The 72,089-nt window shown below is 38.2% G+C and overlaps 1 protein-coding gene across 1 annotated transcript; it reads left to right on the forward strand.

Moving 5' to 3' along the window:
* Nucleotides 1-11,288: 11,288 nt before the first annotated feature.
* LOC127814030 (protein DETOXIFICATION 49-like) lies at nucleotides 11,289-13,686 on the forward strand. Its single transcript, XM_052355250.1, has one exon. The coding sequence runs from the start codon at nucleotides 11,982-11,984 to the stop codon at nucleotides 13,554-13,556; it is 1,575 nt and encodes a 524-aa protein (XP_052211210.1). The 5' UTR covers nucleotides 11,289-11,981; the 3' UTR covers nucleotides 13,557-13,686.
* The last annotated feature ends 58,403 nt before the right edge of the window (nucleotides 13,687-72,089 follow it).

Genomic DNA, 72,089 nt, shown 5'->3' on the forward strand with positions numbered 1-72,089 from the left:
CCCTTGTCGTTTTCATTAGTGAAAATGATTGGGATTGAAAACTCCTTCAAGTGGGAAGACTTGAAGGTAGTGGAGTAGGCCATGTGCTGAACCACTATAAATCTTGTGTACACTTAATTTATTATTTTGTTTGTTATTGCTCATTGCTCAAACTTTCAAAAGAATTGTTATCAAATATTAAAACGAATTTTCTTTTAGCATAAGCATATATATATATATATAGCATTGATCTCAAGCATTTTTGGTATACTTTTTCTTAAAAAAATTATCTTTGTCAAAAAACTGTTATTTTGAAGTACAAGCTAAAGATTTCAAAACAAGTAAAAACATAAACATTTATTTCAAAACATAAATCCTATATTTCGAAACCTAGTTCTCTTTCATTAATCAGTATTAAAAGAAGAAAATATTTGTACATATCCCAGTTCACCCCCCCTCTTGGGATATATTTGCTATCATTTGAACTAACACCAACCACAATTACTAAGGAGGCATTAGGGCACTAATGCGAACACCACCCGAAATGGTCGGAGCTTTTGGGGCAAGTAAGAGCATGCGCAATAAACTAGATAGTTGTTACAGAGTCTTTGTCTTCTCTCCGTCACTCTTCTTTTAACTCCTCATATCTTTGCTCCAATTTCTAAAATTCCTCAAGGGAAATCATAGAGGATTTCTTGGTTTCGGAGGGACCTCGTATGTCAGTCGAGGTTCGACTATACTCAGAGCCTCTAGGGGAGGTTGGCTCTAGGATCGAGGGCATGAGTCTTGTGTATGTAGAGGGTGTTTGAGATGTTTGTTATGTAGACCAGTCTTGTACTATGGGGTGTTAACCTTCGGCTACCGGACTTTCTCGTCCTCTTTGAGGTGTCGTTGGCTCTAGAGAGGGATCTAGGAAATGCTCCCCTATGGTTGTTTCACGCTGAGATCCTCTAGTTTGGACAAACCATGTTCCTCTAACCATGGATCAATGCCTTTTTTTTGTTTGTTTCTCACAAACGGTGCCAAGTTGTTGTTTCCTAACTACAACAATTAAATTTACTGGTGTTTCTGGATGGGTTTTAGAGAGAGATTTGAGTGTCAGGACAAGTGTATGAAGTGAGTCCAAAAAGGTCTGAGATTTCATAAAGGTCCAAAAAATTCCATTTGCCTTCAAGGAGGGGAGTATTTATTGACGAAATGGTGGGACCCACGATTGAGCCGAAAGACTCTTACAGGGAGCATCTTAAGGAGGTCGGAGTGCCTAGAGAAGTCTTTAGGGTGGGACACCTCGATGGCTATCTTCGGGTGGCCCCGAATAGGGTTTTGGGCCACTGGATGGCTTAGGTCAAGGAGACCTCAAAGGGTGTCTTTGAATTTGGGCAAAAATAATGCATGTTAGGCCGGTCCCTAGGGACCCATCGAGGGTCTAAGAGGCTTCTATCTAGGAGACTATTAAGGGAATGAACTTGGAAATTATTTTGAAACTTTGGAGAATTTTAAGGCACCCCACAACAGCAAAAGACCCTATTGCTAAAGTTTTGATTCGAAGAACTAGAGAGTTTTCCATACTTCTAGTTACTCTAGTTGATGAAGTAAAGAAGTTTGTCTTTTGAAAGCCCTAGGAGAGAAGATATGTTGTAGTAAGCGAGTGAATGGTAAGGGAGGCTATCTATATACACATCCTAGAAGTCTATTAATCTTGTGCACGAGTTCCGTGTTTTGAAGGATATTTGAGTGGATTTTCTTCACTCAATTATTTTTCATATTTTGTTTTTAATTTGGTGAAGGAATATTCACGAGACTCTTTTACCATTCAAGTGGTGGCAAACTTAGACTCAATTTTATTTTCTTGCTTCAAGAACCAATTGACTGGATTCATATACCAATAGAATGCTATGACGATTGACTTGATTACTTTTTACTAAACATTTGATTGATTTGAATTTTTCATAAACTTATTAATTATTCAAATATTAGAAATCTTTACTAAAATGCTTAAATGTTGAATACTTGGCTCAAAGTGACTTTGTGAACACTTGAAAATTTTGTCCTTAGATCTTACTTTATCCTAATATCATTGCCTCAGGAATTTCACTAACTAAGATGACTATACCTAACATACACTCGTTTGGAATCCTTAATTTCCTCCAGTGTCTTATACGTGTTTATAGTTATCTTTCGATAAACAACTATTTTACGAGCCTAGATTGAGTAATGTTCAATATTACTCTTCTAACTTCCTTAGGCTGATTTTGGGATGAGTGGAGATAGATTGTGAGTAATAAAGATAAACAAATATCTTAGAAATAGAACATAAAATAATCAATGCAAAATTAAATGAACATGAATTATATGGAGAAATAAAGCAATTGTAAATGAACAATAATTAAAATATCAGTTGCAAGTGATATAATTAAAGACATAACTGAAAACAAATAAACACAAATAAATAATAAGCAATTAATTCACATAAAAGCAGTAATGAATTTTAATTAACAGCCTTATTGAAGTAATTAGAGCAGTGATAAAAAATAAGGAAACTCAAGATGAACAGCAGAAGATAAATTCTCCCCCTCAATAGATGCAAATAATATTCACTTTTATAATTTAGGGAGATAAAGAAAAAGATTTAATTTCTTAGTTAACATTAGAGTAGCACACTTTTTGAAAAATCATGAGAAATCAGTTTCAAAATCTCACAAATATTATAACTTTTGATTCACAAATTTTAATTCAGTCAATTAGCACATCTCTTGCATGAAATTTGCTAAAAAATTATATTAAGAGCATACCTTAATTATACTCTACCTTGAACATGAACTTTTAGTAAATCTTTAACTTCGAAGAAGTTCATTTTTCTGATATATCAAATAACTCTACAGAACCTTCCTCGATTGACTACTTTTGATAAATTTCTTCTGAGACTGATCAGCTATCTCATTCTTGAATATTGTCGTTATCAAATCTGCAATTATAAATCTCATATAGGACATTTTTTGTGCCTATTTTTCTTTGGTCATTATGGGTTAGTATGATAATCATCAGATAACACAACCCTTCTAGAATTTACATAAACTTTATAGGTCCACATAAAGATTTTAAACAAGTAAGCAATGTGGCGTTATAATCAGTTTAAGCTCAATCTATGATGAATATGCTTAAACAAATTTCGATATTCAATTAGTCATATTATCACTCAAGTATAAGATTCCTAGCAGTTGATTGAAAAATGAGATGCAGAAACCTTCTTTCTATTATTTTTAAAATATTCGACTGAAAACTTAACCTACCTGACTGAATGAGTCAAAATACTCGATTTGATATTTACTTCAATTGACTGCTACCTTAGTCTAAAGATTTAACATTCTTTGGTCATTCTAATACTTGATTGGATGAATTTTTAAACCGATTTGAGATAAAAGCATAGACGCTTGATATTTTAGCAGTTTATTTCCAATCTATTGGTGAATACAATTCACTTGATTACTTATACAAATAATAGAAAGCTTTATGAATGCTCAATTGGATTAATTTCTCAGAGCCATTTGAGGTTAACAAGCTGAGATTGAGCCTTATCAAGCTTGTTTGAATACTTGATTTAAATAAGCCCTAATATTTTCTACTCATTACCTAACACAAGTTCACTTGAGTGGTAATTTGAAAGATGGTTAAAAATTTCTTTCTCATTACATTCACTCAAATACTTATAAAGCTTCTACTCAAGTAAAGATGAATTTATTTAAATCATGCATAAGGGTCACTCGATTATTTGATTAATAATTAATGAAAGTTTTGCATTAATATTTTATCATCAACATCATCAATAAAACATCATTAATATATGAACTCAACAACTGTAAAGGTTGTAGCTAAAATTTATAAAAGCTACTAAAAGATTGTAATTAAGCTCGTTAAAAGCTACTAAAAAGTTGTAGCTAGACTTGTTAAAAATTACTGTAAATGTTATAGTTGAGTTTTTGAAAAGTTATCGTTATAGAGAATAGTGTCCGCTTCTAAAAACAAGCACTTATAGTTGAGTTTTTGAAAAGTTATCGTTATAGAGAATAGTGTCCGCCTCTAAAAATAAGCATTCCTTAATGGATTTGAGAACATCCTTGGTGAGGTGTCGAAGTAATGGAGTAGGCTAAATTGTGCCGAACAATTATAAATTCTATCTGTTGTCAATTTTATTTGTCTTACATTTGATTTTCACATTTCAAGTATTTTCAATTTACATTTACATCATTGTTTACAAACTATAAAAAGAGAAAAAAAAAAAAGGTATTTGTATAAAACTTATATCAAACCCAAAAAGTTTTGAAACACCCGATTTATCCTCTCTTGGGTGTACACTCTTATTTTATACTTTTAAATATGCAAATAGTTACCTCCAATATCTCCTCGTAAAAATCCGCAATGGATGAAGATTATCTGCAATAATCCTAATTTCGATATATCAGGAATCGATTGTTATCACTTTCCAACAAGTTTATCTATAATTAGATTTGGATCCTTCCTCCTATTTAAGTTACTTTTTATTCATTCAAGAGTTTTCTAACTACTTATTATTTTGACGAATCTAACTTAAATATTAGAATATTTACATATGAATTGTTACATGCGCCTTGACAATTTTATTCCTGACAGAGTATTTGAACCTTTGAGATAGTTCTTCCCCTAGCTAACAAAAAAATTATGTTGTTATATTCAAATAATAAGAAGTCTTATAATCATTAAAATATATTTTTATTCTTTCTAAATTAGGTGAATAATTTTAACTTTTTTAAAATAGTACTTGGGATTAATATGTTGATGTCAAATGTTTGGGGCCAAATGAACAGTCTCTCATTGACTGCTGAGTCAGATCGAATTTCATTGGTGGCTGTACTTGGGCCAACTATTGGAATGTTCATGTTCTGAAGCAGTTCTTATCTTTGTCAGTAGTCTTAAAACGGTTTTCATGGCGCGATTTTCAAGGTTCCACAGCTAGCGCCATAATGCGAGGGCTTTGAAAGTTCTCAGTTTCTTGCTGGTTGAAGCCACGCTCACCGGTGAGCCTGCAATCCTTTGAAATTAAACACCCACAAACAGCTGCCATTTTCTGTTTTCACACTCATTTTCACGAGCATTGATGCCAGTAATTAGGTTAATGCTACTGTTGCACTCACCGACCTCCATCTACATCAGCCTAGACTCTTATAATAGAACCTTAAAACTAGCTAGCTAGGTTATCTTAATAAATAACCTTCTCTTTTTAAGATAACCTAGTTTATTAAGATAACTAAGTAACGCAGCATATTTAAATAGATAACGTGGTGGCATTATAGTCTCATATAGCTAGTGCTGTTGCTTACACACAAAGGTGTTGGAAAAAGACATAAATAATTTAAAATTTTTATATTGTATATCTTTAAACGGTGGAGTTAAAAGACTTGCGTACGTCTAGTAAAATTAACATTTTTTCATACACCATCATAACATATATATAGCGCCTAAAAAATTATGTTCTAATCAATTATCAAATTTATTAAACTAAGAGGTACACAAAAAAAAAAAAAAACCCTTCAGTAAGCTTTTCATTCATTTTGAAGACAATACTCGCCAAGTCGTTCTTCTGCAACTCCTTGCTCGAAGTCCCACTTCTAGGACCCATAACAATAGCAGCCGCCTCATGATCTGCATAAGATCTTCTTCCTGAGTTCAATATAGACATAAACCTCGCAGTAGCAAACCCTATCTAAATGGTTTAAAAACGTTCATTCGTGACCCTTCTTCCATATATTATTATCCTTTGAAAGTTGGGGTGCGTGATTCATGCGTTCAATCAGGGGGGATGCCTTAAGACTGGTTCAATGACATTGACACAAACCTTAGGGCCGGCAATTAATGCACCGGTTCATTGACATTGACATAAACAGACAAACTAACATGTATGATGTCAATGCTTATATTCATTATATAGGAGATGAGAAGCTGGTAGAAGTAGGAGGCGAGGAATAATGGTAATGGACGGTATACATTTATTTATCTATATATATATTTTATATTGATTTTAATCTTAAATGAGTAATTAAAACTCATTGAGGAGGATTGTCATTCCCAAAAGAAGGCATGTATGAGACTGAAGACTACACGCATTATCCATAGAAAAGGACAATCCCATGACAGTTTAATGCATGGCGCTTTGCTCCTATGTAATCATATATTCGCCTACGCCCACGCCTACGCCTCTTGCTTATACAAAGTTGAGATTTGAGTGAGGAAATAAAGTATTAAAGTTAATATATAAAATTTGACTAAATTACAAAAATAGTCGGTGAACTTTTTATTAAGATACAAAAATATAATTGAATTTTTATTTTATATATAATTCCATAATTATTGTCAGTTGTCGTTAAAAGAAACTAACAAAATGTCAACGTGACTAACAATGTAAACCCATATATGATATTAAACTGTCACGTCATAAAAATATTAGTAACTCTTTCGTATTTTAGTATAAAATTTAGTGACTTTTATGTACTTTAGTTTAAAGTTTAGTGACTATTTAATTCTTGAGTCAGGTTTAATTCTTAACAGTAACAGACAATAATTATGGACTTATATACAAAATTGAAGATCAGTGACCTTTTTGTATTTTAGTAAAAAGTTTAATGACTTATTTGTACTTTAATGTAGAGTTCACTTACAATTTTTTCAATTTAGCCTATAAAATTTATATAATTCTAATTTTCGTAGTTGAACTCTCCACGAGGAGTTATATTAATTTCAAGTTGGAGTTTAGCCCCCACATTGACTGTTGTTGAAAAAAAATCAAATCAAAAAAATCAAATCAAAATAAGAGGGCCAACTGATTGAGAAGGCAAAAGGCTGCGGATTTGGGAGAAGATCAGAAGCCATGGTGACGATGAACACCATCGGCGATGAGAAGAGAACCACGGCAAGCCAACGCCCAAGGCGAGATGTGGATCATCGGTTATGGCAGACATTGACTCTGGCCACGATTGCGGTGAATCGTTGAGGCAAAGGTGGTCACGACAACCCATTGCCACGTGCGGTCACAGCCATGACGCATTCACGACAGCGAGCCATAACCCACAAGGAATCAGCCACCGTTGTCGACGATCACTGTGAGCTTGGATCGATTGAATATTGTTGTCCATGGGGAAGAAGATTGATGTGAAGTCGGTCATGGAGAAGATGCAATCGTGGCCATGACAATGAATAATGTAGGAGAAGGAGGTGGTCGGCGGTGGAGGAAGAAGGCGACGGTTGCGCATAGGCAAGGCAAACGATGAAGGGGGAAAAGATGGGTCTTGACCTAATTAATTTGATTTTTATTTTTTATTTGTTTTCAACAACAATAAACGGGAGGCCCACTCAAATTGTCAAGTGACATTCTTTCTTGGCAAAGCCACACGCCTCTCGAATCAATTTTGATCGCGGGATAAAATTGCAATCCATTTCTCAAATCGAGTTTTTATTGTTAAAATTAAAAATTTTAGATAAAATTACAAAAACACAAAAAAAATAATTTTTTCATGCTAAAAAGGCCTTTTAGAAATGTTGCCAAAAGTTTAAGATCATTTGTTGCCAAGAGAAACAACGTTGCACGTGACAATTAATAAACTTTTGAAACACATTAAACAATCTTGATCGTGTTATAAATGCTACAAAGGATGGGGGGCATTAAAACCAATCAAGTAATTAAAATGGATAAGGAAAATGCACCTTTTGTCCCTAATTAAGCAAGAAATGCACTTTTGCAGAAGGCATCTTTGATATGGGCATGGAACTTTGCTGGAACTTTCAAAACGCTCGTTTTGTGGACTAAAAAAGAAACTTCTTCATAATTTTGAGAAATTGTTTAGCAAATAGATTCATTAAAAGGTCCCATATATATATATATATATATATATTGCGCTAGTAACGAATTCTATTAACCTCGAACAACTCACATGCTGATACTCATCACCTTGTAATCTTCATCAAATTCAAGATCTTGGAGGATGATCCTTATCACTATTGTCTATCTTGACTCTCTATTCTCCCACGACAATCGACGATATGTAAGGTACTTTCATCTCTATATAAATCAACATGATTACAGGTCAAGATATGTTATTTTCAAACTTTACCAACACTTTGATATTCTGATTCCTCATTAACTTGGGTGTTGAAGTGCTTACAGGTGCTAGTCACCCTACCATGAAGATTGTCAAACTGTGACATTCTACCGCCATTACAACCAGTCCTACCAACTTCATTGGGCCGGAAAAAACATAACTAATGACAAAAGATAAATGATCTAAAATTTAAAGAAAATATATATAATTTTTAAAATTACAAAATAATCAATGTTATTTAAAGAAAATTCAAGAATAGTATGAAAACTTTATCCCTAAAGGCTAGGAAAAGACCCAAATAAACATAAGATATAATTGTACATTTTGTGATGATCGTCTTTGCGTGGCTCTTGGTACTCGTACCATCAATTACGGTAGAGAAAATAAATCGCAAATTGGGTCTTTGGTCCTAACGTAGGACGATGATCGAACTCGTAACCTATTGAATTGACATCGACATATTACTTATCCAACCGCTCAATCTATGTCCTGGAAGTATATAATTGTTAATCTGATTCTACCAATAAAGAGCATAAGCGTACAAGAATGTCTCATATACCATAATATATACGATCTCTTTAGAGTCTAGACATGAAATTACTATTCACGAGCGACATTACATCTCTGACCATGCGTGAGGGGAATAGCGGAGAGTCAAAGGTCTGAAACTTTTTAACAGTAATATTCCTATATATTAAGTGATTAAATATATGCTTGTTCCAAAATGGTACAACCGCTATAGCGCATGCAATTCACTATTTTTTTTTTTCAATAGATCAACATATTTAGCCTACTTTCACTGGTCAAAAGCTATTTAAAAGGCTTATATAGTAATCAATTCAAAGTTTTAACTATTTAATAAAGCCGGTCTTTCCTTCGTGTATGATTTAAGGATGTATGTCACAGTGTAAACAAAACGTGTATCAAAGCTTTTATTCTTTTTAAGGGTAATTAAGATTTAATATATTATTATTTATTATATTTTATGGGTGCGATTGTTTATTTTGTTTCTTTTAAGTTGACATGTCAAATTAATTTAACGGGCAAAAATGAAAGGTGGCTTTGTACAGAGAAAAATGGCGGTGCTGAAACATTCAGAAAGTCAAGTGAAGAAGTCATTCACAACACCTGATTGGACCGGTCATGAGGTTCTCCCCTAGCCTAAACCAAAGAATATAAATAAAATATATTTATATATTTGTATGTGTAATATTGATTAGAATAATTATAAAATCTTATTATTATACTGTTTTTTTTTTAAAGTAAGTACTTATAAAAGAGAGCCATGTTGTGTGTATGGGATCTGGTGGAAGGCTGAAAGAGTTTAAATAGGAGGGTTTAGATAAAAAATAAGTGGGAATTGTTTGGGTAATTACTATCAGTCAACAGAATCGTGGCCGTCGTTGTCAAGTCCCACTGTTCCTCAACAACTCTCCACTCTCCCTAATGCTATTACAGTTTGCATTATATTTTTAATTTTTATTCAAATCTAATGTCACTGTCCATTATCACATTTAAAAAAATTATAGTTTTGCTAGTTGTACGTATTCAATCACGCACAAGGTGACGCACAGCAGAGCGAAAGGACAAAATTACCCTGGAAAGTGCCACTCAAAATTCATGCTTCTTCCTCACTGCTCTCTTTCTCTCTCTATCTTCTCTCGCCTGTGCTCATTCCGGCCAAAATTTCAGGCCGTCTCTCTTGCTCTCCCCCCTCCTATCCGACTGCATCTCCATCTCCATCGATTCCGATCTATAATAAAATAATTTTTTTAATTTTATCAGGCATTATTTTTAGAATAATCCATGTTTGGTCAAAAATTAAGTTTAGATCTATAGAGATTGAACTATTAAATCTTGTTGATTTTTGAATACTTTAATCAATGAAAATAAATGTATCGAGTATTATTCACCCATTTCTATAACTCTACTTCGATCAAATGGATTATTATTTTTTTTTTCATTTTTTGTTACAAATTTGACAATCATAAAGAAAGCTTCGTCACAGATTTGTCAATTCCATTTTTTGTTATAGATTTGATCAATTTTGGTATTTGGTTATATAAATTTTGTACTTGAAAAGCTAGACATTACAAATAAAATTTTGTTATTTGGGTGTGTAAATTTAGTACTTAAAAGATAGATTTCACGTAATGTAATTAATTTTATATTATGAAATTTTGGTAATTTCATATTTTGTAATGGTTATGATTGTTATTATTTTATGGAGAATGGAACAAAATGGATCATTTTATAGTAGAAAAATGCTATTGGTAAGTATAGGAATTTGTTCAATATGTGATGGAAATTTGTATTTGCAGAGCCATAACTTAACTTTTTTAAATAATATGCGATGAAAAAATGGATAATGTTTTATCTTACTAAAATTTTTGTTAACATTCTTCTATTTGGCTCATTGCGCACTGTATGAATGATACATTGAAATTTTTGTTAACTTTTCTTTTATTTGCTTCATTACACACCATATGAATGATACATTAGATGTTATAATAATAAAAAAAAATATTTAAGATCAAACTATTTATAAATATATATTTCAAAAATAAAATATATTTAACTAATTATCTTCTTTTGAGTCATCAATTTTATATAAATAATACAAAAATATTGCTAAAATTTTAAAAATAAGTCAATTCCTAAATCAATTTAAGCAAAAAAATGGATTACAATTTATACATAATAAATTCATTGTTTTGTTATCTCTCGACATTGATACTATCACTTTATCTTCACTCGAGATGATGATATGGCACAAAGATTGATATAAATGGTTGATCAATTTCATAAATCGATACCCAATTTACTCTAAAAATTACATTTCAAGATTGATGGTGATCATCAATGAGAGATTACATTCTTCCATTCATTTAAGTGGACAAAAAAATAAGAGACAAAAATAAAGATAATGGCAAAAAGAAGGATTAGTTTGATTTGTTCTTTTTTTCTATATTTTTTCAGCTCACCATATATATAACTCAAGCATTATTTTAAATTATATTAAGTAGTCAATAAATATATATATATATGTAAATTAAGTATTAAATAAATCAAATTTAAAGTTGAGAATATGATTGGTTTTCATGGGGAAAAAAAATATAGGTTTGGTTATTTATATATATATATATATATATGCACACACACACAAATATACATATATTTCTTCCTCAAACAGTCCGTCCCGTGGGTTCGCCGGAAACAGCAATCGCGCTGGCCGCGAGTTGCAGATCCGTCGACCCCTCGTCTTCCCCGCTGCTGGCAGTGGTTAAACCACAGCGATTTGCAGATCCAGCGACAACGGTGGCGGTGGCGATGGCGAAGGCGAAATTCGGTTGGCTTGTGCGACAGGCGTCCGAGCAACCCTTCTCCGACGCTCGGTGACAGCCGGTCACCGCGTCTTCTCGGTCCCTGGCGCTCGACGGCGAAGGGAACAGGCGACGATGGAGGCGAGAGGAAGCCGGCGGCTGCTGGAGAAGGCGACGCAGCGGCGGAGGCAAGAGGGAGCCGGCGGTTGCTGGAGAAGGCGACGCCGCGGCGGGGGTCAGAGGGATCCGGCGGTTGCTGGAGACGCGGTGGAGAGAGAGAGAGAGAGAGAGAGAGTAGGTGAGGGAAAATGGGTGAGAAATTTTCAACCTTCAAAACAATGAAAATATAGCGATATTTTCATTGTCAATTTATCGCGATTTCTCCTGTACGTCAACTTGCGCGTGATTGAATACGTACAAGTAGCAACTCGTGTGTGTATATATATCTGACACAAACTTCAAACCCCCTCGCCTCGAATCCTTCTGAATCCTTCCACCTCTCTCTCTCTCTCTCTCTCTCTCTCTCTCTCTCTCTCTCTCTCTCACATATACCATGTGTAAATCATCTTCTTCTCCTCTTCCCGAACTTCCCTTGGAAGAACATGAAGGCGAGACGTTCAATCTCTTGAAGCCTCATCATAAGCAGCAGCAGGAAGAACAAATTCCCAATGAATCCCATCTCTCCCTGAGCATTTCCGAAGCCAAATGCATAGCCAACATAGCCCTTCCCATGATACTAACCGGCGTTCTACTCTACTCTCGTTCCATGATCTCCATGCTTTTCCTCAGCCGTCTTGGCGAGCTTTCTCTTGCCGGCGGAGCCCTCGCCGTCGGGTTCGCCAACATCACTGGCTACTCCATCCTCTCTGGACTCGCCATGGGAATGGAACCCATTTGTGGCCAAGCTTTCGGAGCCTCAAGGCTGAAGCTTCTCGGCCTCACCTTGCAGAGAACAATCATTCTTCTTCTCTTGACTTCGGTCCCCATAGCTTTCCTTTGGCTCAACATGAAGAAAATCTTGCTCTTTTGCGGCCAAGAAGATGAAATTGCAAGCCGAGCTCAAGACTACATTTTTTACTCTCTTCCTGACCTTTTGGCGCAATCTCTTCTCCACCCTTTACGAATCTACCTTCGAACGCAATCGATCACGCTTCCTCTAACAATTTGCGCGGCTTTTGCCATTCTTCTTCACATTCCCATCAATTACTTTCTAGTTTCGGTTCTGAAATTGGGAATCAAAGGAGTGGCTTTAAGCGGAGCGTGGACGAACTTCAATCTCGTGGCGACGTTGATAATATACATTATAGTCTCTGGCGTTTACGAGCAAACTTGGAATGGGTTCTCTTCAGAGTGCTTGAAAGGCTGGAAACAGCTCATCAATCTAGCGGTTCCCAGCTGCATTTCAGTGTGCCTTGAATGGTGGTGGTACGAAATCATGATTTTGCTTTGTGGGTTGCTGGCAAACCCTAAAGCAACCGTGGCATCCATGGGAATTCTGATCCAAACCACAGCTTTGATCTACATTTTCCCATCTTCTCTTAGCTTTGGAGTGTCAACAAGGGTTGGAAACGAACTGGGCGCCAACCGGCCCCGGAAGGCGAAACTCGCCGCCATCGTCGGCCTCTCTTCCAGCTTCATGCTGGGATTTTCAGCACTAACATTTTCCATCATGGTAAGAAAAGTTTGGGCCACCATATTCACTCAAGATGCAGAGATTATCACTTTAACATCGATGGTTTTACCCATAATCGGACTCTGTGAGATCGGGAACTGCCCACAAACAACAGGCTGCGGCGTTTTGAGGGGAACGGCGCGGCCAAAAATGGGTGCAAACATCAATCTCAGCTGCTTTTACTTTGTGGGTATGCCGGTTGCGGTGTGTCTGAGCTTCTTCGCCGGCTTCGGCTTCCGGGGACTGTGGCTAGGGCTTTTCGCCGCTCAGGGTTCGTGCATGGTGACCATGTTGTTCATGCTGATTCGAACAGACTGGGAGCATCAAGCCCGCAGAGCTAGAGTTCTTACTGGAACTATAGGAATTGGCGGTGAGGCCAATGGTTCGGATGAACGAGAAAGTAGGGATTCTTTGAATTCTTTCGATAGTATAAAGATTGATGATTCACTTGTTTAGATTTAATTGATGTCGATCAGTGAAATAATTTTTGGCACAAAGAAGAGGGGTTTCGAGGAGGGTAACTATCTTTTTGGGTTGTTCGTGTTTTTTTCAACGTTGCCTTCAATCGCTGATACAATTGAAAGTATCAATAGAGAGGACATTTATAGTTTCTGATGCTTCTAGCTTAGACAAGTTCAACATATAAAGTTTGTCTGGTCAGGCATACGTTCCTAGATATTGTTACACGGACGTATTTAGGCATACAGATTGTCAATGTGTGTACCTGTCAATGTGTGTACCTGACATCACCATATGTGGACCTGACCAATGCCGAGAGGCTACCAAAATTACAAAAATACTACTTGTGCAAATAACTGGATTACTAAGAGAATAATTGAATGTGTCAAATGACAAAAATGCTCTCACCTAATTTAATTTTGTCGTCTCGCCGCTACTGCCTTTGGATGAAGCCTGGTCAGGCTTCATCTGGGCTCGATCGAGTTTCATGAAACTTAGGCTTCTCTTGTCTGCGATGCTTTGATGATCGATGATGAAGTTTGATCTATGAAGTTCAATCGGATTTCATCATCGAATGAAGTCCCATTAGTAGATGTAAAACGATCCCCAAAATTAACCACCTATTCTTAGACAATAGATTTTGATATGAGAATAAAATAACTAGACTTATTCAAGTAGAACAATGAACAAACAACCCTTATTATATATATAAAAAGAAAGAGATATATATAGTCTTAAAGGTACAAATCAAGTGGTTAGATCATGATAAGTTGAGATTCGCACTAATAGGTCATGAGTTCAATTTATTACCCTATGTTGTAAGGCAAAATTTTCATTTACGATTTATTTCCTCTGTTGAAATCAAGGGCATGAGCTGCCGGAGACCGTGCAAGGGCGAGAGATCGTGTACGGGTAGTAATCCTAAGATGGAGATATATATCCCTCCCAAAAAATGTTTTTTTCTTATGTCTTACTACACAATACCTCCTGAAGTATATGAAGAGAGTGTTAGAATTGAATTGTGCAAATAAAGAATGATGAATAAAAAATTGATAATACATAGAAAAGTAATATACTTCGACTCAATAGTCTACGCCCACAATCTCACCATAAAAGAATAATTTACTAGTCAAAATAAACTAACCTCATAACTTTAGATAACTTGCTGCGCCATATGGTAAAACTGTTATAATTGTGGCCGTAGTTTAAATTTGATTGAGATGGTGACTGCTAATTTGATCGTGATTATAATTTTGAATTTGATTATAATTAGAATGTCATTAAATTCGATTTTGACTGAAATTTATCTCATCTAGAGAAATATACTCATAAATCATTTTATGGTCAGAATAGAATTTCTTGTATAGATCTATAGATGATTTAGGTCTATAAATAAATGTTCAATACCCTAGAATTAGTTACAAATATATCACTTTTATTGCAACAATATTTGCTTAGTAATATTTTGGTGTGGTAATATTATTTTTGTATTGCCGATTATTTGCTTAGTAATATTTTGTTCTTTCTACACGTGAACATAAAATTCTGTGTTCATTTGTGTGATTGATTGTTTGATCGTGATTTGTATTCGATCCAATTTAGTAACACGAAACTCTAATTATCAAGCTATGGAATACACATGACACAATAATAATCTAGATATTTCTTTCAACGGATTTTTGAGAGTGGTCCTTTAATCATTGAACTAAGATTGTCTATTTTAACCCCTACAGGCGTAACACAATTGGTACTCGGATAGCAGATTGCAGACAGATTGTCTATTTATATGCACAAAATCACAATCACAGATTTTTCAAAACCTCTTAGTCCCCTAATTAAATATTAACTGATAAAGAATATCCAAGAGACTTTTTCTCTGATTACTCTTGTTAGAAAAGATAACAATCATAATCAAATTAAAATTCCGTAAGAGGTTCTCCCAAGTACAAGGGCTTACTTCTCTTATACGCTTATTTATTGTTCACATTATGAATGCTTTCACATTTATATCTCCTACATTTATCTTTTCGCTAATTGGAAATTTCATTCAAACCAAAGATAGAATAGGGCATAGAGAAGCCCAAGGACAAAGAAGCCTAACAAAAGCAATAGAAAAGGACGAGGACTACATGGGTGATAACAACCAACAAAGGCATATATAACCTTTTTGGACCGACTTCTTTTAATTTTACCAGTTTCTGTAAGATGCACGAAGGGCGAAGTAACAGTAATGGGAAGGAAGATGGCCCAACGTGCACGGTCGAAGCAATCATGAATTCAGAAGCTTTGTGAATTCAAGACTCCATGCTTAGTGGCTAACTAAGTTAGCTTGTGAATCCCTTGAAGGGGAAAAAAGATGACCTAATAGGATCGCAACAATAAGGAATTCAAAAGCTCCACATCCACGACTGCATTAGTGAAGCCCCACTTGAGAAGTAGGAAGCAAACCAGCAAATCAGGACATCCAAACTAGCAAGTAGCTAGACCAAGTCTCACAAAAAACATTGGACAAAGCGGACCCACGGTGAGCTAGGTTTGAAGGGACGTCCAACATCATCATCAAGATGTAGCATATTAAGCATGAAGGATGAAGAAGAAGCCACAAAATGTGAAAAATGAGGGGGTTAATAGATCGGAGGGGGAGAGATTAAAGGTGTAGAAACCGGGAAAGATGGCAATAAATGGTGACAAGGAAATGGGGAAGATGACTGACAAAAGGAAATGGAATGACCATTCTATATTATTATTACATTTGATATACCATAACCTAGATAAAGTAGAATGAAGAAAAATAACTCTAAAGACAAAAATGTTATTAGACTAAAAAATAATAAAATTAATATTATTTTTGTTTTTTGGGTGCTAATAAATATATATTTTTGGGGTCTTAATGAAATACTACTTTTGTTTCTTTGGGTGTTAATGGAATATTATTCTTATTTCATAATGTTAGTAAAATATTAGGTGAATAAAATATTATTTTATTTTTTGTCTTAAAAGATATTTTGTGATTTTCAAGAAAAAAAAAGAAAAGAAAGAACAGAGAGCAAACAAGTAATTGTAACAATTTATATTAAAATAAAACGAAGATTCAAACCATACTTAAGGTAAAAGCCTATACCAAGCATTTTATAAGAAATATCATTTTCTTTTCAACAGTGCAACCAAACACAATTTTGCTTTATTTCTTCTTTTCATACTTTCAACTCATTCCATAGAATTACACGCTTCCTTATTTGTTTGCTAAATAAATAATACCATAATAATGGCAAGTAGTTAACCATATTTATCAATAATCACCTTACCACACGTTGAAACACAAGGATGTCGATAGAGGAATTGACATGCCTACAGAACATATATACCTGTACAGAAAGTAAAGCAAAATTACGCTTACCAGAAGGATACCGACATCTATGATTTTTTTTTATTGTGAAGAATTGTAAACACAATGGGCACAAATAAGAAGATGGGATTGGCCATCGTATGTTTGAGAAAGTAAAGACTTGTGTTGGATTAATTGAACCAGTCGTCCCTGGCAACTGCCGACTGCGGACAGCGTAACCCACTAAACAACCTAACTTTCCCATTTTCAATTATATACAATGACGGCTAGCTCTAGCTTATGATTATTTAGGATCTAATTATAGAAGTAAGTGCATGTCGGTTGTGTAGACAATTAGTCTGGTCTTTGACAATGAAATTTGGCGCCCTTTTTTTCGTTTCCTAGAAACAGATAAATTTATTATAAGATTGAACAAAAAGTCCGACAAGACACGGAACAGCCGACATATGTAGTATGCCAAAGTGCAAGCCAAGGAAAGAGCAAATAGACAGCCTAAAGATCATCTCCTGAAATCGGAAACACCAAAAAAAAAAAAAAATTTGAAAGCGTTCCCATATCCACAGTATACATGGGGTACCGTCCGTCAATCTCCGACGGGGGCTAACATTTGGCATTTCCTTACGCACCGCATATAATTAACTATGTGTCTACCTGAGAACTCCCATGGGCCCCTCAATTATAAAAGGGTAAAATGCATTGTCTACCATTGAAGTTTGATATAAAAGTAGGAACTACCACGAGGTTTGAAAAATTATAGAAAGTGCCCTTATTTTCTAAATCTTGGTGCAAAAAACCCTGCTAAGTAATTTAACACTGTTAAATTTTCTTAAATATTCAAAACTCCCCTCTCTTTTCTCTCTCTCTCTCTCTCTCTCTCTCTCATAGACAACCATAGTGTTGGGACCTTACCCCATCCATGCTTTTCTTGTTCTCCCTTGTTGTGGAATTCCCCAAATCCCAAATGAAAATGAATTAGTATAATCTCACATCAAGTAGGAATAGAAATTAAAAAGGTGACTCCCAATAATTAGGTCATTTCTTACTTTATTCATATGAAAATTTTATATGAAAAGAGACAATCATTCTAGATAAAAGTCTGGATAATAAAAGGACGTACCCATAAGAGTGGTCTGTGAGAGAAATGGATACATTTGTCCATTAAAACTTGTAATTGTTGGTGAATATAATAAAACGTCACATGGAGTTTGGGGCCATGGATGTAAGCTTGTTGTGAAACCAATCCATGTAAAACCTCGTGTTTGTTTTTATTGTGTGATTGATTTATTGCGTTAGTGATGTGGCATCACCTAAAATTATCAGAATACTCCTATGTGTTATTAGTCTCACTTGCTACGTGGATCGCTTGTGAAACTGACACATGGCAAATCAACAATCTGGAGTGGAGCTCGAAAAATTCGGGCCGGACCGCAAGGCTCGTTCCAACTTGACCGGGATCTTTGGGAGTCATGCCCTCTCATCAAGGGTTTTATCTTGGATACCCCATAACGGGTTCGCCTATAAAGACAAGAGTCTTCACTAGGTATGACCAAGCTCTACAACTTTTTTACATTTATTATGACTTGCATTTATTCTACTGATTTGAGCGTTGAAGTCCACCCGGGGGATCCTAGGCTCGTCACTCCATTGTCTTGCAGGTTCTATCATCGAGGTCCGACATCATTAAGTTCGAGGTCCTATTCCTGAGGTCTAGCTGCAGAGTTGGCACGTGGTGATCGGTCTCAAAAATAATCATCATTTGGCGCCCACCGTGAGGCCGACGTCCAGACTCGCTAGCCTATTCTTTCCCTACCTCGCGCTTCGGACTTTTACTCCTCACCTCGGATCTCGGTCTTTCCACAAGTGTCAAATGACTTTCGCTCTTTGCCATAACTAACTACATGGCTCATCGAAAGGATGTGACTTATAGTCAGGCTGGTGCCAATCTAGAGGCCCCGCCACAAGGGGAGAATCCACCACCTTCGGCCAATCCAATACCAGAGGACCGACTCACCAGACTGAAGAATCAGCTCCAACAGTTAACTGAGTTGTTGACTGGTTATTTGAACCAAAATGAACAACATTGCTCGCATGTGCCCTCTCAGGGGGCGGGGCACCAATCACCTCCTCTTACTCGGGAGCCTCGTCAATCCTGCCAGTCGGGCCAGGAAATCCACCATTCTGAGGTGACATGATCTACTTCTTCCCCCTTACGAGAAGGAGAGGGACTTCGCAGGAGAGGTGATTGCGTTTCCTAAAGAGGCAAGTCCAAGAACTCAAGAAGGGAAAGGAAGAGCTGCCCCACCTCGGCTCTAACCAACCCTTGAGCAAGGGTATCATGTCAGAGGTTCCACCAGAAAGGTTTCATATCCCATCCATCAAGCTTTATGACGGAAGCACAGACCCCTATGATCACATAGAGCTATTCTCCTCTCACATGCTGGTGCAATCGGGGTCAGACGCGATATGGTGCCGGGCATTTTTGGCTACTTTGGGGGGTCATGCCCGGACTTGGTACTCTTGTCTTCCCCATCGTTCCATCAACAGCTGGGAAGAGCTGAAGACCTATTTCCTAGCCCATTACTCTCCCTTGAAGCACCACCGGAAGTCTTCCATGGCTCTAGTAAACATCAAACAAAACCAGGGTGAATCCCTGAGGGATTTTGTGGCTAGGTTCAATGAGGAGGTGTTGAGCATTGATGAGCTCGATCAACGAATCGCAATAGTGGCTCTCTAGAATGGCTTGAGGGCTGGGCCATTGGCTCAGTCCTTGGCTAAGACTCCACCTTGTATTTTCACGAAAGCCCTTGCATGGGCTAATAAGTACATTAACGCTAAAGAGGTGATGAAGGTGAAACGGGCTGAACAACCTGACAAGAAGGAAAGAGAAAAAGAGAAGAAAAAGTTGGTGGTGGAACAGAAAACGGACCATCGCCCTTCCCGACGTCCAGATTGCTCGAGTTTTGGGGGTCCTCGTGGAAGCCCAGTGAGTTACACTCCCCTTGACACCAGTCGAGCAGAGATTCTCCTAGCACTGGAGGATAAGAATTATCTGTGGTGTCCTCCCCTATTGAAGTCTCCACCCAACACTCGAAACGAAAGGAAGTATTGTCGATTCCACCGTGACCACGGCTATGATACAGAGGACTGCATCCTATTGAAAGAAGAAATTTAGGAGCTTATCAACCGAGGTTACCTCTGGGATTTTGTTGGTCGAGGAAGCGCGAGCTCAGGAAGAGTAGAATCCAAGTCAGAGCATAAGGGGAGGTCTCCTACTCGTGATTGCTTTCGAGAGCGAAGTCGATCATTGCCCTGGAGAGAAGGAAAATAGCCCGTCGAGGAGGCAGGATAAAAGTTTATCTTGTACACATTGGCGGCAGGAACAGTTCCCGGGCCTCACTCAACCCCGCCCACGAGCGTGGTAAAGGAGAAAGTGGTCATCACTTTCTCTGAGGAGGATCTTCCGAGCTATCCCAATTATTCAGACCCTCTGGTGATCGCTGCTCAAGTAGGAAAGTGGGAGATGAGACGAATCCTCGTGGATCTTGGTAGCTCTTCGGAGATTCTCTACAAGAGGGCGTTCCTAAGGATAGGGTTCATGCTTGATTAGCTGAGGCCAGTCCGTGTCCCATTGATGGGTTTTGATGGAATGGTGATTCATTCTGAGGGGTTGATTCGACTGCTCCTAACAGTCGGTAGTGGCTCTCATAAATCCCAGGTGACGTTGGATTTTTTGGTTGCCGATGTGCCCTCGGCATACAATATGATCCTTGGTAGGTCTGGGCTTAGTGCTCCTAGGGCAGTACCGAGCACGTATCATATGGTGTTGAAATTTCCTACTTCGAGAGGGATTGGCAAGGTAAGAGGAGACCAACGGCAGGCTAGGAAATGCTATGTGACCTCTTTGAGTGCCACTATTGCCAAGGGGTCAGAATCAAACTCTAGACCAAACCAGGATGCTATCTCTCAAGCTGGTCAGGGACAGATGGAAGCGGAATATGCGAGAGCCCCAAGTACAGAAGCAGGTCAGAGGTCGATAAGGGGGGAGGGATAGAGTTTCACTGCCCCTCCCAGTGTGGTTACCAGTTTCATCTTGAAGGGTCCAGAGGAGCCTAAGACCTTAGAGCTGGTGGACGAGCCTCGAGGAAGTCCCGTTGGGGGAAGAGCCCGACCAGACAGTGTGGATCAGTTCCAAGTTACAGGAGCCCTTGCGGTCCGAGGTCCTTTCACTACTGCGTAGGTGTCGGGATGTGTTTGCATGGTCCACACTAGATATGCCGGGGATAGACCCGATGGTCATGACCCATTGGCTGCACTCCTCACCCTACAATTTAAATAGCCTTAATCAGTTTGGATGTTCAGTGTTAAAATGGTGAGGAGGTTTAAACTCACCAGTGTGTGAGTGTAGTTGTAGCACAAATATAAATTTCGGACAAGTTCGGGTCGATTCACTAGGAGGTTTATTTAACAAAAGAATGGTTCATTCGGGTTGATTTATCCAAAGAGAGCTAAGTTTTCTTGATTGTGAAAAGATTTTTTGGAATATTAAAAGGGTCTTGGGTTGAGACGAGTTCAGAACCAGTGCCTAATAAATCTCTTATAGCAATTTAAACAGCAACATTAATATGAAATAAACAGAGGATCGTTTGTGAGTTATAATTCAAGATGCGAATGATTCTAAGCTAAGCAACCCTCATACATGATATGATGGTTCTAGGTTTAGATGTCACTGTAAATTGTATTATACTACAGACTATGATTTGATCGTCTAAGCTTGGGTATATCTTATCTCCAATTCTAGCAACTCTCATACATGGCATGAGAGTTTTAAGTTAGGATGATGACCCAATCCAAACTCACAAAACCATTTACACACTCAACTCAAGTTTAACTCAGATAAATCTTGCATTCATTGAGGTTTGGCTTATCTTGAGATTCAAGAACATTGGCCACTGTCCTCGCCTTAACCCAAAATTAGGTTTAGCTACTCATTTCCATTTAAAAGTTAATTGGCAGGAATTTAAATGATGGGAATTAAAAGACAGTATTTAAAAGACAATTTTTTAACCGACCATATAGGCGGTATATAATTGAAAGACAATAATTGAAAGACTATTTTAACCAACCATATAGGCAGTATATAATTGAAAGATAATAATTGAAATTGTAGGAATTTAAAGGCAAAAATTAACCGACCATTTAGGCGGTGGATAATAAAGTAACAATAAATGACATAAGAATTTAAATAAGAAAGAGAAGAAGTAAGATTTGCAAGAGAAAATAAGAAAGAACAAGAGCAATTAAAACAACTAAAATTTCATTCAAGAAATAATCATCTCTTACAAGTGCACTTAAGTGCTCTATTTATAGGCTAAAAGATGTAATGGAAACCACTTAATTATATAATTTAATAATACAAAATATCTAATTGATGATGTAAGCAATGATGTCATTCCAATCCATGATGTAAGCGATGATGTCATCCTAACCCATGATGTAAGCGATGATGTCATCTCAACCATGATGTAAGCGATGATGTCATCCTATCCCATGATGTAAGCGATGATGTCATCTCAACCATGATGTAAGCGATGATGTCATCCTATCCCATGATGTAAGCGATGATGTCATCTCAACCATGATGTAAGCGATGATGTCATCCTATTTGTGGGACTTGGGCTTTTCATATTTTTGGGCTTGGGCTTTCTTTATGTTGGGCTTGAGCTTGGGCTTGGGCCTTCCTTGTGTTGGACTTGAGCTTGGGCTTGGGCCTTTCTTATGTTGGATTCTATTTGATTGTTGAGCCAAGTGCACTTGAAACATCCTCTAGACTCCATAGTTGACTCATGATTTTGAGCAACAATAATGGGTAATCCAACGTCTTCGATTTATGCCCCTAATTAATTGTAGAAGACAGCTTCCTTGCTTCATCCTGTAATAATGTATAATGCAAATAATTATTTATTTTAAGCATAATTATAAAGCCAAAATAGGGATATAATTCATTAGGATATAGGAAATATTGACCCTTATCACCCATTGCTTGGGGCTTTACCCGGATTGTGTGTTGGTGAGACAAAGGAAGAGGAAGTTTGCCTCGGAGCGGGCTAAAGCTATAGAGGGTGAAGTGAAAAAACTTATGGAGGCTAATCATATCCAGGAGGTCGACTACCCAGAGTGGTTAGCTAATGTGGTCCTTGTCTCTAAGGGGTCGGGAAAATTAAGGCTCTATATTGATTTTAAAGATCTCAATAAAGTCTGGCCGAAAGACAGTTACCCTTTGCCCAGGATTGATGCGTTGATTGACGGAACAACGAGGTGTCAGCTGATGAGTTTCTTAGATGCATTCCAAGGGTACCACCAAATCCCACTACACCCTGAAGATCAGGAAAAGACCGCTTTCATCACAGACAGAGCCATCTATTGTTACCAAGTCATGCCCTTTGGGCTGAAGAACACTGGAGCTACATATCAAAGGTTGGTCAACAAGCTGTTCAAGGCTCAACTCGGTCGAAACATGGAAGCTTACGTGGATGATATGTTGGTCAAGAGTCTCTTTGCTGAGCAGCATCCAGACGACTTGGAGGAGTGCCTTCGAACCTTACGCCAGTATCAAATGAAGCTCAACCCAGCCAAGTGTGCCTTCGGAGTTATAGTTGGTAAATTCTTGGGATTCATGGTGCATTACCGGGGAATTGAGTCCAACCCTTTGAAGATAAAGGCCATTCTTGAGATGCCTCATCCTCAGAGTATTAGGGAGGTACAGAGACTAACTGGGAGGATGGCAGCATTAGGAAGGTTCTTATCAAGATCCGCGAAAAAGCAATTTCCATTTTTTAAGGCCTTGACTTGAGTCTGGGATTTTACATGGACAGAGGAATGCTAGGAGGCATTTGAGCAGCTGAAATAGTGTCTAGTCTTCCCCCCAGTCCTGGCTAAGCCACAACCGGGAAAGTCACTATACATTTATCAGGCTGCCTCGGGGGAGGCTGTCAGTTTGGTTTTGGTATAGGAGGAGGACAAAGTTCAGAAGCCGGTCTACTATGTGAGCAAGAGATTGGCCGGAGCCAAGATTCGTTACACTCCAACAGAAAAGTTGGCCTATACCCTAGTCATCTATGCTCGAAAGTTAAAGCCCTACTTCGAGGCACACCACATTATTGTCCTATCAAGTTAGCCATTGAGGCATGTGTTGGGAAAGATGGACTTATCAGGGAGGATGCTCAAATGGGTGGTGGAGTTAAGTGCCTTCGACATCAACTATCGACCTCGGCTGGCCATCAAGGCGCAGGCTCTTGCTGACTTCATCGTGGAGGGCACCCTACTAGAGGAAGTAAACGAAGGGGTTTCCCAAACTTGGACTCTCTCTGTGGATGGCAGCTCTAGTGTCGGAGGCAGTGGTGCTGGATTACTGCTCCAGGGCCCTAATAGCCAAGCTTGGCCGTATGCCTTCCACTTCGAGTTCAATGGCTTTAACAATAAGGCTGAGTATTAGGCGTTCATTGTCGGGCTCAAACTAGCGGAACATATGGGAGTCAGGGATCTGGAGGTATATTCTGACTCGAATTTAATTGTGCAGCAGGTCACAGGAGAGTTCGAGACCCGGGAGGATGCCATGGCCCAATACTTGGCGATAGCCAAGGATCTTATGGCACGGTTTCAGGCGGTGAAAATCTGTAATACCCGAGAATGATTTGAGGTCATAAATAATATTTGATGAAGGGCATAAATGGACTTTGTGGAAAATAAGACTATAGGGTACACTAACGCAACTTTGGACGATCGAATTAGTCAGAGGGAATACCCTGGACCCTAGATAGCCAAGGAAAATGGTATAGTATCGACAAGTAATACGAGTTATGATTTTAGGCATCAAAAGAAGTTGGATCGGGAACGGTTCCCGGTACAGCTAAAAAAAAAAGGCAATTGTGATTTAGGTTGAAATACCGAATTATCGTACGGGGCATCCGGGACGTCAATGGAACCCCAAGGAAGTTCATATTTGGCATATAGAGTAACCCTTCAGTAGTTTTTGGAAGAAACAAAAAGGTTTGTAGCTAAAACGAAGATTCGGGCCTAAGTGTAGTTTTTTCGAAATTGACGGAGGGAGATCGAAACGATATTTTTTCAGAATTTTAAAGAGACTGTTTTGGGATATTTCAAAGGGTTATAAAGGTCTTTAAAGAGAAGTTCAGTTTTTGAGCCGGGGGCAAAATCGTAATTTTTGAGGTTGGGGGTAAAAGTGTAATTTACTGAAAAATTAGGGGCATTAGCGCAATTAGTCCATTTTTCAAGGACTAAAATGCAATTAAAAATTAGCCCGGGGACCATGTTGAAAAGGGTCTAAGTGCAATTATCCAAAAGTTCGGGCCAAAGTGTAATTCTTGAAATCTTTTTACTAGGGGCATTTGGGAGATTCAGGAAAAAGCTTCATAAATGACTTTAGAGATAAGGATGAAGTCTCATGATGACGTTAGAGATAAGATGAAGGCTCATGATGACTTTAAGGATAAGATTTGTATAAGATTTGATTGGATAAGAAAAGATTTGATTTAGATAACAATGATTGCAGAAGATTTTAGAAGATTTTGGAATGATTACAAAAGATATTAGAAGATTTGGAATGATTATAGAAGATTTACAATGATTGCAGAGAATCTTAGAAGATTTTGGAATGATTACAAAAGATATTAGAAGATTTGGAATGATTATAGAAGATTTATAATGATTATAGAGAATTTTAGAAGATTTTGGAATGATTTGCAAAAGATATCAAAAGATTTGGAATGATTATAGAAAATATTAGAAGATTTGGAATGATTGGAAAAGATTTTGAAAGATTTGAAATGATTGCAGAATATATATTTCTTGGTGGCTAAGTTTCCTAAACATATAAATAGGGGCTCAAGGCTAAGGATTCTCTCATTCGAAATTGTGATACATTTGTGCTAGACGAGAGTGTTTCGGGTTTAGTGGATAGAGGGTTTTTAAAGCATACGCGAGGCATCACATGCGTAGAGCACTTAGGCAGCGCGTGAGGACCTGTAAGAAGGTGGTTTGGTTAAAAGACTTGAGGAGTTGCACGAAAATTGAGGTTGGGCACAAGATTCGAGGTGTTCTGAGTTTCGTTCAAGGTGAGTTGTTCGCTACCAAAATTTGGCTTTCTTATGAGTGGTTCTCCTCCAAAACTTGATTTATTGTGCTTGTTCTATCTGAACATATGGTGATTTCATGCAAAATGGTTTTGTGCATTAAAATGGTAACCGATGACGGTTGGATTTATGAGGGAGGTTTGTCCCTAAACGTTTTGAACTGTGCATTGCATTTTATAAATGTTGTTTATACGATGCATTGAATTGTGAATTGTGGCATTGTCTTGAGTTTTATGTGTACGTATGGAATGTCAGCCTCGGATGTTGTCTGGATAGTGTAGCCATAATTCTCCAAGGGTGTGACGGAATAATAGGGGTATCTGATGCTAGTGTGCATGTCAGGATAGCTGCCTTGGTTTCCGTGCCAGACCGTTTGGTCAGGGAAGTTGCACTAGGACGACTAGGTGATCCATACTGTGTTGTTCATGTGGGATGTCAGCCTAGGATGTTGTCTGGATAGTGTAGCCGTAATTCTCCAAGGGCGTGACGGAATAATAGAGGTATCTGATGCTGGGTGTGCATGTCAGGATAGCCGCATTGATTTCCGTGCCAAGCCGTTTGGCCAGGGAAGTTGCACTAGGACGACTAGGTGGTTCATGTGAAATTTTGGAGTTGGGATTGTATGGTGGTTCCTGGATGCTTAAGGTGGGAACGTATTCTGGTGAGATGCGTTGGCAGCCCCATTTCAGCTAGAATCGCGTCGCGTCGTCGTGTCGTCGAGTCGGTGTGGTGGCATAGCTTTTAGAGAGATTGCTCTTTCCCCATGGTAGGGTTAAGCGCGTGGGAATTCTCTTGAGCTAGGGCTTACCGGGTATATTGGTTTATTTCATGTCTTGCATTATTCATGAAAAATGTGTTTTGAACTCTCACTTAGATGATTCATCATCTAATTTGGACTTTGTACCTGGAATATTCAAACGTTCCAGGTGAAGGCAGCGGTGCAAAAGGGAAAGGAATCGTCGAGGAGTGACGGCGATTAGCGGATAGTTTACATTATGTCTTTTCAGTTATGTTATTTATTTTTGAAAACGTCATGTAAACGTTGGTGCAACTTTATATATAAATAAAGTGGTTTCGGTTATGACCTGTTGAGGTTTCGATCTAGCTTCCGCATTTGTGTTGGTGAACCTGTCTTGGTTTATTAGTGGTTCATAGTTGATACACTGAGAAGGTGTAACGGGATTTTCGGGGAATGGTTTTTGTGATGGGTTTTTGTTTAAAAAAAAATTATCCCCAGAATCTTACGTTACGTTAACGCTCCCGAGAATTGGGGTGTTACAATTGGTATCAGAGCGAGGTTTGGAATTTAAGAGACTCTGATTAGGGTTTGAAATGTAAGGGATTCTGATTAGAGCGATGGTTATTTAAAGATTATAGATTTCGTTGGAAATTTAGAAACTATCGATTCGAGGGCAATAGTTGAAATTTCATGTGGAGTAATGAGATAACTGGTAGTTATCGGGAATGATCGAGTTAGAAATAATTCGATTCGGATCAAGGATCCTAGGGATATTAAACTCAGGATGATTTGATAAGTGTTTTGGAGAATCGAGTTTAAGGATTTTGAGGATTGATTTTGATGATAGGGATCTCAAAATAAATGTTGTGAGGATCGAGGTAAGGTACCTCAAGGAAACAACTCATAGGAACGAGTCAAGAGTGTTTAGTTCAAATGTTGATCTAGAAAATGAAGTGGTCGGGTTGTAGGATTGAGTCCCGTAAAGATGATTGGAGATTAGAAATTGTCACTATTCATGATTTGAGATTTGGACAGGGTATCCTTAATGGTTGTGGGACCTGAAAGATCTTTTAGCAAGATAGAGATTATCTTTACGTGAGGTTTGCACTGATTAAGGAAGTGTTTTTCTTTTTCAGATGGTGAAAACTCGGAGAGTTATGGATCTCAGCGAGCGAGATGAAAGTGACAGTAGTAGCAGTCATCATAGCCGTTCTGCGAATCGTGTCACAAACGATGGACGACAAGAGGAGCGATCAGGTCCTAGTGAGAATAGATTTGATCGAATGGAAAGAATCTTAGAAGGCATGCTGACACATGTAACGAGGAACGAGCCATCGAGGCATACAACTCATGTGTTGGATCAGTATCGCCGACAGAGACCCCCAGTGTTCAGGGGAAAAGCAGAAGACGACCCCTGCATGGCGGAATACTGGATGGAGCAAACCGAGAAGCTGCTCCAACATTTGCAGTGCAGTGACGAAGATAAGGTCAACTGTGCTACATTCATGCTTGAGGAAGACGCTGCATGATGGTGGCAATCAGCCCAGCGAGCTTTGCAAAGGACACCTAGGCAAGTGGAACAAGATCCAAGGCCAAGGCAAGCTCAACCTGTGACTTGGGCTAGATTCAAGGAAGCGTTTGACACAAAATATTTTCCTCGAAGCTGGAGAGAAGAAAAGACTTGGGAGTTCATGAAATTAAAGCAGACTGACGAGATGTCGGTGACCCAATATGACGTAAAGTTTACTCAACTGATCCGGTATGTACCTATGTACGAAGCCGATGAGTGGCAGAAAGCCCAGAAATTTGTGGGTGGATTGAAAGTAGGACTGCAGCAAGCTCTTAGCTCGTGGACTTTGGACACCTACAATGAGGCATTGCATAGAGCCTTATCCACTGAGACTAATCTACTGCGAGTTAGTTTGATTCGATCGGATGAGAAGAAGAAAGATCCGAAAGGTGGGGAGCATAAATCAGATGGAAGGAACTCCAAAAGCAATGAGCCATGTTCTCGATGTGGCAAGGTACACTCCGGGAAACAATGTTTCCAAGGACATATTCGATGTTTTTCGTGTGGTGAAGAAGGACACAAGAAAAATGATTGTCCTAAGAATAAAGAGGCACCACCAACCGGGAATCGAATGAGGATTACATGTTTTTCGTGTCAACAACCTGGTCACTACTCGAGCGAATGTCCAAAGAGGCAGAAGGTGGAACAAATGGGAAAAGCAAACAAGGCTCAAAAACCTCGCCCTGGACGAGTTTTCTACCTGTCAAAGGATGATGACGATATCTACTGGACAAAAGAGAAAGGTACGCCGAGTTAAGTTCAATGTTGTCAATTTCTGTGTGATTTTATCATATGCATTAGCAATAAAGTTGGCTGGGAGTCAATGAAAAGTATTTTGAGGACACGATTAGAAATAATATTAAGTATTATGAATTATTTTGGATATGTGTAACCGCCTGTTTTAAGCTACAACAAGATATTCTGGAAGATAAGAGACATGTTTGGTAAGCTCGAATCATATAGAGATGTAGGTTATGAGTAAATTCTAAGGATTAGGAATGGTAATTAGGACATTTCAATTGGGAGACATTAACAATAGTAGTGATTCAATTATCACGGACCAAATTTCGAGGACGAAATTTATTTAGGGGGGGAGAATGTAATACCCGAGAATGATTTGAGGTCATAAATAATATTTGATGAAGGGCATAAATGGACTTTGTGGAAAATAAGACTATAGGGTACACTAACGCAACTTTGGACGATCGAATTAGTCAGAGGGAATACCCTGGACCCTAGATAGCCAAGGAAAATGGTATAGTATCGACAAGTAATACGAGTTATGATTTTAGGCATCAAAAGAAGTTGGATCGGGAACGGTTCCCGATACAGCTAAAAAAAAAAGGCAATTGTGATTTAGGTTGAAATACCGAATTATCGTACGGGGCATCCGGGACGTCAATGGAACCCCAATGAAGTTCATATTTGGCATATAGAGTAACCCTTCAGTAGTTTTTGGAAGAAACAAAAGGGTTTGTAGCTAAAACGAAGATTCGGGCCTAAGTGTAGTTTTTTCGAAATTGATGGAGGGAGATCGAAACGATATTTTTTCGGAATTTTAAAGAGAGTGTTTTGGGATATTTCAAAGGGTTATAAAGGTCTTTAAAGAGAAGTTCAGTTTTTGAGCCGGGGGCAAAATCGTAATTTTTGAGGTTGGGGGTAAAAGTGTAATTTACCGAAAAATTAGGGGCATTAGCGCAATTAGTCCATTTTTCAGGGATTAAAATGCAATTAAAAATTAGCCCGGGGACCATGTTGAAAAGGGTCTAAGTGCAATTATCCAAAAGTTCGGGCCAAAGTGTAATTCTTGAAATCTTTTTACTAGGGGCATTTGGGAGATTCAGGAAAAAGCTTCATAAATGACTTTAGAGATAAGGATGAAGTCTCATGATGACGTTAGAGATAAGATGAAGGCTCATGATGACTTTAAGGATAAGATTTGTATAAGATTTGATTGGATAAGAAAAGATTTGATTTAGATAACAATGATTGCAGAAGATTTTAGAAGATTTTGGAATGATTACAAAAGATATTAGAAGATTTGGAATGATTATAGAAGATTTACAATGATTGCAGAGAATCTTAGAAGATTTTGGAATGATTACAAAAGATATTAGAAGATTTGGAATGATTATAGAAGATTTATAATGATTGTAGAGAATCTTAGAAGATTTTGGAATGATTTGCAAAAGATATCAAAAGATTTGGAATGATTATAGAAAATATTAGAAGATTTGGAATGATTGGAAAAGATTTTGAAAGATTTGAAATGATTGCAGAATATATATTTCTTGGTGGCTAAGTTTCCTAAACATATAAATAGGGGCTCAAGGCTAAGGATTCTCTCATTCGAAATTGTGATACATTTGTGCTAGACGAGAGTGTTACGGGTTTAGTGGATAGAGGGTTTTTAAAGCATACGCGAGGCATCACACGCGTAGAGCACTTAGGCAGCGCGTGAGGACCTGTAAGAAGGTGGTTTGGTTATAAGACTTGAGGAGTTGCACGAAAATTGAGGTTGGGCACAAGATTCGAGGTGTTCTGAGTTTCGTTCAAGGTGAGTTGTTCGCTACCAAAATTTGGCTTTCTTATGAGTGGTTCTCCTCCAAAACTTGATTTATTGTGCTTGTTCTATCTGAACATATGGTGATTTCATGCAAAATGGTTTTGTGCATTAAAATGGTAACCGGTGACGGTTGGATTTATGAGGGAGGTTTGTCCCTAAACGTTTTGAACTGTGCATTGCATTTTATAAATGTTGTTTATACGATGCATTGAATTGTGAATTGTGGCATTGTCTTGAGTTTTATGTGTACGTATGGAATGTCAGCCTCGGATGTTGTCTGGATAGTGTAGCCATAATTCTCCAAGGGCGTGACGGAATAATAGGGGTATCTGATGCTAGTGTGCATGTCAGGATAGCCGCCTTGGTTTCCGTGCCAGACCGTTTGGTCAGGGAAGTTGCACTAGGACGACTAGGTGATCCATACTGTGTTGTTCATGTGGGATGTCAGCCTAGGATGTTGTCTGGATAGTGTAGCCGTAATTCTCCAAGGGCGTGACGGAATAATAGGGGTATCTGATGCTGGGTGTGCATGTCAGGATAGCCGCCTTGATTTCCGTGCCAGGCCGTTTGGCCAGGGAAGTTGCACTAGGACGACTAGGTGGGTCATGTGAAATTTTGGAGTTGGGATTGTATGGTGGTTCCTGGATGCTTAAGGTGGGAACGTATTCTGGTGAGATGCATTGGCAGCCCCATTTAAGCTAGAATCGCGTCGCGTCGTCGTGTCGTCGAGTCGGTGTGGTGGCATAGCTTTTAGAGAGATTGCTCTTTCCCCATGGTAGGGTTAAGCGCGTGGGAATTCTCTTGAGCTAGGGCTTACCGGGTATATTGGTTTATTTCATGTCTTGCATTATTCATGAAAAATGTGTTTTGAACTCTCACTTAGATGATTCATCATCTAATTTGGACTTTGTCCCTGGAATATTCAAACGTTCCAGGTGAAGGCAGCGGTGCAAAAGGGAAAGGAATCGTCGAGGAGTGACGGCGATTAGCGGATAGTTTACATTATGTCTTTTCAGTTATGTTATTTATTTTTGAAAACGTCATGTAAACGTTGGAGCAACTTTATATATAAATAAAGTGGTTTCGGTTATGACCTGTTGAGGTTTCGATCTAGCTTCCGCATTTGTGTTGGTGAACCTGTCTTGGTTTATTAGTGGTTCATAGTTGATACACTGAGAAGGTGTAACGGGATTTTCGGGGAATGGTTTTTGTGATGGGTTTTTGTTTAAAAAAAAAATTATCCCCAGAATCTTACGTTACGTTAACGCTCCCGAGAATTGGGGTGTTACAAAATCAATCATGTCCCACATGTACAGAATGCAGTGGTGGATGCTCTCTCGATGATAGCTGCTTCATTCTTCCCCAGGAATTCCTGAGCTGTCTACATGGAGTCATTGCCCCAGAGGAGCATAGAGACAGAAGCGGAGCAGCTTTGCGTGGAAGGGGTAGAAAATTGGATGGATCCCATCGTAGCATATTTGACCAAGGGATGGCTACCAGAGGAGGAACAAGAGAGTCAGAAACTCAAGCGCTAGGCTGCCAAGTTTCTACTTGTCGGATCAGACCTTTACAAGAAATCCTTCACTCAACCGTTGCTGAAGTGCGTTGGGTTCGTCGAGGCCGACTACATCTTAAGGGAGATCCATGAGGGGATTTGCGGTAGTCACATAGTATCTCAGTCTCTTTCCCAGAAGGCACTTTGGCAAGGGTATTACTGGCCAACAATGATGAGCGACGCTGTGCAGTTGGTCCGGACTTGTGAGAGATGCCAAAAAACTTCCAACCTAGTTCATACCCCAGCTGCTGAACTCACCCACCTGGCTTTACCTCGTCCATTTTCCAGGTGGGGAGTGGATATTCTCGGGCCATTTCCGCTAGTAGCTAAACAGAACAAGTACTTGATATTAGCCATTGACTACTTTACTAAATTGGTGGAGGTCGAGCCTTTAGCGACTATTACAGGCCAGAGGGTAAAACAATTCCTTTGGAAATCCATCATCTTCTAGTTTGGTATTCCAAGGGTGATAATAACGGATAATGGCACCCAATTCGAGGACCGATCGGTGCAAGAATGGCGCCGTGAGTTGGGGATTAAACAGCATTTTACCTCAGTGGCCCATCCTCAAGCTAATGGGCAGGTAAAGCTAACAAACAAGACCATTCTGCAAGGACTCTGAGCTCGGGTTGAGAAGGCAGACGGCCGATGGGTAGATGAGCTCCCCAATATACTATGGTGCTATCGAACCACGTCGCGAACGGCTATAGGAGAACGCTGTTTCACATTGTGCTATGGCTCAGAGGCTCTTATCCCTGTCGAGATTGGGGTGATGAGCTACCGAGTGGAGCATTTCGATCTAGAGGTTAATGAGCAAGGGCTAAGGTGCACCTTGGATATGATGGATGAGCTCCGAGACCTGGCGCGAATTCGACAAGCCGTGTATAACCAGCGCATTGCTAAGTACTACAATTGACGAGTTCATGCTAGGAGTTTCATGCTAGGAGATCTTGTGCTGTGACCGTTCGACGTAAGTCATCCTCGGGATGCGAATAAACTAACTTTGAACTGGGAAGGTCCATACCGGGTGGTGGAATCCTTAAGTTCGGGGGCATATCGACTAGAAGACATGGAAGGCAAGCCCTTGAAGCATACTTGGAATGTGCAAAACTTAAGGAAATTTTATCAATGAGTAGGGGAATTCCCCGAACCTCTTTGTACTCTTTTTATGACTAATGGCAAGACTTCGAATTCTCTCCATCTAATAGCAATTTCATAAAGGACAACACTTCGCCAAAGAAAAATCCAAGGGTTACGAGTCCTAGGCCGTCCCCAAAGGTGGACTAATTGCCACGAAAAAACTCTAACCCAACACCCTCATCCGCAAGTGAGTGGCTAAAATCCAAGGGTCACGAGCCTTAGGCCGTCCCCAAAGGTGGACTAATGGCCACGGAAAAACTCTAACCCAACATCCTTCTCCGTGAGGGAGTGGCTAAAATCCAAGGGTCACGAGCCCTAGGTTGTCCCCAAAGGTGGACTAATGGCCATGAAAAAACTCATCCAAGGGTCACGAGCTGTAAGTTGTCCCCAAATGTGGGAATTAGGCCACGAAAATCTCATCCAAGGGTCACAAGCTCTAGGCCGTCCCCAAAGGTGGACTAATGGCCATGAAAAAACTATAACACAACACCCTCCTCCGCAAAGGAGGGGCTATAATCCAGGGGTCCAAAACCCTAGATCGCCCCCTCCTGTTGTTGACTTAGGGAGAACCAAGGGTCGGATTAGCCGTTTTCAACCATACAATGGATCGGGGTTCAACTAGTCTTGGCTCTGTTGGAAATGTATGCCCTAAAGACATGTTTTGTTTAATTTATGGTAATGATGTTTCTTTTATTCAGTTCATGGCACATATATTATTTGCATTTAATTGTTGGAAAAGTGTCCATGCTCTTAAGTAAGTGATTCATGTGATGGGTCGTTCTTCACAGTTAGGCATGAATCATGGGTACTTAATAAGCAAGAAAAATATTACTCTTGATCTTTTGATAGAACTGGGCATTCTATCATGATAAGATCATTGTGCAATAGATCCTAATGGAGGATGGCTTGCCTTAGCCAGTAAACAGTCCGTTTACTCTAATTGTACAAGCGCATTTGGAATGCGTAGAGTGGACCTGTGATAGAAGCTGATGACAAAGTACTAATTATCATGGAGCTAGTCTATCACTGCTACTACGTGGACGAGTACTCTAATACTTGAGTATTAGTTGGTGGTCTAGTGAACTTAGAGCTATATTCTTAGATTCATTGTAGGTGAGGTCTATCAAAGATCAATATCCTTTTGAGTTGGGAGTATAGTTTCTAATTAGCTAAGACAGACTAATACAAGATAGTTTCTGTGATTCACCCCCTTGTGATTGTCCAAGAATAATCAAATAATCCAGGGCCCTGGGAACGTGACTTATGAGTGTGTGCTTCTGGGTAGCTCCCAGTGATAAGCAAGTACATTCGAGTAGTCACGGATTATTGGACTAGTGATCTAAGGATGGTAGAGATCATTTAGAGAGGTGTTAGTACATTATTCCTTTCTAAATGATGGGTGTTACGCAGAGGGGTATTTTCGTCATTACACTAGTAGGTCAAAGACGTGGCATATGCAAAATTATTCGTGGGGTCAGTGTTACCATATGGTGATAGTTGGAACACTTAGAATGACAAAATATAGCTACTAGGTAGTAGGGATATTTTGGTCATTTTAGTAGCCGTGAATAATTTGTCTTTTGGTCCCCGGGGTAGCTCGATGTAACTCATGTATTTTTTAATACATTTGGCTTGTTGGATGAATTATATTGAGAGAGAATTATTTTATTCAGAATGGTCCATAATTAATTGGGCTAGAATAAAATAATAGTTCATTAGGGTTTTTTAATTAATTAATTGGGCTAACCCAATTAGAAAATTAATTAAATGATCTTGGTCCATTAGGGTTTGGCCCACTAGGGTTTTAACCCTAGGGTTCTCCCTATATATTCTCTCATTATTTGTTTTTTCATCCAAGTCGTTTTTCATTCTTCTTCACCGAAGAGAGGCCACGAGTTCGAGTCATATTTTGGAAGATCAAAAGAGAGCCTCGAAGTTCTGATGCGAAGGAGCCGAAGGATAGCAGGACAGCCGTCGTCTCCACCACGCGAAGAAGCTACCGCGCATCCTGCCCCTATCGCCCCATTCCGACCGGTAATCTGCCGTAAAAGTAAGTCTCCTAGATTCTAATCAATACGAGGATCGTTTTTGATTTTAAAACGCTTCCGTTGCATGCTTTTGTATCCTCGTTCATGATCCTTCAGGCTCATAGGTCCGTAATAAAAAAATGAGGAGTCAAAATGGAATGGCATTATATAAAAGCACGATGGTCCAATACATGGTGATAAAGGAAGTACAAAAAATCCTAGGCAGGAAAAGAGGGAAGAACTTAAGCATCAGGAGGAGCATCGTTATCGTCGGCCATCTTCGAGTCCTCCATCTCAGCCACAATTTCTTCAACAGACCGAACATTAGACATGTCCAAGTTCGGATGAGCTCATAACACCTTAGTCGCATGGGCTTGAAATCCATTTGTCCAAGCTTCCAGCAAGTTCTGCTGGATGAACTCCTCCACCTCAGAAAGTTTGATAGGCTCGACATACTTGCGTCGTACTTAGGAATGACTGAGTTCGCCTGGGATAACTTTGAGCCTACTCGAGATAACTCTGCCTCAAGTTCCTGAATACGTAGGTCCAAAGATTGCCGCTCGGAGAACAACTCATCTAGGTTCTTCCTTTGGCTCTTCAGTAATTCGTCCCTCTCATGCAACTGTGTGTTTAGCTCCAAGGTCTTTTTGGAAGCTTGGGAAAAATGTCCAAATATGGTCTGGATAGTTTAGGGGAGACTCGGGGGCTGGCATGAGCTATCTCAGAGGTTGGGAAGTCCTTTTCCTCTTAGTGCGGCTAGGCTCCCCTTCCTCAGCCAGAGGGGGATCCAAGGCAGCCTTTCCCTTCGTGGGAGCAGGGGCGCTCTCATCCTCTGTGGGTCTCCATTTGTTCTTCGCCCAGATAAAAGTCGTACTCACCATCTCAGTTGCAAATGCATAGGCAAGATATTAGTGGCAAGAAAAACAACAAGTCAAAAAAGTATGAAAATAGGGGAAAAAAATGACTACCCAAAGTGACATCGGGCTCGAAGCAAGTGTAAGTGGATAAACCCTCCAGGTACAAGGTACGATCACATATTAAGGCCCGAGCATTGATGGGGTTCAACTCCCTCAAGATCTGAATATTACGAAGCTCGCCTTACGTGATCCCGCGACTGCGGACCTTTAAGGGCTGGAAAGCCCACTCAACTGGCACCCCGAAGTTGACCCCCCCCCGTCTTTCAAGCCAATAAAGAAAAATCTACTCCTCCATTGTTTTATCGAGGTGGGGTTATTGACTATGAACTGATGTTGGTTGAGGGGAGAGAAGGCGAATCAAGGTTCAATTTTACTAATGGGGATTACCTTGAACATCCTAAAGAAGAGTTGCGCAGTAGGCTCAATGTCTCGATCTCGACAACAGAGAATGGAGGTAATTAGGCACCTCCTGCCATTGGGAGTCAGTTGAGAGGGACATAACCCCACAACAGAGAACACCTCAACTACAGGAGCCGCTAGGGGAAACCTAAGGCCGGTAGTGAGGGCTTGCTCGTATACGGTGATATAACCATGGGAGGCCTGGTGAGCTTTTAGACCTCGGGGTTCACTGTACTAATACTCATCATGGATGAGGTGGTATTTTTTGAGGAGGGGAAACAACTCTCTCTTGGTTATGGTGGAGTGGTCCATGGTCAGATCCTCGGGTATGTTTTCTAGGTTGGGATCACTACTCACATGAGACTTTGAAGAGGGATGAGGTGAAACTCTTTCGGGCTTCCTAATTTTTTCAGGCCTATGAAGGGGGCCATGGGAGGGACTGGATAACTCGATGTTCGATTCCTCACTACTAGAGCTAATTTTGGAGTCTTCTGAATCAGAGGAATAAGAGGAAGAAGACATGCTAAAAAACGAATAGAAATAGCCAAGAAGAGATCACTGACCAAGAGAATGAAGGCAAAGATCAGGGAAGGAAAACCACAACTGGGCTCGAGCCAAAGGGAGCTCAGCAAGCACGGTTTAGCTTGGAAAATCTCGAACTACACCTACAACAAAAAAAAGTCAAAAGAAATAGGTTAGTAGAGTCAAGATTTATCTTGTTGTTATTAATATATATATTAAATAAATAAATAAAAAAGGGGGGGAGGGCAAGAGCCCCAAGGTCGGCCATGGCCGACCTCAACATGCTTATATATATACATTTGCATTAAAAAAAAAAGTAGTAGCAAAAAAGTAAAGGAAAGGAAAGGTATGGAGTATGAGCTCAAGGGTCGGCTATGGCCGACCTAATATATACCTATATATATTAAAAAAAAAAAAGAGGAGTAGAAAAGGGGCTCCCCAAGGGGAGGTCGGCTATGGCCGACCTCGGTCAGGGCTGAGCTCCCCGGCCCTTGCCAACCTAGGCCAGGCCGAGCTAAGCGCTCGGCTATGGCCGAGGAAGCTCAGCCCCGCCAAGGTCTGGCGGGGCCGAGCCAGGGCCGACCTCAACCATGGCCAAGGCTGCTCGGCTAAGGTGACCTTGTCCAGGAAAGTCTCTGCCTGGCCTGGGGAGAAGATGATTTAAAAAAAAAAAAAGAAAAATCAAAGGGAAAAAAAGACAAGCAGTAAAAGTAAGGTAGAAAGAAGAGCAAATGAGGGAGGGAAAGACTAACCTCAATGAGTGGAGAACTTGTCTTGAAGTGATAAATAAAGGGGTGGGGCCTTAGGGCTTATATAGAGGGGCCCAAGCTTAAAAATTAAAAAATAACGAATGTTTCCCTCCAACTAAGGACCCTTTGTAATTTTCAAGATAATAAATGAGGTTGTTAGGCATTAATCTCGTGCTTAAAACACCTTTGTGCGTCTTGGAGAGAATTTATAGTCAAATAACCTTAGAAATTAATCTACTGCTCGACCCAGCATTATTTTCAACTCGGCTCAAGGAGTGGGGGCAAGTGATGTGGCACCACCTAAAATTACCAGAATACCCCTACGCGCTAATAGTCTCACTTGCCACGTGGATTGCTTGTGAAACTTACACGTGGTAAGTCAACAATCCAGAGCGGAGCCCGAAAAATTGGGGCCGGGCCGTAAGACTCGTTCCAACTTGACCAGGATCCTCGGGAGTCATGCCCGCTCATCACTGGTTTTTATCTCGGGTACCCCATAACGGGTTCGCCTATAAAAGACAAGAGTCCTCACCAGGTATGACCAAGCTCTACAGCTCTTACATTTATTCTACTGATTTGAGCGTCGCAGTCCATCCCGAGGGATCCTAGCCCCGTCACTTCGTTGTTTTGCAGGTTCTATCACCAAGGTCCGACATCATTAAGTCCGAGGTCCTATTCTCGAGGTCTAGCTGCAGAGGTGGCACGTGGTGGTTGGTCCCAAAAACCATCATCAGTTTCCATTTTCCCAACAACTGGTATCATAACTGAGTTTGTGATTTGGAGAATGTGTTGTAGATTTTTATAGAAGAAGGATTGTTTCAATGATGAAAGTTTGTAGATCAATTCCTTGGGGTAAAAAAAATGTTTGCAGACCAAATTTTTTGCATATTAGACTATTGGATAGGGAGGTATTACATAAAGGAGGTTTTTTGATGAATCTGTCCATTAGCCATTGCTAGAGTGAGATTACACTAATTAGACATCAAATTTAGATTCTCCAAGTTTGGTTATAGTAGTATATAAAGTTTTAGGTTAATTGGATTATTGGACTGAGAGATATTGCTACTTGAATTTAGAGCATTCTCAACTGTTGAATTCAGTGTTGGAGTAAGGAGATAGCCTGCTAACATTAGCCTTAGACATGTCATCATTTAAGTCAAAAAGCCAAGTTAGACCAAATTAGCTTGCTATAATCATCGTGCCATGTCATCTTGGCACATTATCACACATCAACCAAAAGTGCCACATCATCATCTAATAAACAAACATGTCACCAATTAAGTCAATTAGACAAAGGTTAAAGTGTCATGTCATTAGTCAAGCACCATATCAGCAAAAAAAAAAAAAAAAAAAAAAAATCATATAACCCTTTCCCTTATTTTGAATGTGTTAATTCTAATTTTGGGATCTATTTTCTCAAATATGGTTTTTATTGAGGTGTTTTGAATAAGAGAGGAGTTTTCAAGCACTATGGCAAGAAAATTAGAGATTTCACCGCAACAAAACATATGAGGTTTAGAGAAAGAAACAAATGAGTCTCTAAACCTATAAAATTTTGTCTATAATGGTTTTAAGATGGATATTAGTCCATCTTTATATGACTCATCGCTATCCAATTAGAGATAATTTTTTTTCGTCTCAAAAATAAAAATCCATCTCTAATTTGGTTTTGAAATCGGTGATAAAATTAGTCAAATGTTGATTTTAGAGACTTAATTTTTTTTTTGTCTATAATTAGTTTTTAGAGACAAAAATGTTGTGTCTATCTCTAACTAGATTAAAGACAAAAATAAATTTCATCTCTAAACTCCAAGACAAATTTTAAGATGGAATCCACTTTTGATCACTTTTGATTCCCAATTTTGTTAAAAGGGCTACAAATTAACCAATTTGGAACTTTTTAACAAGTAATATGCACAATTCATACACCAATCACACCAATAATCTACAAATACTCAAATTACTCCAAGTACACAAATTTATCAATTGAATAAAGTATCATAACTAGTATTCAAAATACATAACAAAAATGTAACAAATCCTTGAATACATGTCTATTTATCAAAAGTCATCATCCAATTTATCATCATACCCATGAATGTCGTTTACTGGGTCATGATGAGTTGGATCGGCTAGGTCGGATGGAGGGACTGGCTAAGGTGGAAACTTTAGAGGGAAAGGAGGTGGTGAAAGACGATTTGGGGGCATCTGGGTGATCCCCAAGAATTGGAAAAGGGCGTGTATCATCTCTTATTGTGAGAGTACCTTTCTCGTTAAGCTAGAGACCCTCTGGTGCATAATGTCTGTCTTAGTCGGAGACACAATTGTATTGCATGAAGGCACCATATACTCTGTATATGCTATCTTGAGGCCATAAATGAGTTCCTTCTTGTATTATCCTCCAACCACATATATATGTCGTTGTCAGAGGTACTTGACAACTGACCTTTAGAACTCCCATCTATTGATGCTTGTGATGAGTTTCTCTCTCCTCCTCACCTATTAAACTAATCATAAAATAAGAATTTTCAATGCAAGTAAATTATGTGAAACAAAATTGAATTTCATATTACAATGACAATACAAATATTAAATTTGGTTAGAAAATTAGTAGTTACAGCAACAAATACAACTTTTGAAGAGACATAACCGTCTTTGCTTTTGTAGTGTTTTATCCGTGTATATAGTTCAAAACTAGTTGGTTTCATATTAAACTCATTTTTCTACAAAATACAAGAGATGCACATTATTTCAATTGAGTTAAATATAAAGTTTAGTCATGAGATGTAACTAAACATAATACAAGAATTTACTTATTAATGATATGTAAATAGAACTTACCAATATTTTCTTGTGCTCAACCACTGATATGCTACCACCTGTATGGAGTAAGGAACCTTCTCTAGAGCGTCTATTTTGGATATTCTTTAAACTCTTTTACAACCACTCTAGATCTTACCATTTTTCCTCTAGGCTCCTCTAGATATTGGGAGAAATCCAATCTCCTCCATTATCTCCATCCCTTGCTTTTTTCATTGCATTCTTGATTTCCTTGGAGTACTTGCTATCGAAGTGTTTCCTTACTTGATACTCTTCATATGGTACCCACTTGTATTTTTCTACATGATGCATGTATGTTTCCTCTCCGAATGTCTCTTCACCTCTTTGGGGGTCATCTTGGGGGCCATGGAGTCTGAAAACAAGAAACAGACAGTATGAGAAGCAAGTAAGCACAATAAGAGGAAGGAAAACAAAAGCAAAAGTAGATAGTGGTAAGGAAAAAAAGAAACAAAATAGGAGCCTACGCATATACGCAGCCAAACCCCCTTGGTCATCCCCGAGCTTAATAAGAGTTGATGTCTCTAGCACCAGAGAAGTCTTAAGCACATCTACCATCGCTTGATCCTCCAAGCTGAGGCTCTAATATTCAAGCCCCATAAGAGACCTCTGCTCGCTCCTCCAATACAAGGGGTACTTCTTCAGGCCATCCGTTCCCAGGAAGAAGGCAAGCTCATCTTGTAGGGAGGCCACCTTGAAGAAGTTAACCTTGAAACCCTTGTAAGAGCTATCAAGGGGCTTCAGTAACCACCTCCTCGAAAAATCGTTCAGGGACACCCAGCTACCTTTGTCAACCCCTTCGATTGGAAAAAGTAAAAGAATATCCCTATACTCGCTTCCTGACCTAAAAATCGGGAAAGCACTTTGGAGGCCTGAACAAAAGCCCAACTATTTGGATATAGTTGGGTTGGAGCGACATTCAACAACACTAGTACCGAGCTTTAGAGGTCAGTGAAGGGGAGCTATAGTCGAAGACGTGTGAAAAATGTCTCGTACATGTAGATTATCCCCGAATCCATGTCTGAAGCCAACTCCATGTGAACTCATTCTTCCTCCCCACATAGGTGGCACAAGAGTAGGCCCTTATCCCCAACAACTGACAGAAGTACCCACTTCCTCAGCTCGATGATTCTCTTAGAAGAGTCATACATTGAGGCGATCTTAGCCACATCCTCGCTTACCCAAGCATATTTTTCACAAGGTAGACTTAAAAACAAACCCTCTACGTCAGGCCTAGCCTCCTCACCGCCATTCATGACATCCATAATAGTCCTGCTAGCCATGTATGTAGTACCTATAATGTCCCCAAAGAACTAGGACAAAATAGAGAATAAAAAATTGCCGTCCCACGCCTATTTCGAGCTACCCTAAGAACCCTCCGATCTATACCTAAAAGTTGCTCTCCTAAACCTAAGATAGCAAGGCTCGGTGGCTAACCTCCCATGAGAGCACCGGATGCCTTGCCGAGGGTCCCCCCATGATGATCGTATATTCACTCTCCTCCCCAAATTCAACCCCCTTGATCTCACAATGACGATCGGTAATAGGTGAACCGTAATGACAAAATAAAAGTGCAAAGGGAGCTCGAGGACAAATCAAATATGAAGAATTACTTGAGAGGTTCGACGAAGTGTCAAAGATGAAAGTTGACTAGAGATCAAGGATGGAAGCAATATAGTAGCAAGAAGGTTGCAGAAGAAAGGAAGTCTGAAAACAACCTACGAATGCAAAAAATAGAATAAAAAAGTAGGAAAGTGGCCTATAGATGCCCTTATATAGATGTCACTCAACGATCGAGATGGATGCCCTATGCATCCAATGGACAGAGATCAAGTATCGTTAATCACCCATAAAGATCACGCCACATGTCACACTACCTTACGCACATTAAATGCCTTAGGTTAAAATGTTGAGACAACTCCGTGTCTTCCCACAATGTCACATCTTCCAAAATGATCGCCTTAAATTTCAAGATAACATGTGCTACTTGTCAGAACCTTGAAAAACACCCCTTGGAACTACCGAGTTCAGCCACATAAAGCTCATCCTCGTTAAGCACGGCCTTAGCAAGCTTGCTCCTAGCAAGCTTAGTTCAAGGTCAAGACAAACTAGAGTGTTACCACCATCTCGGCTGTGTTTCTAGCTTGAATGCTCACCCATGCGAACATCCGACCTAAGGGGCTTTGGACCATACTGATTTGTTGGGTTGACCCATTACTTGGCACCTAGCCTGGTCCCTAGGCCAGATCTTAGCCCAAAAGCTCGAATAGCATTTCCATTCAAGCCAAGATTCTTACACCAAGAACGGATTCTATTAACCCCAAAGAACTCGCACGATGATTCTCATCGGCTCATAATCTTCATCAAATTTGAGATCCTCGAAGATGACCCCTATCACTTGAAGGATCATGAACGAGGATCAAAAGCATGCAACGGAAGCGTTTTTAAAATAAAAACGATCCTCGTATTGGTTAGAGTCTAGGAGACTTACTTTTTCGGCGGATTACCGGACGGAATGGAGCGATGGGTGCTTCTTCGTGTGGAGGAGACGACGGCTGCCCTGCTAGCCTTCGGCTCCGTCGCATCAGAACACACACGCCCCCTTTCGATCTTCCGGAGTATGACTCGAACTCGTGGCCTCTCTTCGGTGAAGAAGAATGAAAAATGACTTGGATGAAAAAACAACTAAAGAGAGATATATATAGGGAGAACCCTAGGGTTAAAAAACCCTAGTGGGCCAAACCCTAATGGGCCAAGATCTTTTAATTAATTTTCTAATTGGGTTAGCCCAATTAATTAATTAAGACCCTAATGAACTATTATTTTATTTTAGCCCAATGGACCATTCTAAATAAAATAATTCTCTCTTAATGTAATTCATCCAACAAGCCAAATGTATTAAAAAATACATGAGTTACATCGAGCTACCCCGGGGACCAAAAGACAAATTATTCACGGCTGCTAAAATGACCAAAATATCCCTGCTACCTAGTAGCTATATTTTGTCATTCTAAGTGTTCCAACTATCACCATATGGTAACACTGACCCCACGAATAATTTTGCATATGCCATGTCTTTGACCTACTAGTGTAATGACGAAAATACCCCTCTGCGTAACACCCATCATTTAGAAAGGAATAATGTACTAACACCTTTCTAAATGACTTCTACCATCCTTAGATCACTAGTCCAATAATCCGTGACTACTCGAATGTACTTGCTTATCATTGGGAGCTACCCAGAAGCACACACTCATAAGTCACGTTCCCAGGGCCCTGGATTATTCGATTATTCTTGGACAATCACAAGGGGGTGAATCACAGAAACTATCTTGTATTAGTCTGTCTTAGCTAATTAGAAACCATACTCCCAACTCAAAAAGATATTGATCTTTGATAGACCTCACTTACAATGAATCCAAGAATATAGATCTAGGTTCACTAGACCACCAACTAATACTCAAGTATTAGAGTACTCGTCCACGTAGTAGCAGTGATAGACTAGCTCCATGATAATTAGTACTTTGTCATTAGCTTCTATCACAGGTCCACTCTACGCATTCCAAATGCGCTTGTACAATTAGAGTAAACGGACTGTTTACTGGCTAAGGCAAGCCATCCTCCATTAGGATCTATTGCACAATGATCTTATCATGATAGAATGCCCAGTTCTATCAAAAGATCAAGAGTTATATTTTCTTGCTTATTAAGTACCCATGATTCATGCCTAACTGTGAAGAACGACCCATCACATGAATCACTTACTTGATAGCATGGACACCTTTCCAACAATTAAATGCAAATAATATATGTGCCATAAACTGAATAAAAGAAACATCATTACCATAAATTAAACAAAACGTGTCTTTAGGGCATACATTTCCAACATCACTACCGCGCATCTTGGCCTTCTATCTTCCCATGATGGCTGGTGACACGCAAGGTACCTTCATCTTTATATAAGTCAATTTGATTATAGGCTAATGTATGTTCTTTCCAAGCCTTACCAACACTCTAAGATTCTAAATCCTCGCTGTCTTAAGAATTGGAGTGCTTACAAATGCCAGCTACCCCACCCCAAAGATCGCTGGACTGTGACATTTCGCCACCATTGCAACGAGTCCTACCAACCTCGTTGGGCCAGAAGGAACAAATTTTCCTGTTGAATTTGTGATTGGCTATTTAATTGGGAAATTGCCTAAGTTTTGGAATAACAATAAGAATATGTTATAACACAAGGGAAAGGAAATGACCCTTCAGGATGTGATTGTGCATATTCAAATTGAGAAAAAGAATAGAGACATGGATAGGGCTCAAGTCAAAGGATCTTACTTTGAAAGGTAATCTAATTGATTTGAGAATGCATAAACAAAGGCAGCATGAGAAGAAATCTATTAAAAATTAGAAGTCTGAATCTTAAGGCACAAAACTCTAACAATAAGAAAAAGGTAATTTCTTTGTTTGTGGTAAACCCAGTCAACATGTTGCTCAATGCAGATATAGGAAGGGAAATAACAATAAACTTACCTCGTCTAAAAGTTAATTTGGTTGAAGCAGGAGAAGATGATGATGTGATTGTGACTGTTGCTTTAGATGCATTATGTGGTTGGATAGATATGTTGGGATAATGCTACAATTGAAGGGGAACGCCAATTCTTGGTGTATCAATGCAAGGGTTTTATCGATTTCAAAACTTTTTCAAAAACATATAAAGAACACAATGAAAATAATTTCAAGACCACCTTGCAAGATCCAATATCATAAAACCATGTGCAATGAAATCAAAACCATTCCATAGGGCATTTAGTAATATACCTTACGGACAGTTTTGATTCAGATGTAGAGGTTGAAACTCCTCTTATGGCAACAACTGTTGCTCCCAACAACTCTCGAATAGTAAGTCAAATAACCAATCCTGAAAGTAAAGCAAGATCGCTACAGGGTAAACAACGTAGTTCAAAATTTTGAACTTACCCCGATCTCGACGATTGGATCAATGTCGAAATTAAATCATTCACAAACAAATAAATAAATCTAACATTTAGATTATCGAGTCGTTCGCGGATTCGAGCCGTCCAAGCGTCTGGCCTCTAACTCGTGATACGCAGCATGCGTCCGTTAGCAAGGAGAGCGGAATAGGAGTGCTAGCTCCTTCTCCTTTGCGTGGCTTGTGTATGGACGGTAAAAGAACACCCATGTTTTAAATCGATGCCAAAAGAAACGGGAAGAGTGAACGGCAATACGTTTTTCAACTCTTGAAAAACGACACCAAAAACACTACAATTTTGGGCAACCCATAAAGGGATATATATAGTGAAATATCCTAGGGTTTCTAAAACCCTAATGGATTGGGCTTAACCCAATAATTCTAATTTAATTAGAATATTAAGTGGGCTTATTCTAGTCCAACTAGAAATATAATTGAATGGCCCAAATCCTTTTATAGGTTTAAATAAAATATTTTGGCCCAAATCTAATTCAAGCCCAAATATAATATTTAATATTTGGCCCAAATCTAATTTGGTCCAAATATAATATTTAATATTTGGCCCAAATCTAATTTAGTCTAAATATAATATTTATTTTAATATTTGACCCAAATCCAATTTAGTCCAAATATAATATTCAATTTAATATTTGGTCCAAATCTAATTTAGTCCAAATATTAACTTAAGTCCAAAAATATTTTATTTCCTATTTGCCACTCCAACAAATAGAAAATTATTAAATTAGAAACTCCTTCCTAATTTAATCAATTGCCATTTTAGGAAACTCTTTCCATTATGACGACCCCTCGCCATATCGACGTCATTACGTTTATTTGTTATTTTTTCGTGAGAACCTACGACGGCACAACTTCTTGCCGAAGTGTCCCACTTAACCATACGTCCACTCTCCTAGTTTAAGCTAGGGACCGTGCCTATTGCATATGACTCATTAGGCTTCCGAATATGTTGGCAATGTGTTGGTACGAACACATAAGACAAGATTGGCCTCTAGCAAGGCATCATGCCTACCCAATTATTCAGAAGGATTCATAATCCGCAAATAACCTTTAACGAGCATGGTTATCGTGTAATTCGATCCTCTCATCAATGTATCTTATGTGATCTCAAGTATGGCGATGTGTTGCTTGATAACGATCACATGAGTTTTCTTCGGTCTTCCGGATATCTTCACTTAATTAGAAAGTAAATCAATAACTCCTTATTGATCTCCTTCACCATGGCCATGGATTTAAAGTGAATATCCACCGAAGGCGCCTTAGATACATCATCCTCTATGAAGGGATAGACGAGTCCCATCTTGGTTATACACCCATCTCCATAAGCCTCACGATATACCCAACGATCGCCCACATGCAGGCTTTTTCTAGGCCCATCGAAACGATGTCAAAGCATACCGGTCTTCTTATGAGATGACCGTGACAACCTCAGGTCCAAGGATTAGTTATACCCATCTCGTATGAGAATTCCATCAACATATAACCAAAATGGATTCTCATGGCGAGTCATGTCCAGTGACACGTTCTACAACATTGGTCACCTATGTACTTGTCTAGGCATCCCCATGCCTATGGGTGTGAGACCCCCATTGCTATCACATAGCAAAAACATAGCACATACAAGTCTTACCGCAATTGTTAATGTCCATTCTTGACATTGCTACGACTTGGGACGTTTAATGATGTCTAGAAACTATGATGCATCTTCTCACATTTTTATAGATTAATCACAGTATACATCATATGGACTTCTATCTAGTTTCATTTGGTTATTACAATAATAACAAGAAACTAATAGAATGACTTCTTGTGAATTTGAATAACTCCTTATTCAAACAATAAACATGATTACAATTGTCAGTGTATAACAAGCCCAATCTGATTGGGTCTAGAGCACCTAAACTAACAAATCCATCCTCAAAAGCATGAGGGACCTAGTCACACGCTCCAAGTAGAGGATGAAACCTACAAGGAGACCTATGTGCCAGCCAAGTCTCCTGTAGGTGATTCAAGCTGGAAATGGGTTCTAATCAAGGGTACGAAATCCAAATAATGTCACTGTTGGATTGGTGTTTGTGTTACAATAGCAACAATAACAATGGAGCAAAGAAGAGCTGGGTTAATGGTATTCAAAAGGCTCTGGTGGAAGAACAAATGAGTTGGCTAAGAGAAAAATCACAATAATTGCAAGGTAGCAAAAAACTTTACTTGTTGTTCTCTTCTTACCTTTTAAATATATCACACCTAGAAATCCTAAATGCCTAAATTGGACAAAATCGATTATGAGAGAGAGATGGGACAACAAGGAGATAAGGGGAGGGGTGCCCCAAGAACGCCATCCTTCCTGTTCATCCTTGCTCTAGCTCATAGCCGAAGCCATTGGAGAAAACGATAAAACAATCGTGTCGAATCGCGACCCTCGCTGTTGTAAACGATCGATAGTTAGAAGCAAAAGGTTGACTGATTCACAATGATCGGTCGAATGATTTCTCAATCTGTTAACCAGTTTCAGCCATGTATTGGTCGACTACCTCCAATGTTGATTGACCAATTTTGTCTCTTTGCAACAAGTTTCTCCAAATTGCATTTAGAACCACCGTTAACTCTTAATGGCCTTTCACTATCTCATAATGAAACCAAGGCCCCCGTTAACTCTTAACGACATCAATGTCAACTCTTGATAGTTGCTCCATTTTATATGAACATTGAACCTGATTCGTTAACTCTTAACGGTGATATCATTAACTCTTAATGATGATTATAACTTTCATTGCTTAGTCAACCACTACATTTGGATATGCATGTGACCTTCTAGGTTCACCATTAGGTAGCAATCAGGACACGTTAAACTCTTTGACGCTGACCAAAAACTTTGGTTTACAACGAGGATCTTTTCATTTCCAGAGTACTCGAAAAGACCTTGAGTGACAACTACTATTATGTTAGGGCGATCCTATCAGTAATGAAGTCATACTTCAAAGAGAACTATTTGACCTTTCGATTCCTATGTACTATAATCCTCCATTGACTAACATCGTGATTGTTGGTCCATAGCCCATGCCCCAGCAACTGCTTCGTGGGACTACTTGTTTGTGAGGCCTAGGGAGAAAGTTGCACCCACTATGTGGATAGGGATAAAGAGTTGCGCCTCTCCTAAGAGATTAAGCTTTTGAAATGGTGGTAAGTGCTTAGTCTTGAAGGTTCCTGGTGGGGTTCAATTGGTATCAGAGTAGGTCGCAGGTTCGAGTCTCATTCAGGGCAGTTCTGGGGGAGTGGGAGGGGGGGGGGGAGGGGATATTGGTGATCCATAGCCCATGGCCTAGTGCAGTTCTAAGGGGAGGATTGTTGGTCCATAGCCCATGCCACTACAATTGCTTCATAGGATTGCCTATTTGTGAGGCCTGGGGAAAAGGTTGCACCTACAGTGTTGATAGGGATAAAGAGTTGCGCCTCTGCTAAGAGCTTAAGCTTTTGGCATGGTGGTAAGTGTTTAGTCCTAAAGGTTCCTAGTGGGGTCCAACATCATTCAAGTGAGAGTCATGGACTAATCAAACTCACTAACTCGATAGCTATGGTAAGATCTAGCATGGTGCGATCGAGATAACACATCAAAACTCCTTCCGACATTGGAAACACTTCCCAATCAAGCGTATCCTGACTAGGGGTTTCGACAATCATAAGCACCATTAATCGAATAGGATGTTCACCTGATGCCAAACATTGATGGATCCTATTAGTAATCACTTGCCTCCATATGTTACTGTATAGAGACCTCATAATGCATCTCCCACCCGGTAATCGAGCGGTTCTTAGCAAAGGTAAATCTCAGGCACCAACATACAAGACAATTGTATTGTCTCGGGTTTAAGGACCAATAACACAATCGAAGCCAATAATAGATCATAGATCCTCTCAGCCATGTGATCTATCACTTGCATCACATTCAATAGATATTCCACTAACATCTACCCACATGTCTACTATATCCATCTCATGGATTATGGCATGCGACTCACCATCCTTTATCACAAGTATCTTATACTACTTAAAGGTAGTAACCCATTTGCTAGTCCATAATCGATTAATCATAGCCCACTTATGAGAAATCTAAGGATTGGGAATACCTTTAAGAAATCCTTAACCCAAAAATCTTTGTCACATATTCTTAGCACTTAAGAATAAGACTATCGTCAGGAAATCTCAGGGCCCATTCATATAATTGGTTGGGGAGGTATGAATGATGATATGACCTTAAAATATGAAAACGTATTTTATTATATTTGCAAGAAATACATCATTAGTCCCATAATGAAATTGTTAGATGCCATCTAAATCTAGTATTAGGGCACTAACATTAACAACAATGTGCAATGATATGAGTCCCTGACCCTTCTCTATGGGTGGGATTTTTCTACAATGTGCCACGCTCTCCCCTTGACCCTAGTTGACCATGCTCATGTTTGGTTTAGCGAACTCCCAAAAGGCTCTATTTCTTTATTTGACCAGCCATGGCAAAAATTCATCATTGCCTTCGCCAAAAATGCCTTAGGAAGAAAGATTGAACTTATTTACTCAATGTCCGATAAGGCCTAGATGAGACACTAAGGCAGTACGTTGATCGTTTCAAAAATGCCATCTTAGAGGTTCATGAGTTATAAGTTGGCTGGTTGTTACCTTTTACAAGGAACAACCTTTGCTCCCAAGGGAGTCTTTAGCTTTGGTTAAACCACATCATTAGCTAAACTTCTTGCTCGTGTTGATCGTTTTGTGGTGAAAATGGAGATTCTCAACACCTTTGGTGCTTTGACTAAAAAAAACAAGAAGAAAAGAGATAAGCTAATTGGTAAGAGGCTTGGATGATAAGAGGTGAAGGCCTAAAAAACTGACAACTTAGCCAAGATGTAGTTCTGGAACCTTTCTCAGACTCCAGCACTGCTTTTCTTTCTTCCATAGGATACTTCAAATTAATTAGTTTCCCCCATCCTTCCAATAAAGCATTGTGAATAAACTTAAATGCCTATAGAAAATTCAATTAATGTTTGGGTCACTCGACGGAACAATGCAACAACCTCTATAATTAGATTGAGGAGCTTATCCATGAAGGAAAATTGGATAAGTTTATCCTCCATGGTCCAAGGTAACCCCCAAAATAAAGAAGGGGGCTAAGACAAGGTAACCAAGAAGGAAGACCCTAAGGCTAAGGTGCAACAATCAACAAAGGAAGGACAATAATGGCAATCACCAATAGAAAAGGGGAGAAACCTTGGGGGTCCCCTTTGAAAATAAACCTACACAAGAGTGAATCTATGTCATTTTTGGTGGGGAGACACTAGCTGGCAATTCTTCATCAGCAAGGAAGCTATACGCTCGCTAGGCCCTCCAAATGGATTCTACGATCCATGTGGAACAAAACGAAGAGCCCATTACCTTTACTCCTACAGATCAAAGGGATATTCTTATGGCTCATGATGACTTACTTGTCATCTTGACAATGATAAGCAAACACTTGATTGGACAAATTCTTTTGGACAGTGATAGTTCCATCAACCTTATTTACTGAAACTATTTTGAGCGAATGCATATTGCTCATGCTTGATTAAAACTTATCTCCTTTCCTCTAGAAGACTCTAAACCACATGCCTATTCCATGAATATATCTTCCTCAAGATAACCATTTAGAAACATTGTTTTGACATCCATCTGCCAAATCTCATAATCACAGTGTGCCACAATGGTTAGCATCATTGTGATGGATTTAAGCATAACGATCGATGGAAACGTCTCCTCATAATCAATACCACGTTTCTGACAATAAACTTTCACCACTAGTCGTGTTTTGAAGGTCTGCACCTTCCCATCAGGACTAATCTTCCTCTTGTAGATCCATTTACACCCTATATGAACTATTCCTTCAGATGGATATACTAGAGTCCAGACCTAGTTGGAATACATAGATTTCATCTTTGATGCCATGGTGTCTTGCCATTTCTTAGAGTCGATGTCTGACATCACCTCTTTGTATTTAGTAGGATTAACATCTTAACTATTATCCCTATATAGGAACGCTTCCTGTATCTTCTCCACAATAAAATCATATCATTCTAAGGACGAGATATTCAACTAGATCTACAAGAGTCATGTGGAATGACACTACTTGGACCAATTAGCTTAGGATCAGCTTCTTGACTAGGCATGATTTGGGGCTCAAAAGACACTTCTTCTAGCTCAACTTTATTTTTGATGCCCCCCTCTTGAGTCTTGAAGAAACTCTTTCTCCAAGAATATAGCATCCCTGCTGACTAAGACTTTTTGATCATTAGAAAAGTAGAAGTAGTATCCCTTATAATGTACATGATACTCTACAAATCTACCTTTGTCAAACCTAGAATCTAGCTTATCTGTCTTGAGCTTCTTAATGAATGTGGGACAACTCCAAATCTTAACATGCTTAAGACTAGGTGATCTCCCATACCATATCTCATATGGTGTGCTCTTGACAATCTTGCTTGGAGCTCTATTAAGGAGATAAATGACAATGGATAATGCATAACCCCATGGTGACAATGGTTGATAAACAAAGGTGATAATTGAATGTACCATGTTCAATAGGATATGGTTTCTTCTTTCAGAAACACCATTCAACCGTGGAGTAGCAAAAAGAGAACTAGGATATAATGCCATTAGCCTTGAGGTAGTCATTGAACTCCATACTCAAGTATTCCCCACCTCGATCCGATCGAAGCATTTTAATACTCTTTCTGTTGGTTTTCTACTTTAGCCTTAACCTCTTTGAAATTTTCAAAGGCTTCAGACTTGTGCTTCAGACTTGTACTTCATCAAGTATACATAACCATATAGTAAAAAATCATCGATAATAGTTATGAAGTAGTTATAACCACCTCTTACCATTATAGAGAATGACCCATAGACATCCGTGGGGATTAACCCTAATAATTCACTAGCTCTCCCACTTTGTCCAACAAAGGATAACTTGGCCATTTTACCAAGAAGGTAGGATTCACAAGTTGACCCTAGTTCCAAATCTACTAGATCAATCAGTCCTTTTTTAGCCAATTTGTTTATCCTCTTCTCATTTATGTGGCCTAGTCTATGATGCCATAAATGTTTAAGGTCAACACCGTCACCACAAGAACACTTCCCACTGCTACTAGATGCAACATTTACATCCCTTTATCTAATACTTTTGTGCAACTTTAAATTGCCAACTACCTTATTATTATAATAAATATGGCAAGCATTGCTATAAAAGGAAAGTTCATAACCATCCTTTACTAGCCTTGGAATGGACACTACATTCTAAAATGTATTGGGTAAATATAAGCAATCTTTAAGTGTTAGTGCATGCCTAGAGTGTAGAGTTACAAAAGTTGTCCCTATACCTAATGGTTCTATAATAGCACCATTTCCCACTCTTAGGATAACTTCCCGCTTCTCAAGTGTCTTACTCCCCTCTAGATCTTGCATGCAAACACATATATGTGAGGTTGCACCTGAATCAAGTATCCATGAGATGGGAGAATGACCAATTTCATTGATCATTTTTATGACTAGGAAATAATATATATTTGAACCCTAGTTTTAACCCTGCTTAACTCTCAATTTGTTAATATACACTGGACAATTCTTTTTCCAATCAGCATCTCCTTGGCAATGGAAACACTTTCCACTTAATCCCTTCTTCTTAGACTTGGAGATTTCCCTCTTTGGGCCTACCTTCTTTATCTTGAAAGAACTCTTCTTTCTCATTGAAGTTCTAGAAGAGGAAGCACCAACAAGAACTCTTTCTTGCCTCTTCCCTTTTATCTGGGCCTAGGCTATTGTTAAACTCTTCAACAACTCATGAAGTGTGTGCACAATTTTGTTTAGAATGAATGGGGTAAATGAATCTAGAAGCGATTGAAGGATAATGTCTATTTGTAGCTAGGTTAACATCCATGCAGAATCCCAAAGTGTCCAACCGATCAATCAAATTGATCATTTTAAGGATGTGGTCTTCTAAATTCGTGCCCTTTGACATCTTAGACCTGAACATTTTCCTAGATATCTCATATCTAGCTATTCTGTTATCCTCTCTATAAAGCTCCCTCATTTGCTCCCATGTGGTACACTCTCCTTGACTAAAGCCCTCATTTAACAAAGTAGGGGAAACCCTCTCCAACACCTTATTATAATTCTCCATAGTTAGAACATCTTTTAAGTTTCTTAATCAATCCTTATAGTTAGGTCCAATTAAAATGATTTTATCCATTAAGCGCGAGATAGGGTTTGAAAAGTTTGCCATTTTAAAATGTTGCAATAAATAAATAAATAATTGTTAATTTGATTTAATCTTGCATAACCATTTAGTTTCGGTCTCAAATGAAATAGTGCCTTCCACTTAATATTTCGAATCCCACATTTCCCATAGTGGGAAATGCGAATCCCTAAAGGGACTCATGGCAGGCGATCAAGTTCTCTCCTACATGAATACCCCACAAAACTATGGTGGTTTCTAGGGATACCCGCATATTTGAGTAGGAAACTCTTGCCTATCACATCTCATGTGAGGTTCGATCTTTGACCCCCATATCATCCGCCTGTAACACTATGGTGGTTTTTAGGATGATGATATGGTTATATATGACCCATTGTCTCAGCCAATGACCTACTTGAACGTATATGATCGCAACACTATGGTGGTTTCTAAGCCATATTAGTGTGGGTAAACTGAAAACATCACATGCTTAGATAAGCATTGATCCATTCTCATGAAATGCACCCTCCCACCTATGGGTAGCCAGAGTGCACCCAATTGAGTTGACGATCACCTACGACGATGGAGGGTCAACAATAAATCTTATTTACCGTATCTAATATTAGTTTGCACAATTTTGGAAGATTTTGGTCTTTATTTAAAAGGTCTCACTTTGCACATGCATTAAGTTTTCCCATTACATATCTCATACATAACCAACTCATGCATACCAAATAAATCTAATTTATTTTAGAGGTTTCACTTTGTACATGCATTAAGTTTTCCATCATGTATCTCATACTTAACAAACTCATGCATACATAAGGATGATCATGGACTTTATGCATATTAATTAAACCCAAGCCTTTGGATTTAATTAATAGCATTCTTAGAGACATACAAATTAACAACACTCATCTCATGAGCACAAGATCTCTGTTGGCCTTCTTACTCATTGGAGTCACCAACTCTTGATGGTTTCATCTTGATTTTACATAGAGAAATATACTATACATTTTTCTAAGATAAAAATGAAAATAACGAGACTTATATCTCATTACAATCCTAGATGGAAGGAAAATAAATTATTACAAACAATTTCTCAAATACTTGTAACAAGTTTCTCCAAATTGCATCTAGGCTCGCCATTAACTCTTAATGGCTTATTAACTATCTCATAATGAAATCAAGGCCCCCATTAACTTTTAACGGCATGCTTGTCAACTCTTGATAGTTGCTCCATTTAATATGAATATTGAACCCAATCTGTTAACTCTTAATGGTGACATTATTAACTCTTAACAATGATTATAGCTTTCATCGCTTAGCCAACCACTACACTTGGATATGGGTGTGACCTTATAGGTTTGCCACTAAGTACCAATCAGGACATGCCAAACTCTTTGACACCGACCAAACACTTTGGTTTACAGCGAGGATTATTCCATCTCCCCGATATACCTCGAAAGATCCTGAGTGACAACTAGCATTATGTCAAGACAATCCTACTTGTAATGAAGTCATACTTCAAAGAGAATCTATTTGGGCTTTTAATTCCCATGTACTATAATCCCTCAATCTACTAACATCCAGATTGAGTGAGAGTCATGGACTGATCAAACTCACTAACTTGATAACTATGCTAAGATCTAGTGTGTTGTGATCGAGATGACACATTGAAACTCCTTCCAACATTAGAAACACATCCAATCAAGTGTACCCTAGCTAGGGGTTTCTACAATCATTACCACCACTGATTGCATAAGATGCTCACCTCATACCGAAAGTCGATGGATCCCATTTTCACTCACTTGTCTCCATACGTTATTGCACAGAGACCACACAATACATCTCCCACCTAGTAACCAGGTAGTTCATAGCAAAGGAAAATCTCAGGCACTAACATACAAGATAATTGTGTTACTTATAGTCTGAAGACCAGTAACACAATCGAAGCCAGTGACAGATCATAGATCCTCTCAGCCATATGATCTATCACTTGTGTCACATTCAGTAGATGTTTCACTAACATCTGCCCACATGTCTACTATATCCATCTCATGGATTATGGCATGCAACTTACCATCCTTTATCATTAGTATCTTATACTAATCAAAGGTAATAACCCATGTACCAGTCTGTACTTGATTAATCATAGCCTATTTTTGAGAAATCTAATGACTAGGATTACCTCTAAGAAATCCTTAACCCAAAAGTCTTTGTCACATATTCTTAACACCTAAGAATAAGACTATCATTAGGAAATCTAAGGGCTTATTTATATAATTGATCGGAGAAATATGAATGAATATATGACCTTAAAATATGAAAATATATTTTATTATGTTTACAAGATATACATCATTAGTCCCATAATACAACCGCTAGATGCCATATAAATCTAGTATTAGGGCATTAACACTAACAACAATGTGCAATGATATGAGTCCTTGACCCTTCTCCATGGGTGGGATGTTCCAATAATGTGCCATGCTTTCCCCTTAACCCCAGCTGACCATGCTTATGTTTGGTTTAGCGAACTCCTAAAAGGGTCTATTTCTTTATTTAACCAACTATGGAAAAAATTCATCATCACCTTCACTATAAATGCCCCAAGAAAAAAGATTGAACTTATTTACTCAATGTCTGACAAGGCCTAGATGAGACACTGAGGTAGTACATTGATTGTTTCAAAATTGTCATCTTAGAGGTTCATGAGTTACAAGTTGGCATGGCGGTGGCCTCTTACAAGGCACAACCTTTGCGCTATTAAGGGAGTATTTAGCTTTAATCAAACCACATCATTGGCTAAACTTCTTGCTCGTGCCAATGGTTTTGTGGTGAATATGGAGATTCTCAACACCTTTGGTTCTTTGAGTGACAAAAACAAGAAGAAGAAAGATAAGCTAATTGGCAAGAGGCTTGGAAGATAAGAGGTAAAGGCCTAAAAAACTGACAACTTAGCCAAGATGCGCAGTTCTAGAAATTCATGCCTTTCTCATACTCGAATATTGTTATTCTTTCTTCCATATGGTATGTCGACTTAATGAGTTTCCCTTATCCTTCCAATAAAGCATTGTGAAGAAACCTAAATGCCTATTAAAAATTCCATTAGTGTTTGAGTTACTCGATGGTGAAATAAGTCGGACCGTGCAAAAAACCATGTACAATGGATAATAGTGGATGGTGGTGTGTGCGTGTGTGGGATTCATGCTACATATATTTTATTTAAGTTTTCCATTATATATATATGTGCTCTACTTGCTTGTTTTATCTTATAGCAGGGCAATTTGGAAAGCAAACAAGGATTCTACAAGGCCAACAAGGTGTGTTTTACTAACAAGAAGTGGTTATCACTCTCAGTTCCAATAACATGCACTTGCACAACACTAGGAGACAAATTACATAGTGCCCTCATCTTATCTTGGTCTCACCTATGCTCACCTCGAAGTAATCCTATGTGTGCCTTCTCACCATGGTTACCCAGAGGTAATAAAGTTGAACAATGCTCTACCTAAGTTCCATTTATGTTTTATGATTAGACCCTAATAGAGGTCCTCACTAAAAGTCCAAAAGGATAATCTAGGCTAGAGTCAGCTAAACTCGGTTTCTATATGGTGGACGAGTTGGAGACTAATGGCTAGTAATAAGCCAAAGTATGGGCTATAACTCCCAGTTTTAGTTAGCACTAAAATCTTAAAGTTCCTTGTTAAAGCATGGTTCGAGGTGCAACATCACATAACTATGAAAGGTTTGTTCACCTTAGTTTAACAATATGCCTAAAGAAAAATTATTTGAATTTCATATCTTAACAAGCATTAATGCTATACATTTACTACTCATCTATATTAGCAACTCAACCTATTGTGTTTGAGATAAACTTAGCCTTCCCTTATTCATAAACTAGGGAGTTGGGGTTATTTTGTGTTCTGATGACAGGAAGATATTATTGTTTCACTCAAGATAAATGTGTTCAACACACGACAATTCATCTATAAACTTAAAGGTATGGTACTTAAAATTATCTTTCCATCTTTATCCTAACCTATATGGTTGACAGGTTTAAAGAAATCTTGTTAAGAATTACAACCTACCAAGTACCTTTACCTTATCTCGTACTTTACATTATTTGTCTTTCTATTCAATTATTCACATTTTTGTACATACATAAGAGGACATGCATAAAACACACACAATCATACACAATTGATACACAATAGGCACAACGATGTAATATAGAAAATCACATTTCATTCATATAAGTGCTACCTTAAGCACCAGTACATGAAATGAGAACACAAAAAATTACATCTAATAGAAATCTACTCTATTAGTGGTGAAAGAGAAACTTTAAGCTGCTTAGGAACTTGCTAGAAGTCCTGGGTTGGTCCACCACAAGGCCCTCCTTGATCTCCAAGTCAACATTAGACTCTTGCAGATATAAACTCAATGGCCCAAAGAGATTGATCAAGTCATCCACAAGTGAAGAGTGCAAGTGTTCCTTAGGATCCCAAGGATTTGGATCATACATCTACTAGTCAGGCACCTCGAGGGAAGCAACCTCAGTGGTATACACCAGCTCGGGGTAAGACTTCCTAGGATGTCTGGTTTCCAACAAGTGTCAGGCCATATAGAACCCATACTTAATGAATCTCGCTACATAAGCCTCCTTGCGCTTATAATAATCTTGGGAAAACCTATATTCTATTATTGTACTTTTTGTACATTCATTTTAATGATGAAAAACATATATTGGTTTAATCACTAAGTCCTGAGTCAAGTATGTGGTTTTCAACATATATCAATTTCAATATCAAGTATCACTTTGTGAAAATGAAAACCCTGTTTTTGACTAAGTCTGGAAGGTTAGCACCTTATAAGGAGATATATAAGAAAATATTTTCTTTTTAGAAAACTATCTCTCGGTAATTTGATATCTAACATTCATTAGTGCTAAAACGATTTTCAATGAATTTTTCATTAAATAGAAAGTATATATTTTGGAGGTGGTAAAATCACAAAATCCTAAGTTTGTACTAAAACCCAAAATTTACTTTCTTATTGATTTGGATTTTGATTTTCTAGATATTTTATTGAATCCAAATAGGGGGTACTTTGTTATTTACATTTATGTATTAAAGTAAACATTTACTTAAACTAAAGAAATGTGAATACATGCTGTGGATTGTTCTTTCATGCAAATCATTCTGATATCTGTCATATTTCTATGCATGTTTCGAAACCCCTTTAAAAAGCTTTCATGTTTTCTCAAGTGCATATGCTATTTCGAAACATCTATGTATTAGCATTTGTTTCAGGTTTTGAACTATGTTTCGAAACCTGTATATCATGTTTCGAAACCTCATTTCCAGATAGGTGTATTTCGAAACCTATGATGGTATGTTTCGAAACCTTATTTCCAGAGAGGTATATTTCGAAACCTGTGATAGTATGTTTCGAAACCTATGTCTCTATCAGCAGAGATCCGAGATGCTTTTTGTTTTGCATTTTTAATATTTATCTAAAAGCTTCTCAAAACATTTTTTAATGCATTCTCCATGGCTTGCAAAATTCAAATTCAAATTTGAAGTGGAGATCATTATTATGTGTTAGTGGGGAATAGATTATGTCTCCCACTCATTGCTGTCTCTCTGTGCATATCCAGCTGTAAAGGCTGTATGTTTCGAAACATGAGAAGTATGTTTCGAAACCTATGTGTAAAATTGTGATGTTTCAAAACCTATTATGTTTGTTTCAAAACTTACTTTTCTGTCTTGTCTCTAATGGCTATAAAACGGCCAGATTTCTATCTTTTGGTATAAATAGAAGGTATTTGAAGACAAAAAGAGATTGATTGAGAGACAACAAGTAAGAACAAGTGAGCACACACTAGAGACACACACACAAGCACAAATGATCAAAATCCATTCTTTTGACAAAGCTTTCAAAGAAGATCCATTCATCCATTCCTAGATGTGCATTGTGATGTGAAAAAGGAGAAGCAAGTGCAAACAACGAGTCTCATCCTTCCAGCTCTTCTCACCTCAAGCTAAGAGGTTTTTACAACCATGTGGTAAGGCATTTATTGCTCTTTTGGGTTGTAAAGATAAACCTCATTTATCTTGATTGTTGTAAGGTTTGAGTTTAGCCAAAAAACTCATTTGGTGTAAAGGTTTGAGTTGAGCCTAAAACTCATTGTGTCGAAGGTTCGAGTTTAGCCTTAAAACTCACTTGGTGTAAGGTTTGAGTTTAGCCTTAAAACTCACTTGGTGCTAGGTTTGAGTTAAGCCTGTAAAAACTCACTTTGTAAGGTTTTGGGGTGAAGCGTGGTAAAACCCTTTGTTGTGGTGATCACTAGTAAAAGTGATTGGGATTGCAAATCCTTCAAGTGGGTAAGCTTGAAGGTAGTGGAGTAGGCGAGTGCCGAACCGCTATAAATCTTGTGTGCAAGTGTTCTTTAGCTTTCACATATCATTATTGCCTATTGCACATGCTTTCATATGTTTTGTTATCAAAGTCTAAAATAGTTTTCTTGAGCATAAACTTATACATATTCATAGAAAACATATCTTTGATATACACACATCTTTGGTATACTCTTAATTATATAAATCATCTTTTCCAAAGATCGTTATTTTGGAATACAAGGTAATGGATTTCGAATCTTACAAAACAGTAAAGTATATTTCGAAACATATATAGTAGGTTTTGAAACCTACTTAACAGAAAGGTTTATTTAGAAACATATATTCTATATTTCGAAACATAGTGTTTTTCCATCCATCAAAGTTTTAAATTATTGAAAATTTACCTAATCCTAATTCACCCCCCCTCTTAGGATATATTTACCATAATTAGGAACCAACATATTCTATTATGGCCTCAGTATGAATGGCTGTCACATCCCTCTTATTGAGCTCACGCTACATTTCTTAGAGATGTTCTTGAAAATATATGCTATGAGTGCGAGAAACCCTCCATTATTTGGTTGTTATCTTGAATTAGAGCAGTATACAATACTTGCTCTCATCCAAAGTTTGTTGTTGCTCCTTACTCACATGCCTTATCTTGTTATGATCATCTTTTATAGAAAGATTCCTTATTTTCATGTCCTCGACCTCCGCCTCAAGACCCCAAACTCGGCCTCAGAGGTATTAGCACTTTTGTTGCCAATTCACCACCTCATCGATTTCCTTGAGGCCTTGGCTCGAGCTTGTGTTAAACGTGCACAGCTATTGGTGTTAGCAACCCCCATTGTTTGCATTCCCTATACATACAAGACAATATGTTATCACTTATGGCTATTGGTGTTAGTCGTAGGCATTGTCTATATTATCGGGTGAATTCCTAAAATACCCATGTGATAGAATCAAGTAGCTATGGCAACACTACCCAAGAGGAGGGGTGAATTGGGTTATTTAAAAATTTGATGTAAAACTGGAAAAGTTTCTTACTAAATGAGAATAAGAATTTTGATGCACATTAAAGGTGAATGAGACAATTGCAAAGCACAATGTAAGATATGAAAAGTAAGCGTATTTTAGAGACACAAATGATATATAGTGGTTCATCTTAAACAAGCCTAATCCATTTCCTTAGCTCTTCACTATGGATTTTCAAGCAAAACACTATAACTCTCCTATCATACTGGATAAACCCTCTAGCACTAAGTTAGGAAAATAAAAACCTCTTGTTCAAACAAGCAAGCCCTCTAGTAAAGCTAGAAAAATACAAAAACCTCCTACAAGTAATGTAGGCCCTCTAGCAAGACATGCTAGGAAAATACAAATTGTTATAAGATAAGAGAGGGTCTGAGAAACAATATTCTTAGTTACAAATTATCTCAAGAATGAAGATAAGGGACGAAAAAGAATTACAAAAAATGAATACAACACCTTGAAGAGATAAAGAATTTACCAATGAAGCACACTAATGATTTTAGCACTTGGGAGCTTGTAGATGGATTGCTTGGGTGGTTAGAAATCTTCTTATGACTTGTATTTATAGTCTCCTGAAAGCCCATACTTGAATCAAGTTGTTGTAAGTGGAGAGAGCACTTGAGTGCAAAGGATTAATTAGCTGTTATATGTTTCTGCAAAGCAAATGATCGACAGATGCAATGACATCAATCGACAGATTAGTAGAAATTCAAAAATCGATCGACAGTTCATTTGAGATTGTTGACAGTTTCCTTATGCAAGCATTATGTTGGTCGATAGATGCCTTGCCCACCATCGAAGCACCAAGGATTGGCATTTTGTCGGTCGACAAATGCAAGAGCATTAGTCGACAAATACATGAGAAAACATAAGACCGGTTTACAGATGATGATGTATCTGTCGACAGATGAAGCCATCCTTCAGAAAATATATATTATTAGTCGACAGATGCATAAGCATCGGTCGACAGTTGGGCCAAAATTTGAAAATTGGTCAACAGGTCACTTTGACCAGTCGACAAATGACCTCATTGATTTTAAAGATTTTGCTTCATTTGGAACCAACTTTGACTAATGACACATACAATCTTTTGCATATAGATTTAAAGATGTTTTGTTTTCCTTAATGACAAATAGTTTTCGATAGAAGATTTTTCAAAAACAAAAGATGTTTTTCATCATCAAAACTACATCCCTCATATTTGAACATAGATTGATCATGTGATTCATCACCATGTTCATTGTGGAACAAGACTGTTGAATATATGAGTCTTACCCTAACCCCGAGATTTGTTATTGCATTAATGTTAAGGACCATGGGGTATACTTTGAAATTCTCCCCTCGAAAATGATGATCCCTTGGCAATTGCACTCCACCATACACCAAAGGAACATTTGGGAGAATGGGGGAAGTATTTGAAGCTTTCTCAGAGTCTAGAGTTCTCTTTTTGTAATGCTTTGGCTGATATATTGGCATTTTACTCTTGTGTTTAGTTTTGATGTTGAAAAACAAATGATTCTATAACATCCTAAAATTTGGAGATACATAATAATTATTAATACCAGTATTGAGGTCATTAATGAGTATTTGGAGATTTAAGGAAAAATAATAATTTATGTTGTTTTGAGAAAATAGGTAATTAGGGCAATTAATTAATTTATTTGGGAGTATTTAATTATTTAAGGAAATAATGAAGGAATTAAATTGGTGGGGTTTTGGAAATTTTAGGGTGTAAGTGAAATAAGAGGGAATTGGAGTTTGGGGTGTATGTGGGATTTTTGAAAGTTTTGGGGTGTTGGTGCAAATTCGAAAAAAAGGGCCGGTCTTCTTAAAATTAATTTGGCACACTATATGGTTGAAGGCAAGCGCTGGCGTAGACGGTTGCGCGTGAGGGTTGCCAGGCGAGGGACGTGGGTTTCGAGACCGAGGGGGAGTAGGTGCACTTGAGGGATTTTGGGTAGGCAGTGGAGGGCGACACGGCAGCAGCTGGCCGCACCACGTGGCGCGCCCTGGGTCGTTTATTTTGCCTTGGCCACCAAGCAGTATGTTGTGTGATATTTAAGGCCAATTTTGGCCATTTTGAGGTCCAAACATAGAGCAAAATAAGGAGAAATAAAGGAGAAGAAAGAGGAGGCGCACGGTAGCAAGAAATGGAAGGAAAAAGGGAAGAAAAGTGAGGAAATTAAGGAATTTTTGAGGTTATTCAGTGTTTAAAATGTGCCGGTAAGTGAGTTAGATTACTGGGAGTGTTATATATTAAATTATAAGTTTTCGGTTAGATTATGTGGATTATGCGATTAAATTTAATTAATTTAAGCCGTTAGCTTGTTATTTTCTATAGAACGTTTTACTTCACCTCGGGAGCGTAAAAAATCCAAGAATCAGCCAAATAAAGGCAAGCTCCAAACTCTATCCTCATGTCCTTTAATTCCCATAGAAGTCTCCATGGTTTCTCGTATTTTATTCTCTCCCTCACCTTAACTCGGTTCCATGCATTAATAATGATAATCCGCGTGGCAACCATTCCATAACTTATATGTTGATAATGGATCTATTGGTGACTAAATAAATTAAGAAAATGATGTTTCAGTGTTGCTCACTTTCTCCGTCATAGGGCTTCGTACCATTCCACATTCCTTGAGAATGATGCCGAACCTGATGGGCTAGGTTCTTAGAAGAGTCGGTATGGATTATGGGATTATGTTAAAGGGTTTAATGAGAAAAGTGAATGGTTCATTAAGATGATAAGAGATAAGAATGAGAATGGTATTATTATGTTTATGTGGTTGTGTACGTGAAAAGTTACAGAGAAATGTTACGTAAAGTTAAGTCTAGAAGTTATGAATTAAATGTTGATTGTGTGTGTCTTAAGGGTATGGGGTACAAAGCCACTGACTGTCGATCGTGGGTCGTGGCAGTTAATGGCTAGATGTATGGGTGCCAGTCATCGGCTGTTGCGATAAGCGCTAGACGAGCCATAAGAGCTAGTACTGCCAGATTCCCACATTGGTTTATGCATACCATGATGTGTGTGCTGCATAGAGACTGGGTTGCATTCATTTGGGGGAACATGCCTTATGTGTGATGGGATGTGTGAGCATTTGCATGACCCGGTTGGTCTAAGAGGCAACTTGGGTTCCCTAGGTAAGCTAGTGCATTTAAAACATACCGCATGTGTGAATTCCTATGTGGGTGTAGCATGGCCTTATGCTTGGTTTATGGGGGCCTTGTTATAACGTTTATGTACAAAAGCCATTGCATTTCCTATTTGTTGCATTGTACGGTGAGGGTCTATGGCTATAAGTGATTATGGGAAGTGGAGTATGACCCACATTGTGAGTGATTATGGGAAGTGGGATATGACCCACAATGGAATAATGATAAAGTAGCCTATACGAGCTACGAACAGGTTTGTATGTTGGTCTTGGGCGCTGGTGGGTGTCTTATGTGGGCCCCAAAGACCGTTTATGTGCGGTTTACTTTATGGTTGTGCATTTGGAATTAAGGCACGTATTGATTCTAGCATGATGTTGTTGCATTGGCATGAATTACATGGGTTGTTGGGGAAGAGTCATATCCATAAACAGTTGTCTTTCTTTCATGAGCTTGCTGAGTCTTGCAACTCACGTTTACTTTCCATCATTCCAGGTAAGAGAGTGCTGAGGTTGCAAGTATGTTCAGCGAGGTTGGGTCCAGATCGCTCAGTCATGGTAGTAAGTGCAGAGTTCTCCCGAGACTAGGTCCTGGGTGTCATTATGCTTGTGTTAGAGTAATGTTTTATAATTTTTGAGATGGATATATGTTATGTAAGCCAGGTGGGCTCACAGTATGAATGTTTATGTAAAAATGACTGTGAAATGCTATGTGATTAAAAAGATATGGTTTTAATAAGGGTGGTGCCTGAGTTTTCAGTTTGTGTTATTGTTTTATATCACTCAAGTAATTGAAGGATCATCACGAGGATACATAGCATGCAACGGAAGCGTTTTTAAATAAAAACTTTCCTCGTATTGATTAGAATCTAGGAAACTTATTTTTCCTTCGAATTACCGGATGGAATGAAGCGATAGGAGGAGGATGGGCGGGAGCTTCTTCTCGTGGTGGAGATGACGGCTGTCCTGCAATCCTTCGGCTCCTTCGCATCAGAACTTGAACGTTCTCTTGATCTTCCAAAGGTATGTCTCAAACTCGTGGCCTCTCTTTCGGTGAAGAAGAGTAAAAATAAAACCCTTAGATGAAAAACAACCAAGGAGAGAATATATATAGGGAGAACCCTAGGGTTAAAACCCTAGTGGGCCAAGTTCATTTAATTAATTTTCTAATTGGGTTAGTCCAATTAATTAATTAAAAAACTAATGAACTATTATTTTATTCTAGCCCAATTAATTATGGACCATTCTAAATAAAATAATTCTCTCTCAATGTAATTCACCCAACAAGCCAAATGTATTAAATAATACATGAGTTATATCGAGCTACCCCGGGGACCAAAAGACAAATTATTCACGGCTACTAAAATGACCAAAATATCCCTACTACCTAGTAGCTATATTTTGTCATTCTAAATGTTCCAACTATCACCATATGGTAACACTGACCCCACGAATAATTTTGCATATGCAATGTCTTTGACCTACTAGTGTAATGACGAAAATACCCTTCTGCGTAACACCCATCATTTAGAAAGGAATAATGTACTAACACCTCTCTAAATGATTTCTACCATCCTTAGATCACTAGTCCAATAATCCGTGACTACTCGAATGTACTTGCTTATCACTGGGAGCTACCCAGAAGCACACACTCTTAAGTCACGTTCCTAGGGCCCTGGATTATTTGATTATTCTTGGACAATCACAAGGGGGTGAATCACAGAAACTATCTTGTATTAGTCTGTTTTAGCTAATTAGAAACCATACTCCCAACTCAAAAGGTTATTGATCTTTGATAAACCTCACCTACAGTGAATCTAAGAATATAGCTCTAGGTTCACTAGACCACCAACTAATACTCAAGTATTAGAGTACTCGTCCACGTAGTAGCAGTGATAGACTAGCTCCATGATAATTAGTACTTTGTCATTAGCTTCTATCACAGGTCCACTCTACGCATTCCAAATGCGCTTGTACAATTAGAGTAAACAGACTGTTTACTGGCTAAGGCAAGCCATCCTCCATTAGGATCTATTGCACAATGATCTTATCATGATAGAATGCCCAGTTCTATCAAAAGATCAAGAGTAATATTTTCTTGCTTATTAAGTACCAATGATTCATGCCTAACTGTGAAGAACGACCCATCACATGAATCACTTACTTAATAGCATGGACACTTTTCCAACAATTAAATGCAAATAATATATGTGCCATAAACTGACTAAAAGAAACATCATTACCATAAATTAAACAAAACGTGTCTTTAGGGCATACATTTCCAACAGTAATGACCCTTTCACGGATCCTCTATGCGTGGTAGGGGCTCCGGGAGGCGGGCCGTTACAGATTCATATCTCAAAGTCAAAGTATATGATTTGAAAATAAAAATCAATTTCAAGGTACGTATAATTTCCAAAAAGATCATTTAAATCAAAACTCATTTTGAATTCCAACCTTCAAGAAGTTTAGTCAAAGTATTTTCTAATACATATATATATGTATGTATATGTTGTTCATGATTTAGGAGATTGAAAAATAAAGAATTATATTTCAAAATAATTTTCAAACATTGGCTTGAGAATTAAATTAAGTATAAAAATCAAGTATCTTGTCAAAGTAAATTTCTAATGATATTTGAATCTTTGTAAAGATATAAATATTTTGTTTGTAAATCAATTTCTTAGTTTATGAATATCTAGATCAAATTCAAAATTTATGTGATTTGATGAAATCATGGGTTTTGGAAATTCATCTCTTAGTTCATGATTATCATAATGAATTTCTAATAAAATATTTTTTAAATCAAAAGAAATCATTTTGAGTGCATTCAAGATCATCAGTCGATAAGCATTGGAAAAATCCATGAAACTGTTGACAATCCTCTAGGATTCTGTGGACAGTTTGGAGAGCATCTATTGACAATTAGTATATGTGAAAAGGTATATGTCGATAGTTTTTATGAATCTGTCGACTAAATATTAATTTTAATTAGATACTATCAACTAACCCTTATTTTGTATCAACAGTTTGTACCGTAGAAAGCAAATAACGACTAGTTTTTTAAATTTCAATGGCTCAAAACGACTAGTTTTCATTTGAAGCTAGTTTCTAATGGCTCAAAGATGATAGAAGCTAATGGATGGGAATGAAGTGACTTGAGCTTACATTTTATACTCATTTGTATTTATATTGATTGTGCTTCATTTTTCTCTCTTCAAGGCTTTGATTTTAATTTGTATCAATTCTTTCAAGCCTTGTATCATTTTGAGAGACCTTGTAACTAAGAGATTCATCTCTTAGATTCTCTCTTTATTCTCCAATTCTTGTATTTCTTAGCTTGTATAGTTGGAGGGCTTATTTTTGAAAGTAGGAGGTTGATTTCCTAACAAGTGTGCTAGAGGGCCTACCTTAAATGTAGGAGGTTGTATATCCTAGTATTGGACTAGAGGGCCTACTTGGGTTCAAATAGGAGGTTTTAGTGAATTGGCTTACAAAATCCTTAGTGATGAGCTAAGGTAGTAGATTAGGCATAGAACCACTATAAATTCTTGTGTTCATCTCTTGCTTATGCTTTTTGTTTCATTTATTGTTCCAAGCATTTCATTAATCCTCACTTGCATTGAATTTTTTTTTTCATTAAAAAGATTTCAAGTTTCAAACTAAATTTTAAATTACCCAATTTACCCCCCTCTTGGGTGCGTTCCATAGCATTTTAAACTTATCATTAGCTTAAGAGGAAGACAACATGTGGCCCTCTTACGCAGATGGAGGGCTTCCAAGTCAAGCCATGATGTAATCTCCTCATCTAGTGCTAGTTGTTGAAGGTCATGAAGTGTGGTTGCCATTGGAGACAAATGAGGGATATCCTTTGCCAACTCCTATGATTGGCTTGAAGGATTTGGGGATTGCGAAAAGAGAGGCAATTGAATTGCTAGTTGAGCTGAGGTGCTTACCTTATCTTGTTGGGTTCCTGCACTAGGTTTTTTTCTCCTTGTTACTAAGGGAACTTTAGTTTCTCCTTGGACTTTAGTGGCTTAGGGTTGCGTAGCTTTGGCTTGTTAGGCTTTTTGTTGAGCTTAAAGGGCTTGAACTTGCCATTGAGCCCTATTTCCTACACCATCGCCTTGAAGTGCCTCGTCTCTATAAAAAAGCATGAACCAGAGTTAGAACTCGAATGTTAGACATATAACCAAAAATGCAAGAAAGAAATAAAAACAAAAGAAAAGAAATGCCAAAAAAGAGAAAAAAAAAAAAGGCAGCAAGCACCCTCAAGTTCTTTTCGTCCTTAAGGTTCTACTCCTCAAGGTACTGCTTGCCTCAAGGACTCTCCCTTCTCTAATAGCCAACCAACGCTTCTCGTTAAAAAGTAAATCAAAGAGGTTCATTGGTCCTCCTTTAAGGAGATGGTCTATGTCGAATTTATACTTGGCCTTTAAGACTCTGATCGCCATCATCTCAAAAAGGTTTACTCCCCTTACTTTCTTAGTACACTAGAATTGAGGAGCGCACCATGATAGAGATGGTCTCACAAGAATCCATCGAGTCTCAAAATGATCCACCCTCGGTGGAGACTCGGTGAATATCCTATCACTACTGTGCACTTTTACAAAATAAAATATTGAGCTCATCCCTTCATAGCTTGGGTATGGTAAAAGCAGTTAAACAAGTATGTGTTGGGTACTACGACTCATTCTTTGCAGAGAACGAAGAACCCAACCAACAAAGCCTATCCATTGATGTGCAATTGAGCCATGACCAACTTGTTTTTGCTCAAAAATTACATCCCAAATGGGTGGAAAGGGAAGCAAAGATTGTCTTTTGTGTACAACCACTCCTCCTTCAATTTGTGTTGTACATGATTTCCTCCTAAGAGGTTTCCTCGCTAAGTATGAAGGCGAAATGTTGTAGGCGACCCTTAGTTTCTTATGGTCACTTGCACGAAGAAGAGAGGCTAACCCCAAGAGACTATCATTTTTTTACCTATCTCTTTTTCCTTATTAGCCCTGTCCATGAACTTAATTCTCGACATATCTATAAAGGTTTACCTTAGCTAAAAACTTGACACAAAATTCTTGGGGATAATAATTACAATCCTCATGAACAACGAGGAAATCCTCTGGGACAGGGTTAAGATTGTTCTCTAGGGCAATGAGTAATCTTTTCTCTGGGGTAATAAGAAAGCAGTTCTCTAGGACAGGTAAAATGTGGAAGGGTTCTCAAACTCAGAAGCATAAGTGAAATCCATGTGATGGAACCTTTCCTATTTATACTCTCTTCCTTGAGAGGCCAACCAGCACGCAATCATTACAATTTTTTATAGTTATAGGCTTTGACGATTCACCTCACCGTAAGAACGTACTTCTCTCCCAGAGGTTCTAATGAGTTTCCCCACTGCAAAAATGTGTTCCTCTCCTGGAAGAACGAAATAGATCATTGGAGCAAGTAAGCACTTCTTCGAGACAACTTCACCACTTGGGAATTACTCTTCCCTTCTATCTTCAATCATAGACAAAAGTGGAGAGGTATTGTTGTAGCCTGCCTTTTGGGTTGAATGTTCTCTTGGTGAATAGTAATGAGAATGTTTACCTAAACAATGAAGTCCTCCCAAAGAGACACCCTCTGCACGTTGACAATTTATCTAACAAACATTGCAAACCTTGTTGAGTTACTCTCCTAAGGAACAACGAGGGAGATCTTCTCCCAAACAACTTTTCCCTATCATTGCGCTCAAGGGGGTTTCTCACTAGAAGAACTCGCACTTTAACAACTCTTGTGGACTCTCGTCTAGGAGAACTCACAAAGTTGTCAAAGTGCGAGTTGTCAACTGATCTTTCCTACAGACAAAGTGCGAGTTGTCAACTGATCTTTCCTACAGACAAAGTGCGAGTTCTCCTAGACAATGGTGAACTTCCCCAGACAAGTAGCTGAGTCACTTGCCATCTCATACATGTAATAAAACAATTTTTTTTATTCAAACACCAAAAAAAATTTGAATTTATTATAATATTTAATAAATAATTAATAATGATATTATTAAAATTGAGCATTTTTGAGAAATTCAAATATTCAAACACCAAAATAAACATTTACTTAGTTTGTGTTATGTTAATCAAGATATAGACTAAAAATGTAAAATATGAAAAATATTTCATACTATTATCATTTCTAATGTGTTTGTTAAACTTCTTTGATGACTATTGAACAAGAAATCAAGTGAATTTTTATTTGTCATTTTCTAGATATGTTTATCTCTCTCCTCCCCCACTCAAGATAAGCATATCCTGAACCTTACAAATAAGAAAAAAAAATTATACATATGTCCTCCAGTGCATTTAAAATAATTTAACAAATAGTTTGGTAAAAATTTTGGAATACGTCCTAGTTTTATCTTGCCCATTTCATATATTGGTACGAAAAACATTCTAATATTATCTTAATTAGAATAGTTGTATATTTTGGGGCTATTTTTGCGTGTAAATATATAGTTGTATATTCTTTTTTTTTTGTACTTTAGTTTTTATTGTTTGCTTATCTTGTTTTGTTTTTTTTTTTTTTTATGGTAATGATGAAGATGATTTTGTTGTTGAAATGCAAATTAAATAATGTGATTTGTTTCGGGTCGTAAAAAATCATGATTTATTTTTATATTGTATTGTGTGTGCTTTTAGATATTGAGAAGGGAGTTTGGGGCCTCATTCGCAGAGGAGACAGAGAACCGAGCTTATGTGACAATGTTGGCAAATGGAATTCATCTGCTAGCAATGCTAAGGACACATATTACAAGATGATGTTAAAAAGAGAGTGATGATTTGTTGTATATATATATATATATATATTTTTGTGTTAATTTTTTATGTTATGTTTTAACTTTTTAAAAATAAAATTTTAATGTATCATTTGATAATTTTAGATTGTTTAATTTTATTTATTTATTTTAATATATTTAAAAATAAAATTAAATATGATTTTATTTTTATTATTAGTAAGTATTAATATGATTTTTAAGTTGTTATTAATTATTTTTAGTAAATTATAGAATATCACTTACATTATTAACAAAGAGGGCAGAGGCTACAATGAATAATGAATTAAAGATTGCTTATGTGAAAATTATTTGAAATAATATTTTATTATTTTAATTTAAAATATATATTATCAAA

This window comes from Diospyros lotus, chromosome 12 (assembly GCF_014633365.1).
Source record: "Diospyros lotus cultivar Yz01 chromosome 12, ASM1463336v1, whole genome shotgun sequence".
NCBI lineage: Eukaryota > Viridiplantae > Streptophyta > Magnoliopsida > Ericales > Ebenaceae > Diospyros > Diospyros lotus.

What these genes read in the sequence shown, in the direction of transcription:
- LOC127814030 (XM_052355250.1), top strand. Translation starts at nt 11,982, where the DNA reads ATGTGTAAATCATCTTCTTCTCCTCTTCCCGAACTTCCCTTGGAAGAA.